The sequence below is a fragment of the Lissotriton helveticus genome, chromosome 8 (genome assembly GCF_964261635.1).
Source record: "Lissotriton helveticus chromosome 8, aLisHel1.1, whole genome shotgun sequence".
NCBI lineage: Eukaryota > Metazoa > Chordata > Amphibia > Caudata > Salamandridae > Lissotriton > Lissotriton helveticus.
The window spans coordinates 90,783,076-90,855,164 of record NC_136069.1 but is presented as its reverse complement, the minus strand read 5'-3'; positions in this window follow the sequence as shown (position 1 = coordinate 90,855,164).

The following is a 72,089-nucleotide window of genomic DNA, read 5'->3' as shown; positions in this document are numbered from 1 at the left end:
TCCAGGAGAGGATGTTAATCGATTCCTTTGTTTCACCCGCCCCGGTATCCGGTTCCACTAGGTCTACATCATCCCCTACGGCCTTTGGGAACTCAGCTATACTATCAATGGTGATTTCGCCGGTTCCTATTCCCTCGCACTCAGTGGTCCTTCCCACCTCTACTGTGGAAACTGTGCCTCTAGCGACCACCTGAGTTACTGGGTTGGGAGCTCCCCTGACTGTATCCAGTCCCTGGTTACCTTGCCCAGTCCATCCCTCAGCACACCCGAATTGTTCCCAGCCATCCCACCCTCCTGGGGGCTAGGTACCTTGCTAGTCCACGCACAGGCATCTGGGCGACTGAGGGCAATAGATAAGCCCTCCGCGTCCCCAGTGGAGGGTTGAAATGGACCGGGATCGGCTGTCAGTCAATCTGGTCCAGGACGCTGTATCTCTTACTTAGTACCAACAGATCACGCCTGAGGGTACTATTGTTGATATTAGTTCCCAACCAGGCAGCTTGAATATCCCGGATACTGGTACCCCAGGTCTCACGGATGACCCAAGGCGGTTGTCCGCTGGGCCTCATTGGAGTTGGGTAAAAGTAGGTCAGGGGGAATGATTGGATTTGTGTGCCTGGATATGATGGGGTCCAGTTAGCGATGTACTCCACCACCCTATGATCCCTGAAATTGACAACTACACAATCCCCCTAATGTACTTCTCCCGTATCCCTACCCATTCAACACGTCTCGCGAAAAGAATTTCACATGAGACGTGCTGTGGAAGAGGCCTATTGTGATTGAGTCAGTGTATGCATTTATTTTTAAGATCACCATAGTCCTCCCTTTTCCCCTGGACTAAAGAAGGCACCCCCGCAAGAACTATTACATACGGGGCAGAATCAGGGGGGAGATCCAAGCATTTCTCATTTGTAGCTGGTCGATCACAACTTGGGTTCCTATTTGATGGAACTTGGGGGTTTAGTGCCCCTCTCCCCCTCTCAGACTCAAAAGTTCTACTGCTGTTAGAATTAGTTACTCCAACCTCCCTAAGCTGGATCGACTGCCCCAATGCCAAGGTCGTTAATGGCGTAGGGCCATCTAAATTGCTTACTAGCAAGGCAGAAGGATTACAAGGGACGTTAGCACTCCTCAAGGGAAGTGTGCTAATAGTATTAGCATCTGTATTTTGAACTACCCCCGCTCCCCTGCTGCCGAAAGATGCAGTCGTTCCACACACAACAGTCTGTTCTCAATAACATTAAGTCTCTCGTGCAGGGGTCTGCAAGTCTCTAGAAAGATGTTTTCCATTTTGACCCAGAACTCATCTCCATATTCATTTGACGGTGTGGCATTATTAGTTGAAGGAGTCATGGGCAACTGTTCGAGCCACTGGTCCAGAGCTGGGCTTTCTGTTACCGTAGGCATTTGGCCCTCTCCACCCGTGTTGGGTTTCCGAATTTTGGCTTTTCTTTTATTTGGTGCAGGACCCCCTGGCTTCCTTTTGCCATCTACTACCACTGTTTCCGCATCCTTCCTAGATCTGGTTGCAGGCCTAGTTTGTTGGTTCCTGGAAGGCGAGCCCGCGGTAGATGGAACCACAGGCTGGACAATGGGGGAAACAACATCCAACCTGGTTGGAGAATCCGGGGGTCTTGCTTCTACTTGGACCACGTGTAGACCCTCAGTACCTGCCCTCCTTGCAGATATACCTTGGGAGTCTTGCCGGTGTGGCATTGATACCTGTGCCAAGCGACCAAGTGATGATCATTTGTCGAAGTTAGAGTCCAGTGATAGCCTTTTTTCCGTGATGTCGATTTGATGGGTCAACATGGATGACGCCCTGATTAAAAATTGATCCAGTGTCCCCATAAATGACCCCGCTGGACTCAGCTTCTTCCCCTTTCCCGCTTTTGTGGTCGCCATTACTAAAGTTCACAGCAATGACTTGTAGCGGGAAATAATATACATTTTGCAATATTGGCTCCCGTCTACAGCCAAGATCACAGTGATTTATGACTGGCCTGATCCGATGTTGTAGACTGCTGATGAAAGAGGGAGGCCCCCGTCCCGTCCACGCTCGGCCTTGAACGGGCTCAAACGGGCCCGCCCTTGGACCGGGCTTCAACCTGCACGCATCCGCGTAGCGGAGGCGAGTACTTCCTTAAGTAGTCCTGGTACAGGTCTAAGGGGTGGGCGTTCACTTGGCGGCCCCCACAGCTCTCTGGGCAATGTAGTCCTCTGGTCCTCCCGTCACAACAGGAATGCTAGCGCAGCGGGAGACGCAAGAAGTTTAAATAGTCCCAGTACAGGTACAGGTGTGAGGGGTGGGCAATCACTTGGCGGCCCGCGGCTGTCTGGGCAATGTAGTCCTCTGGTCCTCCGGTCACAACAGGAATGCTAGCGCAGCGTCACCCACGAAGCGGGAGATGCAAGAAGTTTAAATATTCCCGTACAGGTACAGGTGTGAGGGGCGGGTTATCACTTGGTGGCCCACACGGCTCTCTGGGCCATGTAGTCCTCTGGTCCTCTGGTCACAACAGGGATGCTAGCGCAGCGTCTCCCACGAAAGCGGGAGCCGCAAGAAGTTTAAATAGTCCCAATACAGGTACAGGTGTGAGGGGCGGGCGATCACTTGGCGCCCCCGCGGCTCTCTGGGCAATGTAGTATTCTGGTCCTCCGGTCACAACAGGAATGCTAGCGCAGCGTCTCCCGCGAAGCGGGAGACACAAGAAGTTTAAATAGGCCCGGTACAGGTACAGGTGTGAGGGGCGGGCGATCACTTAGCGGCCCCCGCAGCTCTCTGGACAATATAGTCCTCTGGTCCTCCGGTCACAACAGGAATGCTAGTCTTTCAGAAGCCCATAACGAGGTCGCCATAGTTAGAGTGTTAGCCCAGCCCAATTTCCGTTGAGCTATGTGCCAGATTTGTACTGAGTGTTTGGTGGGCCAAGTAAGTGGATATCTGCCAGGCCTAGAGTACAGCGCCTCCTCATAGTTCCCCCCGGGTAGGCGCCACGGTCCATTCCGGATGTATGACATTACAACGCATGCTTTTACATCGCAAGCTTTTACAACACGTTTTTTACAACGCATACCATTACGACTCATAGTGCTTTGGGGCGCTGGATAGTGAATAGTTTAATTTACTATTCCAACTCCAATCCCCGTGGATAGTAAGGAAGGTGTTGGAAAGTACATTAAACCTATTCCCTATCCTAGAGCGCCCCCCAGCGCAATGCGTTGTAATGGTTTACGTTGTAAAAGTTGCGTCGTAAAGGCACTGCGTGGTAAAAGTTGCGTTGTAAAGGATGTTTCCCTTCCATTCCATACCCGGGATCATTACCATCGCAGTACGTGCCTTGATTAATGGCCGCAAGGTGGGCAGCCCAATAGTATTTGCAAATATCTGGGAGCGCTATGCCTCCATCAAACCAGCCTAACGTCAACTTCCGGAGGGAGATGCGAGGCGCCCCGATCCACAGTAGCTCTCTGAGCGTGGATTTGAGAGATGCAAAATACGACTGCGGTACCAGGTCAGGGGTAGTTCTGCAGGGTGTATAAAAATCTCGGCAGTTCCATCATTTTAAAGAGTAATGCCCTGCCCAACAGTGACAACGGGAGCTTCTGCCAGGAGGCCGAGTCCCTCTTGAACCGGTGCATAGGTGGCAGGAGATTTTTCTCATACCGGGTTGCCGCGTCCTTGGAGACAAAAATCCCCAGGTATCTGAACCCGTTGGAAGCGATCTCGGTAGGGCAATTAATGGGGACTGTCGGAGGGTCACCCTGGAGGACATACATCACGGACTTACCTCAGTTTATACTGTATCCAAAATTCTTCCCGAAGCTATTAAAAATATCCATGGCTACAATAAGTGACTTGCGAGGGTGCGTGAGGTATAGGAGGATGTCGTCCGCATAGAGCGATATCCTGTCCTCCCAACCGTCTGCCCATCGGAGCCCCTTTATAGAAAGGTCCTGTCTGATCCAAGCAGCTAGTGGCTCCAAAGACAGGGCAAAAAGCAGGGGCGAGAGGGGGCATCCTTGTCGCGTTCCTCTTTTCAGACAAAAGACCTCGGAAACTTTATTATTGACAGTGACCTGGGCCAGGTGCTCATAATAGAGGAGACGCACCCATCCTATGAATTCGGGACCAAAGCCCATTTTCCGAAGGAACGCCATCATATATGGCCCTTCCAGAGTATCAAACGCCATGGCGGCACCTAGTGATACCACCACTGCATCCTCCCGAATGGTGTGGCAGCGCCCCAACACACCGTGTACTCGACAGAGATTGAGTGCAGTATTGCGATGTGACATAAAGCCTGACTGGTCCGGATGCACCAGCGTCTGGAGGACTGGCTTGAGCCGATTGGCGAGAACCTTAGCCAGGATCTTAGGTTCTGCGTTTAACATAGAGATAGGCCTATAGGAGGCACATGAGTCCCTGGGCTTGCCATCCTTCGGGATTGCCACAATGGTGGCTATACGTTGGTCTCTTGGCAACACTCCTCGTTCCTTACTTTCCTCAAACATCCGTTTAAGATATGGGCTGAGGTTGTAAAGTTCAATGGGAAGCCCGTTGGGTCCCATGGCTTTCCCCGAACGAAGGTCGCAGATAGCTCGACCCAGCTCCTCCAATGATAGCGGAGCCTGCAAGGTTTCCCGTTCGTCCTCTGTAAGAGGTCCGACCCTCTGCTATAAACCTTACGGTAGTTTCACTCAAATTCCTTTATGACCTCATGGAGTTCGGATTTGCCCTCGGTTTTGACTTTGAGCTTAGCAGGAAAGAACATCATGTACTTGACTCCTCGCTCCCTCAATGCTGCTTTGACACCTATGAAAGAGCGTTGCCCCCTTTGCACCTGGAGCGTGAAGTCCGGGAAGAACCGGATTGTGGCATTTTCAGAGAGCAAGTCTCCCGCCTGCCTGGCCGTTTGTAAGATGGCGTCCCTGTCCCTGTAGTTTAGGATTTTAGCAATTATTGTCCTGGGCGGAGCCCCCGGTTTGGGCTTCGGGATAGGCGCACGGTGGGCCCGTTCGACAGTGAAGATCTTCATCAGCCTTTTGGGTTTAAGGTGATTTAGAATCAAGTCTTCTAGGAAGAGTTCAATGCTGGGCCCCGCTAGCTCCTCTGGAACACCCACCACGCAAATGTTGCTTCTGCGGGCCCTACCTTCCTGGTCATCACGGCGCACAGCCATCTGTCGGTGCTGGTGCACCAGTTAGTTAATCCGCTATTCCAGGGCTTTTGTGGACGTTTGGAGCACTTTGATGTCGGCTTCGTTAGCTTTGGCTTTTTCTGACGTTTCCTGAGGTCCGTGCGTAGGAGGTTGACCTCAAAAGAGACTCTATCGATCTTAGTCTCTAGAGTCGCGCCCAGCATTTGTATGATGGCCATGATGGACGCCAGTGACGGTTCTGTGTGTCCGGTTGCGTCCCCCGTTGCACCTCCTACCGGCGGTATCCCTCTCTGCACCGTATACTTATCAAGTTAATTGGACTGCGTGGCGGCAGTCTGTTTGGGCCTCATAGTTGCTGCGCAGTGTACCCCTCTGGCAGTGTCGGACCTGCAGAGGCTGCTCCTGTGTGCCAGTGCCCTGCCTGGATCAGACACCCGCACTCCGTTCCTGCAAGAATGCCACCCGGCCAGTCTATTATGCCCTGTCTCACCAAGCAGGCCCCGGCGGAAAATTGGAGTCCTAATACAGCCTCTGCCTCCTACTGGGTTAGGCTCCCCGCCTCCACCAGCCGCCACTTCCAAACAGGGGAGCAGGAGGTCTCGCTACAGCCCGCTTGTGGCCTCCTCAATGTTGCTTCCATGCCTGTCCACAGTTGGTCTTGGAGGTGCACTCTCCCTAATGGCTACACAGTCTCTCAGGGGTTCAGCGTGTGGCTCCCGATGCTGTCCGACACTGTCCGCTCCCCTCCACGCTGCGGCCCTCATTGGTGTCTCTTGGGAGCACTCATGTTGGGAGGAGCCCCCCTCGTAAGAGAGCTCGACATCTCCCGCTGTGCTCCACCCGCCTGAGATGGCCGCTACTGAGTTCCCAGTCCACCGCCGGCCAAACCCCCAACTAGACTTGCTGCAGATCACGCGCCCCACAGGGCCTCCAGGTGGTCCACAAAGCTCGCTGTAGGAAACGGTGTGGGTCAATAGCCCCTCCGGACTATGGCCTCACATCCGAGGCCTCGCAATCAAGGCGCCAGCCCAGCTCTTAGTAGGCCCCAAAGCCGGGGCCTCCAGTCGCACCCAGGCCGTCCAGCCGCGCGGCCACGCCTCCCTCCCGCGGCCGGGCCCAGGTCTCAGTCGCGTAGCGCTGCTCCGGGAGCAGGTATCAGGACCGGAGTGCGAGCTAGCGGCTCCGCTTCCTCTCACCCACCCATTGATGCAGGCGAAGTGCAGCCAAAACAGATTTCGCCAGATGTTATCAGGGCGAGGGGTTTAGGCTCCGAGGAGCTCCCGAGCTGAGCGGTCATCTTAGTTGGTGCCTGGCCACGCCCCCAAATGGGTGTAATTTCTGATATTTATGTTTCCCTCGTATTCATTTCTTGATTTTGCTCGCGGCGGTAAAGTGTCACTCATAATTACACTAAAATTATATAAATGTCACACATAGCAATCTGAAACCTTGGCAGCTATGCCTGGCACATAGAGAAGTGGCCAGAGCAGAGTGCCTTAGAGGCCAGTGCAAAGCAAGTGCCTTGAGGCCTGTGTGAAGCAAGGCTAGGCACTTGTTAAAATTGGCAGGCTGCTGGTCTGATGCTGCTAGTACCGGCCCCTAAAGAAAGCTAAGCAGGGTCGGGCCTGGTTAGTACTTGGATGGTAGACCACCTGGGAATACAAGATGCTGTAGAAATTTAGCCACTCGCTGACACCAGGGGGTGTTCGCCGGTCCAACAATCACACAGAACCTTCCTCTCTAATGACACTTCTTTTTTGGGGGGGGGGGGGATTTATTCTACTCTTTAATTTTTTAACACAACACAACACGCAGGGCCCATAACTTTCTATTTGGAAAGTGAAAATTCTGCTGCACTTTACACTGGGTCCAAAAAGAAGCAAACCTTTGCCCTATGACAGGACAGGGGACCCCGGCCCCACCCTTCCCAGCAGGGAGTTTTCTTCTGCCGGCAGCCTCGAGATGCTGCAAGCAGCTGCTGGGCTGCTCCTGGGGCAGCCCTAGTTCCTGGTCCCCCTCTTTTGGCCTTCCCTAGCAGCCCGGGAGCAGTGGGAGGGGTGAGACAGAGAGGCAGGCAGCGAGTGCCCTAAAGCACAACCGAGAGGGGAGAGGGGAGCGCACGCACACACATACACACTCACTTGCACCCATGCATTCACATGCAGACACTCGCACACCCACCCCCTGTCACGAGACTTGCTCACAAATACACATACACTCATACGTACAAACACGCGGGAGCCCTGCAGGGCTCAGGGAGCTGCCAGGAGGGTTGGGACTGCTACATTGGTCAGCCCATGAGGGGAGGCAGCAGTCCCTCACTCGTCACAGAGCAGGATGGGGACAGAGTCAGTGACAGACACTCGGCCGTTGGCACTTCGGGGCTTAAAAACGAAGCGCCCAGCTACGAGGCTATCCCTGACGCTCTCCCTCGTCACAAGGGGAGGTCCTCCAGGACACTTGCTGAGCTGGGGAGGTCAGGCCCACTGGAGCTGTGACATCCAGAGCCCAGGAAGCTTCAGCTTAGGCAGCCGGGAGCCTGTGCATTTAGCACATGTCCAGCTCCTGGCTTCATGGCCTGAACATAAAGAGTGTTTGTCTAGCTGACCTTTCTTCAGCCTGACATACAATCATTTTGTCCAAAAGGGGTGGGGCGTGGCCTCACTGCCCTTAAGGAGGGGAAGCTGCTGAAGTCAGGCCGCTTGCAAGGAGGACCCTTCACCCTGGCAGCACTCGGTCCCTCCTCGGAGTCTCTCTTCTCTATGCACACTGGGGCGGGCCCTGGACAGTGACGTCATTTGACTATCAGGGCTCTGTCCCTGATAAAAAAGAAAAAGAAACTTGCAGCCAGAGCTGCACAGAAAATAATGTGCCACCCCAATGTTTCTGCGGGTGAGCCAGAGTTGAAGAGCGGTAGCCTGGCAGCCGCTGCCACATAGAGCGGTGGCCTGATAGAGTGCTTGGAGGCCAGTGCAAAGCAAGGCTAGTAAGCACTTGCTTTGCTTGCTATTCAGCTGGCACCTAAAGGGAGGCCGGAGCCTGTTTGAAATTAGAAAAGAAGCAAGCGCAAGGCTGCTGGAAGAGAGGGATGTGCTGGGCTATCTGTAGCAAGCTTGCAAAGGGAGGGCAATTGTTGGAGGGAAGTGTGCAAGTACTGTGCAGCGCAGCACGTTCCAGAGTGGAGGGGTTTGTCAGCACAAGAGGCCTGAACTGGCAGCCTCCCATGCCTACGGCCATACCACCCTGAATGCGCCCGATCTCGTCCAATCTCGGGCCTGGTTACTACTTGGATGGAAGACGGCCTGGGAATACCAAGTGCTGTAGGCATTTTGCCACTCGCTGACACCAGGCTCGGCTCTGGTCCAAAGTCAGTATCGACTTTCGCAGCTTACCGATGGCTGCAGCACCCTGGTGCTAATGGACTCCTACTCCAAATTACCAATCGTGGAGGTATTTGCCTCCACAGCATTCACACACGTACAAAAGGTTCTTGACAGGACTTTCGCATTCATGTGCCGCCCCGAAGAAATCAGGTCCAACAATGGACCCCCCTTCCAGTGGCGAGAATTTTAGGAATACTAGGAGGGGAAAGCCATTCGACACTGAAAAATCACCACACAGTGGCTGCAAGCATATGGCCAGGTGGAGCGGTTCATGAGGGCGCTCAACCGGGCTCTAAGCATCGCGGTGGAACAGGTGGAAGACGTGGGAAAAGCCCTACATCAATTCCTGGATGCCTATAGGCCAGAGGTCTTCAAACTTTTTTTGTCTGAGCCCCCCGGCTACATTTTTTTAGATGTCGGGCCCCCCCACCTCCCGACAGAAATATCTGGAATCTGGTACACTATATAATCGACTGCCACCCGCATCTCACAGGCCATATCTGGCAAATAATGTTAAACACAGTAAGAGTGTTTAGTAAACTGCAGGTTTGTGAGTGGGTGTGGTTAAATGACAGAGGCTTATTACACAGTTTAAATCAAAATTTTCCAAGATGAAATGTGCGCAAATATCTTTTACTATGAAGCTTTGTTTTACACATAGAATACATGATTTGACATAGATTGATAATTAACACCACTAACATTAATGTGATGGGTGTGCCTGTTTTTCTCCACAGAGACGTTCAATCTGTGGATGGATTTTTTCTACTGCCATCCTCAGGTTGTGCTCCACATCTAGTATTGACCGGTACTTAGGGGCATATTATCAAGACAGGCGATAAAACTGTCGCTGCTTTAGCGGCAGAAAACTGCTACTAAAACAGCGATATTGGGCTTGATAATATGCTCTATGGAATTCCAATTGAAGCCCATGTTAGATGTCCTTCAAATTTACAAAATACTGCAACTACATCAAAGAACCCAAGCTTGTTACATCCACCTGTTACTACTTGGCAGCCCCAACCCCACCAGTGACCTTTTGACACCGTTCAGCCTCAACTCGGGCGTGCCAGTTTTCACTTCTCTCAAGCTTGGCGAATCCTGTACTTTTTCGCTGTCTGCTATCTCTACAGCCTGCTTGGAGTGTTTTCCTTCATTACGTACTTACATGTTTTCAGCTTTAACCTATACATGCCAGATTCTACTTTACTTCAACTGGTATCCTTCAGTCATTTACAGAAACCTGGCATCTTTCATGGCTGTGATTGTGTTATGAACCAGCATTTTGTGAGCAGCAGCGTTTAATTTAACTGGACTGCCACCTTTTATTCATTTCAAAATTCAACGTCGGATACCCATACTGGCATCTTGAGGTGTGCAAGATTTTATCGCACTCAGGCTTGGTGAGTTTGCCATTTTCGTTTTTCTTCCTTTCCTGCGTTGCATTTATGTGAGGCTTTCATACTACGACAGAGCACCTTAAGTGCTGAGCGGGTGTGCAGCCTGCGATGATGCCCCGTCCTGGCAGTCCAGACTGGTGATGATTTATGTGAGGCCTGCTGGACCGCAGTGTGGGCCTGAGCCAGCAGGCAGTGCTGTCCTAGCGGCACTGCCTCGCGGGTCACAGAGTTAGTAGCACCTAAAGGGCTGTGCGGGTGTGCAGCCTGCAATGATGCCGTGTGCACTGATATGATCACTACCATAGCGAAATCAAGACCCAGAATCAAGTGTGTGACCTGGTGGCCTGCGGAGTGGGGCTGCAGTATGTGTAGGGTCCCATTTTCACGGGCATAGGGCTTAGAGCTTGCACTGGCAGGTGGTGAGTCCTCTTAGAAACAATCCGGTCACAGAAGGTGAGCAGTGAGGCCTGGGTGCGCGGGGGCTGGCAGTCACCGCTGGGCGGCGGGAGGGGTTGGGTTGCAGCAGCCTGTGTGCGCAGGGGAGTGTAAGCAATGATGGCGTGTGCAATTATATGGACTCTGCCATTCATAAATCTGGACTCTGTTTCAGACAAGGGATCTGGTGGACCGCAGTGTATACCGGAACGTGGTTGGAGACACACCGATGGAAGCAGGTGAGCAATGAGGCCCGGGTCCGCAGTGTCGGCACTCTCTCTCCCTTTCTTCTTTTCAGTGTCTCTCTCCCTCTCTTTCTCTCTCTCTCACTCTCTTCCCCTCTTTCTCTCTCTCTCCCTCTTTCTCTCTTCCTCTCTCTCTTTCTCTCTCTCCCTCTCTTTCCCTCTTTCTCTCGCTCTCTCAATCTATCTCTTTCTCTCTCTCTCTCTGTCTCTCTCTCTATCGCTCTCTTTCGCTCACTCTCTCTGTTCTTTGATGAGCGCAGGACACACATTCTTATCTAGAATTTTGTCTTGCAGGCTGTGACCTACAAATTGTCCTGAGAAGACCCACCATGACTCTTTATGCTTTATAATAGTTGTTTTTAGTTTTTTTGAATGAAATGTTTTGTCTCGTGATTCAAATATGAATGAGGGATTCTCCTTTTTCTGAACACACATGCATGCTGATTGTTGTAATTGTGCGACGTCAGGCGAATTGTTTCGTGCATGAATTTGTGGAGTTGATGTAACATATCTTTGTCCATGGGGCGAGTGGGTGTGCCCGTGGGTGGCGGGGGGTCCATGGGGGTGGTGGCGGTGGGTGTTGTGGCCCTCTTGGGGCTCCAGGCTACATGTTCAGTATCTCCATGGCATCTGTTGTTCTTCAGGTATAGCTTTGGGCTGGGCTCCCTTTTCTGGTGCAGGTTGTCGTGCGACTTTACACCGGGTCAGAGCAGGTGTTAAATCCCTGCTTCTAACGCGCCTTTTCACCTGTTATGGGATCTTATCACCGAACTGGCTGGTCGTTGGGAATGTTGTGGAGTGGTGTAGCCACGGCTTTTTGCACGGTGACGGGAACGCCTACACTGCATCTCAAGAGCGCTAGTTGCCTGGGTCATCTGTGGCAATGTTTTTTGAGGGTGCTATCTCAGGTAAACTGGTGATTTCAGCTGTTAGCACCAGCTTGTGAATGGGGCGATAAAATTATCGCCACTTTGGCTGCGAAAACAGTGCAGATAACTCGGTAATAAATCCTTGAGAATACGCCCCAAAGAATCAAACATTTTCCCAAGGTAAATTTTATTTTCTGCTGCCCAGTGTTGTTTCTTATCCTCCTCTTTTTACTCACAAAAGGTGGGAGGGCAACGCCCATTTTGACCATTAATGCAGCCTGCCTGCTTGCCTGGCACACTGTGCATGGATGGGGGGAGGGGATCTTAGCAGCTGGCTCCCTGGGCTGGAGGTTCGGCCTCCCCTAGAGTGGGCGGGGCTCCAGAGGAGACGTCACAGCTGTCTAATGAGGCAAAGTTCGAGGATAGCCTGGGAGCAGGAATGACAATGTAAAACCGAGCGCGGCCCTCTGTCGGCAGTCAGTAGAATTGCAGGCTTTACTCTGAAGGAAATCTCCAATGAGGCCATGGTATAGGAGAGATGGTTAATCCGGCATACCCATAATGCATCTGCGTAAGCATAGAACTGTCACCATAGCGAAAGACCATTATCAATAATTATTGGACATTGATTCTAAAACTCTTTTGTAACATAAGAGCTGGTTCTTTTGGTTATACTGAAGGACTGTAGGGTGATACCACCATAATTGTATGATGTTAATAAATATATAGTACCCGTGAAATAAGGTATGTTCAGTACACTATTTATTCTTTCTTAATAGTTTGGAATCAGTTACACTTCGTGTGGTGCTGATGACAGATTAAAAGTCTAATTTTTTGAAAGATCTCTATGTCATTGAGATCTGATTTAAGAGTGCCAAATAAGTTATGTACCCACGTTTGAGAGTTATGAATGATTAAAAATTGCATACTCCAACAAACGTAAAATTTTCAAATGTGTTTTCCTGAACACTGCTCCTGTCAGGCGCCACTAAATGTGCTTTCATCGCCCAAGGTCGCTAACGTGAAGATGTAATCTCTCTGAGAGCATCTGTTGGCCGTCAATGGCATTGCAGTCTTTCGGCTCCTTCGATCTCGAGTATGGACTTTAAAAACAAGCACTGGTAAATCCAGCGTAAACATAATGCAGTGCAAGCACCAAACCGCCAGTAGAGAAAAATTGTAAAAAAAAAAAAAAATGGATACTTGTATGGCGCACTACTCACCCGTAAGGCGCTTGTACGAATACCGCTGTGGAACCCATCCTGGCTTTCCCTGTGAGGCGTCCACTCCTGGGCACCCCCAAGGAGGAGGCCAGGCATCCTTAGCGTTGTGGGGGCCATTGTGGAGATTAAGCAAGCTATTGCCCAGAGTTGCAGAGTGGGACTCCATATTTGGAATAGGCACCGAGGCGAGAATTATCAGGTCCGTGGAATTTTTTAGCCCAAGACCCGCCGAGGCGGGGAATTGAACCCTGGTCCCGGGCTAGACCTCTGCATCAGGGTCTGATGCTCTAATCATTGAGCCACACTTCTCCACTTGTAAGGAACACACCATTAATTATTGGGCAATAATTTTATGTTTATCCTGTAAATTATGTGGGGCAGATTTACAGCAAAGTAATGCAGCACGGTGCAGCAAGTCATTTTGCTGCGCCGTGCTGCGTTAGTTTGGAAAGCACAGAGATGCAACATATTTACAAGAATATCTCGCATCTCTGTGCTTTCCCCTGCACTGGCGCTCAAACTGCAGCCATGCGCCAGCGCAGGCACCCTTGCACCATGGTGTGTTGCGTGGGTACACCCACAGCAGCACCCATGGAACGCCCCTTCCAAGGGGCCATATTTACAAGGAGAGGAAAAGTCATGCAGGGTGGCTTGTCCTCTCCTTGTAATTATGGAGAAGCCCCCTGGTCCTCCGCAGGGGGCTTGTAACTTTGCCCCTATCTATTTAATAACCACGGGGCATATTAGCAACACCTCGTTCCGTTTTAGCAGCAGGAAACTTATAGAATTCCAATAAAAGCCCAGGTTAGATGTCCTGCACATCTAACCTGGGCTTCTATTGGAATTCTATAACGCATATTAGCAAGCCCATTATCGCCGTTTTAGCAGCAGTTTCCTGCCACTAAAACTGCGATAAATTTAACGAGGTTCTTGCTAATATGCCCCTATATTTAGTGTGAAATATCAAAATATTACACGTTGTCCACTTGCTAGTCTAATGCTGACTACACACAGACAAAACAAGTGTGGTGTAATTAGTCCATGGTTTGATGTGAAACTGAAGGATCTGGTAAACCTGGCAGAACAATCTGTTGCCATACCGTCAGTTTTGGTACTTCCTACTTGGATTAGAAGTCATCCATGGTTCTCTTTGGTTGCATTTTGTCCCACTTCATTGTTTTGTCACTTCGTTCTCCCATTTTGCATTTTCAAAATTTTCAACACCTTTTGCACATTTCTTTACTTTCATAACTTTGGATTTTTCGTTTCATTTCATGATAATTTTTTATTTTTGAAGCCTGGCCACTCATTTTAATTGGCTGGCGTCACCGTTTATGCTAAACGGTAGCCTGCCATTGGAAATGAGCTATATGCGTTGCCTCCCTTTCGCCTTTTGGTCCGGCCCATCCGGACTGGATCGCCTGCTTCACGGCTGTCGTGAAGCAATCTCTTATCTGATGCAGTCCAGATGGGCTTCCCAAAAAAAGACAGGGCGCCGCCTGATTATTTTTGCATCGCGCTTTCAATATAAAGTGAAAGCGCGATGCAAAAATAAACAGCGGGAATGTCGAGCGCTTGTTCTCTTAGTCACCCTAAATGTGACGGCCATGCTCAGACGTGTGTTCCGTTGGTCGGTGTCCGTGGAGACCTGGGCTGTTCTGATTAAAGCAGGTTAAGGCTGCGGATGTTCAACTCATTGAGGGGCTTATTTATTAGCCCTTGTGTCACTTTTGCGCCGCCGGTGCATCACTTTTTGGGATGCACCGGCAGCTTAAAAATGAGCCATGTTGCGTCATATTTACAAAGTGACGCATTTGTAAACCCCTGCATCATATTATACCTGTGCCAGGTACAATGTATGCAGGGTGGGCGTTCCGACGCAAAAGAGCCTCGTAGAAGTGATCAAACAATGCATGTGATCTATGAGATTCCACTGCGCCACTTCTAGGATGCAATGTGACTCAGTGCTATATACATAGTGCCCCCTGTATTGCTGGAGTTGCGTCATGCTTCCGACACAACCCCAGCAATGCATCATTTTGCGCCGACAGATGCGTCAGTACAACTGACATATCTGTCATTCTTTGCGACATGATGCGTCATACAGTAAATATGACGCATCCATCATGTCACGAGGAGGGCGCAATGAAAAGTGACGCATCGCTGTTTTCAAGAAGCGATGCGTCACTTTTCATAAATGAGCTCATGAGCATTTTTGCTACAGCTGGAATGGCCTGTCTCTAGGAGAATATTTTCTTACACGAATCTCTGCCATTTATTCTCCCATCAAAACCGTCCTCACCACCCCCTCACCCCCTAGACTTCTTCTAGCCAAGAACATGCTTCTAGTAGTCGGCCAAGCAGCATTGAGAAACTCAACTTTTATTTCAATCCTGTTGCATAAATGCACAAAATGTAGAGGGGCAGATTATCAAGGGAAACATTGCCACTTTTTTGGCACGTAGCGCCGAAAAAGCGGTGATTTGTTCATCACCCTATTCACAAGGACACACTAACAAGCGTTAGCGCTTGTTTCCTTGCAACTTTGCATGTCAGAAATCAATATTGCTAATGACATGCAAAGTAGGCGTTCCTGAGCACAACAACATGGGAATCCTCGCTAACACGGCTTTGCGATATTTACAAGCCATGCAGCAGACCTGCGAATCGATAAAAACAACTGCGCTAACCGCGGTTATCGCAGGAATGTAAAACCTGCTTTTAAATACTGATAATGGGAGGAGGATTGCCAGGTTAAGTCCACACTCCCCTATCAGCAAGCTTCTCCTTAGCGCTGTGAAATCCTTACTGGATTTCCCACGCTAGTCCTGATAATCGGCCTCTATCGCTGGAATTACATCGCCTGTTAGCAAAATGAGTCGCTAACACGGCGATGTAATCCGGTGATAAAGTGAATCGTGCTAAGCGCTATTTGCCATAATTATCGCATCTCCTTGATAATATGCCCCAGAGAGTTCTAAAAGAAAGCTGCACATCAGATCAGAGTATGGAGAGACACTGAGACAGGGAGTAGAAAAGTCTCTTATTTTGTATTTTCACAAGCATCTCACCACCGCGCCTAAAGGCCCCAGCGCATTTCCTTTAGCTGCAGGCAGCTGCGGTCCCAGAGCTAAAGGGGTCACTCTCCAGGGCGCAGCTCATATGGAAAACGATCAGTTTTGTTCAGGATAAAAGGTGCGCATCTTTTAGTCGCCAGATGGATACACCTGCACGTGGTAAAATCCAGTCCACTCATGCATACGCCCATGTACCCATGAATAAACTGAGTAAACAAGACTTGTGTACTTTGTTGGATTATGGGAAAACATGACCGCAATGTATTATTCAGCATGCAAGATCCCAGAAGCCCCTCATAAACCAAGATGAGGGGCCATAAAGCAATTAGCGTGCCATAAATCATGGAGGCGCTATAAATCATTGTGACGGGGACAAGTGACAGGCCATAAATCACACATTGTGGCTAGCTGATAAACCAGGGTTGTCCCATCACAACCCAGGCCTGTCCCCAGCCTGTCGTCCTTTCTGGCACCTTTCACTGTTCAGCCAATCACACATGCAGCGTTGGGGGTCATTGGGTTTCTCTTTGTTTTGGGGGGGGCAAATTTATATAGCGTGAACTCGACCCGAAGGTATTAAAGCGCTTTCCACGTGCACCGGTTAGGTTACACGAGGACACATTCAGGCACCGGGAGATGAAGTAATTTGCCTAGAATCACAGGATGTGGACACAATCCCGAGGCTTGAACCGTGGTTTCCAGGACCAAAGTCGGCAGTCTAGCCGGCGGACCACATCCTCTCCCCTATCATGGGGTTAACTCTGCTTGAGAGGGGGCAGCCTCCTTCTGCTGCACAGGCACGTCTGTGTGTTGTGTGCCCTGCCATCCATCTGGCGGGTCTGCACGCTGAGCACCCATGCTCCGCGTACTCCCCCTGTCGGTCCCACTCACCCTGCCAAGGCACCCCCAGGCGAGCTGCTTCTTGGGTATGTGCCTTACCAGGTGACCCCCTAACCTACTAATTTCCCCCCCTAAACTGGTCAAACCGGTCCTTACGGCTGCTATGGCGCAGGGGGGTAACACAGGCCCCCACAGCCCGTGCTCCTGGGGCCCTCTCACTCAGTCTCAGCGGAGCCATCAAGCAAGCCTCAAGTCTGTCCGCGCATGCGCAACATTTAATTCATGATTGAAGTTCAACCATGAATTAAATGGTGAGCACGGCAGCGTCCTCCCCATAAATTAAAAGGTGCGCACCGCGCATGCCACGGCCAGCCGCACGGCCTCTTCATTATTTAAGTGGTGCCGTTTTGGTACCTCGGCCTCTAATTGGTTGGTAATGGTGGTGCGCACGCGCACGCCCGGGCCCTGGCCAGGTGTGGCCCCAAGGGACTTTCACTTCTTGCAGTGCGCGAGATGATGAATTCAACTGTGGAAGACTAAAAGTGGAAATGAAACAAAAGCGGACCTGGGGGGCCCCTGGAATTGCTGCCGCTTCACAGGTAAGACTGTGGCTGATGTGTCGCTTTCGACACCTGCAGCTGGCTGCAATTTCCGTGTCCTGCTACTGTTATGTACAACCGTTGCTGCTGTGCTTGCTGTTCGTCTTTCCATCCTCTGTGATGTCTATGTTGTTTTTTTCCCTGTCGATCTAACTTAATTTGAGCTGCTACTGCCCTTCACCCCTTACCACTGATTTGTCCTAATTCGAGGGGCGGAGTCATGGTGCAACTATGGACATTTTCATGGTTATCTATTGTCACTGTTTAGCATGCAGGCCCTGGAAATGAAAATAGATATATTCTCCTGGAACCCATTGATTACAAGGGGGTGGGGGAGTGAGGGGCAAAAGGCGTCCAAATCTGGGGGCGGGGGAATGGGGTGGTCATATTTTGCAGTATTGGATAAAATAGCCCCGTGGGTCATGGTTGTGTTGCAAAGATACTGAATGCCGCCTGATTTGAATACTGAGCTGCTGGGGTCACTGGGATGTAAAATGCAGGTCTGCTTTAGAATGGATGGGTGATGGAAATGGAAGAGAGTGATTTCAGATAGGCCGATCAGTCATGTTGTGGCAGGGCACTGTTTCATGTCTCACCCCTCCCTGAGATGCAAGCTTGACACAGTTTTTAGTCACTATCCAACAGCACCTCGCACAGCCGGAGGCCATCTCTCTGAGAGCCATCACTGCATGAACGAGGCTAGGGATGCAGAGATGCAGACACTGCTCAAAAGAATCACTCTCCGCAGAGCGAGAAGAGGGAAAATGTGCACCTTCAAAAAGTTGCAAAAGTTTTACTCGGGGTTTAAGTGGGATGAAAAAACTGGGGGAGGGGGTCTCTCAAAGAGTCATGGCCACTGTAATTAAGGGCGTGGCTTAATAACACAAAAGCTAAAAATCTGTGCTTAGCATAGCGTGCCGCCCGACTTGTATTTTGCTGTTTCTGTCATTGCATCGAGATAAATGATACAACAAGTAACATCATACCTACAACAAGTCAGGACTGTTGGCTGTGTCAATGGTTGTTAGTGCATAAGATAAATAAGCAGCAACTATGGCTTGTATATAATATTGAAAAAGCTTCCACTTACAGCCCTGGTGACACCAGGGCAATGCTGCTGCTCCTGAGTTTCAAAAAGAGAAGGGAAATCCAGAGAGAAAATGACTCTCTTTAAAGGATTTACCTTCTCCATCAAAGCTCACCTGGTATGACGTCATGCAGTAACTTCTCCACTAGTGAGCAGTGTGAGCACGCACACATCGATGTGCCCGCTGTCACTGCAGTCCGGAAAAAAGGACCGCCTGTCCCTGGGCACAAAAAGACCGTTTGGGGCCCCCTTTAAAAAACTGCTGGTGCTCAGCACCGGTGAGACCCGGCCCACTTAAAGCCCTGGGGCCTTATTTATGAAGGCCTTGCGCCGCCGGTGCGCCACTTTTAAAATGGGAAAAAGTGACGCACCGGCGGCGCAAGGCCTTCATAAATAAGGCCCCTGGTTTTACTCATATCACCAACAGCGACTGATTTTCCGGTTGTAATTTCGACCATTTACCGTAAATCTACAGCAGTAGGTCTTGTCCCTGCCATGAAAAGGCTGCTGCTGATGCCACAGTCTGACTGAATGGGCCAGGAGTAATGCAATTACTATTCTAGGCCTATACTAATTATGCTATTATCTGTAAACCACATAAAGAGCTATATTTTTCTTATGGCAAGGTCTGTGCTATATAGGTGAACTCAGTAGTAGAAGTCTAAACAGTTGCCAACATGGTATCAGAATCCACATGTTATAGGTTTTTGGGCAAACCATAACTCATCCTCCCACCACTCACTACTCTTGACTGCACAAAGGACATCACCAATAACATCTCGAGTTGCATTATGAAGGGCATCACTGAACAGATGAATGGCTCTCGCTCATAACAATACACATGTTCAACAATTTTTTCAAGGCACAGTTTGAGAGTTTTTGTCCACCAAAACCTCTTACATGACGGGAGTTTGTAAAAGTGCAAGTTCACGCGGAGGCCTCTTGGTGCTGAATAACAGATGTTTATTGTTACCCAACTCAGGGGCATATTATCAAGAAACAGCGTTAACATTATCGCCACTTTAAAGCTAAAGCTAAAGCAGCGATAATGGGCTTGATCATACCCCCTTGTGAATTTCCATGGAAGCCCACGTTCTGGTGTGAACATGGGCTTCTATGGGAATTCTCTACGACGTATTATCAAGCCCATTATCGCCGCTTTAGCAGCAGTTTTCTGCCGCTAAAGCGGCGATAATGTTAACGCTGTTGCTTGATAATATGCCCCTCAGTGGTACTCATTTTATCAACCTCAGATGGATGAAGGGCTGAGTGGACCTGCCAGTATTTGAACCTGGGACCATGAGGTCGAACACAGGTCCCTGCAGTGGACGCATTAGTCCACTGAGACACCAAATGCTCCTGCCGATAGAGACTGTATAGCTGGCTGACACACAATATGGTTTCTGACCCATTGTTTTTAACTTTGGCCCCACACCCATCAGTCCAACTGCACCATTTACTTAGACAACAGACTTTAAAGACTCTAAACAGCACGTAGTCACAACCCTAAGCCACACTTGGGGGCCCATTAGGATGATGGGCGGACTTAGTCCGCCCGCCATCCCATCGTGGAAAGGGACCGCCAGCCATAAGGGCGGGGGTCCTGTGGGGGAAATTAGGATGCGCATGTGGCGGGTGCATCCTGTATTTTTAACATTGCTGCGTCGCCGTCGCAATGGTAAAAATACATATTGTGCATTTGAAAGCATAACGTGACAGGCAACGCGCGGTGCCTGCCACGTTGTTCTTTGAAATGCAGGGGCGTACCATAGGGACCACCCATGTGCACCCCCCACCCCCCGGAGTCCCTGGGGGCCTGCAACGGGCCCCCGCAGGTAGACTCTGCATGCCTTTCCGTGGCAGCATTGCTGCCACGGAAAGGCATTGAAAAATGCCCATTGTAATATGGCTGGCGGTGTCTGATAGACACCTCCACCATATAGAACAGAGTTTTCTGGATCCCATAGATAATATACTTAATGTGTGGATTTTTGTGACACATTGGTTGCACCTGGTGTACCACTAACTGGTACAGCGCTCTCAGGGCTTATTACTTGAAATATACAGGATGCATTTATCTCTCCAATCCATATACATAGTGGGTTGCGGGGTGATAATCAGAATTATCAGATAATTTGGATTGGAATCAGGGAGGGTATCATGGTGGGGCCCGGCCTGCAATAAAAGTAAAACAAACATAGGAGCATATTCTCAAGGGCAATATCGTCGCTTTTGCAGCACTTTTTGCCGAAAAAGCAGCTATATTTTTATTGCCCTATTAGCAAGCCTGCGCTAACATGCATTAGCGCAAGCTTACAGGCACTTTTTCCATTGCCTTGCATGTCAGTGATATTTATCGCTAATGACATGCAAGGTAGGCGTTCCTTACTTAAATTCCATTAAAATAGTTGCAAACTCAACAACGCCCTATTATCAATGCGGGCCCTGATCCGCAAAGCAGTAATAAAACTCACGCTAACCGCGGTTATCGCAGAAATTTTACTCCGGTTGAAAACCTGACTTAACCATCTTTCCAATGGGAGGTGGATTGATGGGTTAAGTGTACACTTGCGTAGTAGCAAGCTTTTTCATATCGCTATATTTTTATCGCAGGATTTCCCCCGCTATCGTAGGTTATCCCCCTATTGCTGGATTTTACATCGTGTTGATAATACGGCGCTAACAGGGCGATGTAATCCAGCGATAATAAAAACCTTGCTAAACGAGGATTGCAATAATTATTGCATATTGTTGCTAATATGCCCCATAGTGTATCTTATGCTCTCGGCCTCAACTCCCTGTCTGTTCTTTGGCTTCTTAGTCTCCCTTGATCACCTTATCATTCGACTGCTACCAGAAGGCTCCAGTCTGTGCAGCTATTTGTCTCCGTGTGGGAGAGTGCAGTGTGTACTGCTGTGCCTGTGACACGCACACAGTCGAGAACGTTTCTCAGAAAAGAACCACTTTGCTATGGTAACTTTCAAAACTGAAATATTGCAGGGCAGTACATCCTGTCCCACGTCAAAAGTAAAATCATTTGGGTCTTAAGTACATTTCACACATTTAATAAGTGAAAGGAGGAGTACTCGTGACAACGACTTCGTCGATGCAGCCAGAGCAACGGAGCACGCGCAACATTTATTCAAAGACTAAAGAAGGACCACTTAGGGTAGAGGGGCACAATGTTTAAACTGGTGAGTCCGTCACAGTTAATGACGCTTCTCAAGAGCAGGGTGTACCGTGGGCTCGGCCAGGGTGTGGGGTGAAACGGCTGACACTAAATCCGCCCCTTATGGACAGGTGACATGGATGCCGTGGGGGGTCAGTGGTGATGGTGAAGCTTTTTGCTTCAGAACTGAGGGCCCCTCACACACAGCAGTATGTGGGGATCTGGCCATGTCTGCGCTGGCTGAAGAGCCAAGGAGAAGTGGGCAGACTCTGGGTGGGCTCCATTGCAACTAGTTGCTCAATTTGCACATTGTTTTTTTTCATGTTTTGAAGCATTGTCCTTTTCCCCAGGGCAGTTAGGTCGTTCCCACCCAGATGTATAACTAGGATGACAGGTACTGCCTTTACTGCGCATGCGCTGCTGCTGGCGCTCATGCATTTTTAACTCGCCCTGTTTTGGATTTGATTTCATCATTTTATTTACTTTTTCCCCTGCTTTTAAGCGGGATTAGGCTGGGTTTCACTTCCCTCCCTCCCTCTTACCGCATTTAAAGGAGCTTGCATCGCCGTTTTGGCGAGTCCGGGTCCCGGGGGTTGTCCTGCCTAGGAGCCATCTTGGTTTGGGCTCATCACCACATCGACGGGCGCCATCTTGGAGTGTCCTCGCGCTGGGCTTGGATTGCCTATTTAATGCTCTCCTCTCCCGCGCAGGTGGGTCGCCCTCGCTTAGCCGGAGTCATGCCAGAGTCCTGCCCGTCTGCGCCCGTCCGCGCTAAGGACGTGCGGGGCGCTGCGGTTAGCTGGGCTCTGGCAGGCTCCCTTGGTGTGTCATCATGCTAACTTATTCGAGAGAGAGCCTATACATTATCGTCAGAGGTGTTCTCTGCCGCCTGTCCACCCGCTTTGTGGCCCGTATCGGTGCCGCTGTTATGGCTGGGCGCTGGATCTACCGGGGACAATCCTTCGGAAGGCTTCAGTGCCGGCTCATCGGCTTAGGGGCTCTTTACCCTCTCTGCGGGTTTCCAACCTAAATGTTAGATCTGCTCTGAGCCACTACCAGAACATCTATGATTTAGTTGAGGATGGTGCCCCAGATGTCCTAGCCATCACGGAAACCTGGCTTCAGGACATGGATGTAGCTATTCCAAATCTGGTTTGTCCTCCTGGCTATTCTATGTTCACTTTGAACAGACCTTCCAGAGGTGGCGGTATAGCGCTTATAGTCAGGTCCTGCTTTCCATGCGTGTGGAGTGGCCTTAACATCGCCGGTTGCGAAAGCGCCTCTTTTAAAATCACTGTCAGCCCTGAATTTACATTCTCTGGGATGGTGGTGTACCGTCCGCCGGGTAGTGATGTGGTGTTTCGAAGTTCGTTTCCGGATGCCCTTGGCACACTGGTCACAGGGTGTGCCAATTATTCTATCTTGGGCGACCTGAACTTACATTTCGACACACCCTCCAACTTGGCGGTTCGCAGCATCGTCGCTGACTTAGAGGCCTTTCAGCTTGTTCAGCTGGTTTCGCAGCCTACCCACATAGGGGGTCATACGCTTGACCCCTTTTTTACCAACTTGCCGGAGACTAAAATTACATCTATCTCTCCGTTAGCATGGACCGACCATTTTCTGGTGACCATTCTGTGTCCCATTCCGACGGCCCCTTCCATCCCGTCAGTGAGATGTGTTCCAAGGAGATTGTGGAATAAACTTAGGCTAGAGGATTTTCACCACCTTCTAGTGGAAGATCCGTTGGGTCCACTGGAAGATGTGGAGGAGGGGTATGACCGCTTCTGCTCCTGGACTACCAGGGCTCTCGACACTCTGATTCCCATCATATCGAGTAAAATCAGTACTAGAGAGTCGAGCCCCTGGTACGACAGTGCCCTGCGTGCCTTGAAGGGAGCCTGTAGACGGGCAGAAAGAGCTTGGCGAAAGACATATGGAGCTGATTTAAAAGCTGCATATGCTGTATCTATCAAGATTTACCATCGGGCCATTTGTCGAGCTCGGGCAGCTTATTATGCTGCAGAATTTCGCTGTATCCCAAACCCGTCGAAGACCATCTTTAAGGCCGTGAAGGATCTGGTAGCGAAGCGAACTTCCTCGGTAGTGGTGAGCTCCACCTCCCACTGTGCATCCCTGGCTGCGTATTTTCTGGGGAAAGTCCAAACAATCTATCAGGCATTCCCTAACACAGGGATCGACTTGGGAAGTTCTAATGCGACGCCACACTCTACCACCCTGCTTTCCTTTCCCCCTCTTCCCTTAGATGGGTTTGACAAACTCGCTTTGCGAGTTAAATCTGGCTCTCCATCTGATCCAGTTAGACCTGCTCTGTTTAGAGAGCAGGCCTTTATGGGGCGCACTGTTGTGTGTTCCCTTGTCAACCTATCCTTGGAGGCAGGGGTGGTTCCAACTAAGTGGAAGCAGGCGGTGGTGTCTCCCATCCTCAAAAAGCCTTCCTTGGACCCATCTAAGCCCGAAAACTATCGTCCCATCTCGCTGCTGCCTTGGCCGGCGAAGATAACAGAGGCCCATGTCAACTTGGCCCTGTCTGAGTATCTCGCTCGAATCAATGTCCTCGATCCCATACAAAACGGCTTCCGTGCTGGGCACAGCACGGAGACCGCCCTTCTTGTGATGGTGGAACATCTCCGTGCGGTGTTGGATGCTGGACAGACGGCGGCGCTGATACTGTTAGATCTCAGCGCCGCCTTCGACACAGTCTCTCACAGCATCCTCCTGCATCGGCTCGAGGAGATAGGTGTCGGCGGACAGGCTCTGCAGTGGTTCCGCTCCTACCGTGGCAATCGTTCCTTCTGTGTTTCCATCTCTCCCTTCAAGTCCAACTTCCAACCACTGGCCATGGGGGTTCCGCAGGGATCCTCGCTGAGTCCCACGTTGTTTAATCTCTACGTGAGACCGCTAGCTGATGTCGCTAGGCAGTGGGGCCTAACCTTGGTCTCATATGCCGACGACACACAGCTGGCGGTTACTCTCAGCGGGGATGCGGAAGTAGATGCCCCCAGGTTTCAGGATGGATTGAAGGCGGTGGCTAGCTGGTTGACAGGGAACTGTCTCCAGCTTAATGCCACTAAAACAGAGGTTATGGTTGTCGGTAGGGGAGCGGAACTCTGGGGTGACCAATGGTGGCCATCTGAGTTGGGACCATCCCCGGCGCCGGTTTTGGAGCTGAAAAATCTGGGAGTTTGGATAGACTCGGGTCTGACTTTCGTAGGACATACTAAAAGAACAGCGGCTTGCTGCTTTGGTCTGTTGAGAGGCTTAAGACCTGTTCTTAAGTACTTTGATGCCCCAACTAGACAGTTAGTAATCCAGGCCACTGTCATCTCTCGCCTGGATTACGCGAGTTCTCTTCTCGCCGGGGCCAATCAGGCTGAGCTTACTCGATTACAACGGGTACAAAACGCCGCAGCCAGGGCGATTGTCGGCCTCCCTAAATTCTGTTCGGTGGCGAATGTTCTTCGCTCCCTACACTGGCTCCCAATAAGGAAGCGTATTCTTTTCAAGGTACTCTGCCTGGCTTTTAAGATCTTGAGAGGCATAGGCCCTGAAATCTTGTCTGGCTCTCTTTCCTTTTATGTCCCTACTCGCACTCTTCGCTCCCAGGGCCAGGCCCTGGTTGTAGTCCCCAGATACAGGCTTTGCCGCATGGGCGGCCGTTCCTTTTGTGTAAAGGCGGCATCAGCTTGGAACTCTCTCCCGGTGGAATGGCGCCTGTTAGAGGATCTTATGGCTTTTAGAAAAGCCTTGAAAACATTCCTGTTTTAGTCTCTTACCCCCAGCCTGTGTTATGTACTTAGAGTGGTCCTCCCTGGTTCTTTTTTTAGCTGTGTTATGTCTTTTATGCATTTCCTTTCAAATGCGCCAGGACGCTCCTTAGCTGGAGTAGCTGTGCGCACAATAAAAACCAATAACATAACATAACATAACATGTTGGGAGGATGGGTGCTTCCCCCCAGTCTCCGTTGCAGTTTGCCCAACAACCCATTCCAAAGCATGCCTGGGTGTCCCAGCCAAATTATCTCGGTGTTGGAAAAACCATGCCTCCACTTCCTGTATTTAGCCCACTGTGCCAGTCTCAAGACGCCAGAATAGCCAATCACCCAGACCTTTGTTCATGGCAAATAAAGAAATGTGATGTTGCAAAGCGTTTATTGACACCACAGCACATCAACATGAAAACAGTAAATTACATTCCAAAACACACTGCTGCCAGTCCCCGGCACTCCGTGACAGAAACAAAATTAACGTCCGTGGGCTCATGGCTGTATGTATCGTTTGAAACACTGGGATTCCCACCGCCCGACTTGTTTGATCCCTTCTGCTGGCAAGCCTTCCTTGAATGCTGTTGTTGCCGCCCCTATGCCGAAAGGGTGACTGCATAAACGCTTGCCCAGATCTACGTTGCTGGACAGCGGCAAGCATGCGTGCATAATGTGTTCCACCTGGAACTTTGTCAGGGGCATGCCATCTGTGTGCAAAAGCAGATACCCATCCACTACCGGGCGCAGGGCCAGATAGGCGGCGAGCAGGCCCACAGGGCCCACCTGCCATCGCCCAAACTGTGCGGTCAGAACACCTTCCCTTCCTCGGACTGGTCCGTCTTAGATCTTCTTAGAGTTATTTTAAGGGAAGCCCCAAAGAGCACGCATCCTGTATTTTCAAAGCCACCCCAGACCTGACGTGCTTAGATCTAGCCACTAGATTACTAATTCTGAGGTCCCAAAGAAAGCCAGGCTTAAGGTGGCTGCAAATAATGCTGCTGCAAACGCAGAGTGGGTAGCCTTGTGCACCCAGTCCAGCATCCCCTGTAAGGTCTCAAAGTCTATGGGGGACCTATTGTCCGGTGCCCTCGGTTCATTCCTGGCCCAACCTTTCAATGCTGCTCTGATCAAGAAGGATTTGGTGGGGTCGGACTGGCCCCTCAGTCTAGCATGGTGATTAATTGCCACAAGATGGCCTGAAATCCAAGAATTACTCTTCTCGTTGTCCTTGGCCCACACTATGAAAGACTGTACTCTGTTATCTAGAGATGGCCTGCCTTCCTCCCAGGATCCCACCACGGAACAGAATTTGGCAACGCAGGACCTGTATCTCTTACTGGTCCTGGGTGCTAGGGACAGCTTACCCTACCCCCTCAGTCTGTCTTCCACTTCAGCAGGAACCAGAGGTGTTGTGGAAAAAGGGTCATCTCGGGCCCGATTCACAGAACTAACTTAAGAGAAAATCCTAAACTTACTACTTTTGGTATTCACAGAAGTTAGGATTTTGTCTTAAGTTTGTCTTAAGTTTGTCTTAAGACAGACTTAAGACAGACTTAAGACAGAATCCTAACTTAAGTCTGTCTTAAGTCTGTCTTAAGACAAAATCCTAACTTCTGTGAATACCAAAAGTAGTAAGTTTAGGATTTTGTCTTAAGTTAGTTCTGTGAATCGGGCCCCTCCTCTCTTGCTCTCGGCCATGCCTTCTGGAACCGGTGCCACTGAAAACGAGAGAGAGCATCAGCCGCTGTGTTTTGTACACCCTAAATGTGTTGCGCTCTGCATTCAACATTATTGTACAGACACGCCCGCACCAACTCGCTCAGGAGGCACAAAACCAGAGGGCAACTCGCTGGCTTGGAGTTGATGGTCTGCACTACTGCCAGGTTGTCAGACCAAAAGAGGACCCTCTTAGCCACCAGTACTGCAGGCCACAGGTAAAAAGCTACCACAATTGGGAACAACTCTAACACTTTGATGTTGTGATCCTCTACTTATCTAGAGTTGGGCCATTTCTCAGCACACCACTCCCTATCCAGGATGGACCTGATACCTTCTCTTCCTGATGTGTCTGTAAATAGTGCTAGGTCAGGGCTGCCTGCCCAAGGAGCCCTCCAAATTACAGAGCCGGTAAAATTGTCCAGGAACTCCGCCCTCATGACCAGGTCCTGTCTCACTCCGTTACTTAGTTTCACCATGTGGTGCTTCTTTTTGACCTTGGCAGTGACCCTGGCTAGACTTCTGGCAAACACCCTACCCGCCTGGATGACCCTGGCCGCAAAGTTCAGCTTCCCAAGGAGACATTGGATGGGTTCCAAGATGGCTCTGTCCTGCCCCAACACTGACTGGATAAGTTGCTCTAGGTCCCGAACTTTATCTGAAGGCAGTCTGGACTCCCCTGCGATGGTATCAAGCTCGATCCCCAGAAAAGTTAAGACCTGCGCCGGGTCAACTGTTTTACCTGGCGTCAGGGCGACCCCCAGGTGGCTGGCCAACTTCTCGAAGTCTGCAAGGGCCTGATTACAGTCCTGCGTGCCATCACGCCCTATGAACAGGAAATCGTCTAGATAATGGGTCACCCCATAGGTATCCTGGAGAGCCGACTTCAGGAAGCAACTGAACGCCTCAAAATATGCACAGGACACCGCACAACCCATGGAACATCTCTGTCTCCTCCATTGGCGCCTGCGCCATCTTCTCATGCAAAACTGCGGTGCCTTTGGGACCTATACAGGCCCTATCCTGTATGTACCACTTTCACTTAATCACACTGGCTTCCTGTGCATGTCCAATCCTATGGGTTTTAGGGGAACTCATCACCCACGGCAGTATCGGGACCTCAGGTCTCAAAATCACATAATTTCCTAAGGTTAGTTGCTCCGTATCCATGAGAGCCCAGTACCATCCAAGCTTTTGTTTCTCAAAAGGAATATTGGGGCATATTAACAAGAAAGGAAAATAAAATTATCCCGCTTTAGCGTCAGGAAACTGCCGCTAAAGCGGCGATAATGGGCTTGCTATAATATGACCTAGAGAAATCCCATAGAAGCCCAGGTTCAGAACATGGGCTTCTATGGGAATTCTCCAGGGCATATTAGCTAGCCCATTATAGCCGCTTTAATGGCAGTTTCCTGCCGCTAAAGCGGCGAACATTTTATCTCCCTTTCTTGATAATATGGAACATAATGTTCTCCAGCGTCTGGCAATTACTTCGTCCAAAACCCTGAAGGTAGTTTTGTTCTTCCCTGCTTTTGCCACAAACTCCAATTAGCATATGGTCCCTTCACTGTTACATTCAAATCAACATCTCCATCCCTCACTGGCCACAAATCTAAAGCATGCTGAATAGCCTCTTTTGCTAATTCAAATGCCGTGTGCTGCTGCTCACCCCATTCAAACGCATTCTTCTTTCGTGTAACTCTGTTAAAAGGGCTAAAATCTGACTCAAATGGGGAATATGATGTCTCCAAAAACCGAATAAACCAATGAACCTCTGAGTAACTTTTCTATTTCCCGGTACCGCAAACTGTTTAATTGTCTGTCTCACTTGGGGCACCACTTCTCAATGTCCCTGATGCCATTGGATACCTAAAAATGTACACTCTGTGAGGGTCCTGGTAGTTTGTCAGGATTGATCTCCCATCCTTTGCTTTGAAAGTGCTCCACAATTCTGTCTAATCGAACCTGCACTTGTTCCTGCGTCTCTCCCTGTATCATCACATCATCAATGTAATGACAAATCTGTACTCCAGGAATAACTGACACTTCATCTAAATGCTCTGCCACCAGCCGGTGACAGATCGTGGGACTATGCAAGTACCCTTGAGGTAAATTTCTGAATGTCATTTGTCTACCGCCCCATGAAAAACTGAATTGCTCTTGACATTCGGGGGCTATTGGTATCGAAAAGAAAGCATTAGCAATATCAACAGTCGGATACCAAGTAGCAAGATGTTTTTATATTTTCTCAATCAAAGTAACTGTGTCTGGGACAGCAACAGTCAAAGGAGGTGTATGCTTATTCAGTTCACGATAATCAATTGTCATACGCCAAGAATTATCACTTTTGCACACGGGCCAACAAGGATTATTCCAAGCGGATGTAATCTTGGTTATCACACCTGCTTCTAACAAATCCTGAATAGTCGCACTCATTTTGTTGTGTCCACCTGGAATGCTATACTGTTTCACATGAATCACTTTAGTAGCCTGAGGCAATTTCACTGGGGGAATTTTCAAATGACCGACCCTCATAGCAGCAAATGAAATGTACTGCTTCGATCCAAACTGCTAATGTCCTTCAATTAAATGCAAAGTCGTTCCATTCAAAATATCAATTCCAATAACATATTCAAAGAGAGGCACAATCAATGCAGTATATTCTCTTTTTGGTATTCTCCCTATGTTCATGCGGACTTTAGTCTGCACTGCTGGGATCTCTTTGCCGCCTAAACCTGTAATAGTGAAATACTGTCCAGTACATTTTTTGGGATTTCCAGATATCAGACTGGCCTCCGCTCCGTTATCTACTAAAGCTCGGGCCCTCTGAATATTACGATGTCTCCAATAAATTTCAATATCAACATAAGGTCTGTTGTCTTTGTGAACCCACCTTTGCACCGGAACTTGACCTATTTCCTAGTCTGCCTTATATCTGTCTTTCGCCCAGGTCAAATCAGGATACATCGATTCGTATCTTTTTAGAATAAAATCCTTTTCATTTCTTCTCTCAACCAGCCCATCGCTTTCTAAGTCTCTCTCAATATTCCTGGTCGAGCGGGCAGCTTTCTCCTCCTCCTTTTCTGGTATCTCACCCTCACTGCCATCTGACAATTGTTGCGCTTTATCTTGCTTATGGACTTTACTGCTTCCTTCCTTTCTATCCAAACCTATTTTTCAATATATCTGCAACAAACTTGATGTAGTTATCCCATCTGTCTCATTTCTCTCCACTCCAACCTGCAATAGAGCCATGAATAGATCTCTCTTAGACAGCTTGTTATTGTCAGTACGTGTCTCAGACCTTGAAGGTCTCTCAGTTTTAATCCACTCACCAACTCTCCCAACTCACGAACAGCCTCAACCACTCCTGCTAAAGTATTACCAGTTTGATTTATCAACAAAGTCATCATCACTTGCTTGCATGCGGGAAAAGCGGTATGAATTATTCTATTCTGCACTGATGCGTTCAATACTCCATCCATCAGTTTGTGTGCATGGTCTAGAAAAATAAAAGTCTTCATCACTTCTTCGTTCAATCTCTGTATACAATCTCTCAAAGTATACCAAGGTTTCTCATTCATCTGCCAATCTGACTCTGTCGGATATTTGTGGCTACATCCAACTACAGCCAACTGAAACAAACTAACTTGATCACCACTAGTATAATTCCTAAACTGCTCCTGCACTGTAGAATCTGAACTAAGTGTACAGACCTTTACTGCATCTCCATGATCTAGCATCACACCAATACCGCCTAGATCAAACAATCGAACCATCCAAGTAAGTAGAGATTCCCCAAGTTTCTACCGAAACCGATCTGAAATATAATTATTCTCCTGCTGAATAAAATCTTCCATGCTATCCATTGAAACTCCCTGAATCTTTCGACGCATAATAGGTTGCGCTTGAACCACTTTACGCCCCACTGATTCATTCTGTTTCTCAATCTGAACGAAGTGATACCAAAGGGGATGATGGACGGAGTGTTTGAGTAAATCAAACACTTAGCCCCAGTCAACTGATCTGGGTTTAATCTATCATAGCAGTTCGGGCTGGACTGTTCCGATGAGGCACAGGGTCATACTGATTTCCATATGGCCATGTCTGAACTGGGGTGGTGGAGTGAGCTAAAGAATGATGACGGATTAAACCCAGATCATTTGACTGGGGGTGGGTGTTTGATTCGCTCAAACGCTCCGTCCATCATCCCCTTTGGTATCTCAATCTGAACAGGCTCCTCAACCTTATTCTCATCTCCGCTATAGTTGGAGAGCTCTGAAGAATCCCAGATATTTCCATCCCACGTTTCAGGATCCCAATCATTTCCAGCCTTGGAAATAGCTAAACGCACTTTCCTCGTGTTAACTCTTCCTCTCCTCCTCCTATGTTTATACTTAGCAATCAGTACTGCGGCTTTTTCGGTTACAGTCTGGTACGTTTCTAGCTTATCCATCAATAGTTTATTCTGACAAGTTAATATTGTAGAAGTATTCTTACTCTCCACACACAGTTTTTCTAATTTCTCACACTGCACCGTAACATATTTTTCATGCATAATTCTATAGGCAACGTAACACAGCACAGCCGGCTTGTTCACAAGTGGTGAACAAGTCGGCTGTGCCGGTGAAACGCGTCCTTTTCAGCTGTCCCAATAAAGTTTTTGGCCAGCACACAGCTTCGTGAATCCTTACTTGTTGGAGTGAGGGAAATTTGAGATCAAAAAGAGTTAGTAGGATCACCTCACCAATCAAGTGCACATCATCTTGTCTCACTTCGCTAAGGGGAGTCCGGTAATTAGCCAGGCCAAGACCTCGATCGAGACACAAAGTTCCCACCTGCCCGCAGCAGCAAGTCTGCTCTATGGTGAACTTCCGCCAGACCAGTAGAAACACCCTCTTTAATACTAATTCAAACATAACAAGGATAGGTAGTAGTGTTCCCGTAGGGAAACGTCCGCACAACTCTACAAGGAATAATATTATTCAATATGCAATTTGTACACACTTACAGTATGGTTCACAAAAGAGGAAGTTTGTAAGAAAGGGTGCTAAAGAAACTCTAAGCACCTACTACCACAAGGTGCTGTTGACACACACAAAAGTATGTGTCACAAAGCTACAGGGGGATGAGAATCTAATTACAGCACTCCCAATGATTAGTATTATAGCAGTCCGGGCATGACGTACATGAAGCCCTCGATATACCACACTCTAGTTATCATAGAGGATATTGTACGGTACAGAGAACAAAATTCTATTCCATGGGGGTTCCAAAAGGATAAATTAGAGTTCAAGTACAATCCAGTTTTTGATTTCTTCAGTCTTTTCTTTATTGATATTCAAATTTCTTAAAACATATTCTACCAGCACGTAAATCGCCAACACGTGTTTCGTCCTACACAAGGACTTCATCAAGGCATAAATGTGGTGAAGTGAGGCTTTGTTTGTTCATCAATATGAAAGACGCAAGCTGTAGTGTGTTTGAAGCAGAGTACCGTTCATTTAGAAAATAGAATAGATGCTTGCAGTGTAGTTATAGAAGTGAGTTCACATCTGTCAAACAATCGTAACACCAGTCAGGTGCAATAAGGCTGATGTATAGCTCACTAAGCACACAATAGTGACTCGTTAGTGCATATCCTGTGCCGTAGAAGTCTAAACGATAAGTCAGTAGCTCAGCCAAAAGTAAAAACGTTCCGGTTTTCGCAACCTTGATAAGTTGCTTCGCAGTAACTGGAAATACAGTATTTCCACACAAGTCCGTCCACGTCGCAAGGTTGCGAAAACCGGAACGTTTTTACTTTTGGCTGAGCTACTGACTTATCGTTTAGACTTCTACGGCACAGGATACGCACTAACGAGTCACTATTGTGTGCTTATTGAGCTATACATCAGCCTTATTGCACCTGACTGGTGTTACGATTGTTTGACAGATGTGAACTCACTTCTATAACTACACTGCAAGCATCTATTCTATTTTCTAAATGAACTGTACTCTGCTTCAAACACACTACAGCTCGCGTCTTTCATATTGATGAACAAACAAAGCCTCACTTCACCACATTTATGCCTTGATGAAGTCCTTGTGTAGGACGAAACACGTGTTGGCGATTTACGTGCTGGGAGAATATGTTTTAAGAAATTTGAATATCAATAAAGAAAAGACTGAAGAAATCAAAAACTGGATTGTACTTGAACTCTAATTTATCCTTTTGGAACCCCCATGGAATAGAATTTTGTTCTCTGTACCGTACAATATCCTCTATGATAACTAGAGTGTGGTATATCGAGGGCTTCATGTACGTCATGCCAGGACTGCTATAATACTAATCATTGGGAGTGCTGTAATTAGATTCTCATCCCCCTGTAACTAATTCAAACATAGTGAAGCTTCTAGCAAGCCTCCCCCCTTATTCTCATGAGTGTTGTACCAGTCTGCACCAAGGTCACAGCATCGGATGATCAGGCCTTTGCTATGGCTCCGAGACGAACCTTGTACATTCCTCTGAAAAGAACCGTTTTTCTCTAGTCTGTAAAGTGTGAAAAACAGGAGAAGAAAAAGGCGACAGCCAAGAAAATCGAGTCGATCATGCAAACGCTGTTCTTTGCGTAAAGAAGCAGAATTAGTACGCAAGATAATATGAGATCATATTCAAGCCAATAGCAAGCACTGCCTTAAAGCAAGATAAAGTGGAAAAGCAAGAATAATATAAAAGTAAGTCAAAGTCGATAATAAATCCTACTGCCCTACTTCTTACTAGGCAGGCATGTGTAACACAGTTCTACATTATATAAAAATAGGCTAAATAAGCCTAAAATGGTGGTGGTCGATGGTCATCACAGGACACTTGACCACATGAGTGGCACATTCAGTACACATGGGTGTTGCTGTGGGTGTTCCCACTCAACGTAGAACACACTAGCCCTGGTATGTTACCGGGGATGGGAACTAGAGGCATAGGGCGCTAGGAGCTAGCCAGTCTCCAACACGAAATATTAAACACAAAAGACACACAATTGATAGACGGAATGCAGAACCAATCAAAACATTCACCCCCAGTAGAGAGATCTTGGTTAAATCCATCATTCTCTTGCTCATCATGACACTCCAGTTTAGACCTGGCCATATGCAAATCAGTCTTGACCCTGTGCCTCATGGGAACAGTCCTGCCGGAACTGGCAAGCCAGGTCCTCCCTGGACCGGAAACAAGCATCCTAGGACCGGTTTGGGGGTTTCACCCACCTTCAGCCAGGATAGCTTGAATCCAGCGGCACAGTGACACAGTGAGCCTGGGACCCACGTCTGAGCATACCTGGCGCATTTAGGGTGAGAAAGCAAAAGACACACAATTGATGGACGGAATGCGGAAGCAATCAAAACATTTAGTCCTAGTCAAGTGGGGCTGCTCCTAGTGAGGTGAGCTACAGGTGCTTAGATGTGCGTGATTGGTGGGGGCATCTTACAAAAAGTTTAGGACTGGCCTCACACACCACCTGGTGTCATGCTTCATCATTGGCCGTCCTCGCTCTCTCAAAACTCGGTTTGATAGAGGGTGAGCATACCCCAGGTGACAGGGACGCACAGTGATGGGATAATCATTTCTAAGTGTGGGCCGAAAATTTGTTCCGCACACAGAATTTGCGGATTTTCTGCAATTTCGCGATCCGCGAATCTCGCGAAATCACAGAAAAATCAGCAAATCCGCGAGCGGGACACATTTTCCATGAAGCACTTATAGGGTTACAGCAGCAGGTGCCCAAGTTGAAGCTAATTTCTTTTTAACCATTTACAAAAGGGTTACAAAGAAATTAGCTTCAACTTGGGCACCTGCTGTAACCCTGTAAGTGCTTCCTGAGCGGCGCCTCGTTGCCTACTTGCAACTATTCTCTGACCCTGCTCTGACCCTCGAAGCAGGGTCAGAGAATAGTTACAATTAGGCAACGAGACTCCTGTCACAAAAATTAAACCTCAGCAGGAAGCACTTACAGATATAAATAAAGCATTTGCCCGAGTTGAAGCTCAAATTCAGTAACGCATTATAATCAGCCCAAGAATCTAGTGAGCACGGTCGATGCTAGGCAGGTGTGCTTTCTCCCCAAATCTACCATCTACAAATAGCTGTAATCCGTGATGGATGTCTAGGCATCCACGAGTTTCTCAAGAGCATTCCCCCTGTACTTCCAGTGACCAGGATGCTGCCTTCTCCTCATCTGCTGCTCTGATCGGTCTCTGGTACTTTATAAACAAGAGGCATGTGAACTCGCACAGAAGCCCGGCCCCACACACACTAGGCTATGCAACCTCTTCCCGCCCTTTCCCCCACTGTGATGGACAGCTCACTCGAGGGACCTCGGCGCCTATGGGTGCGGTGGCAAAGTTACAGACACACGTGGTGACTGGACAACTCTTCTGGGTCTTTACGCAGCTGTAGTGTAGGAAAAGCACGATACATTTACCCAACGAGGTAGCACTTACTGCTTTCTCCTCATCTGCTGCTCTGATTGGTGTCTGACCCTTTATAAACAAGAGGCATGTGAACTCGCACAGAAGCCCGGCCCCACATACACTAGGCTATGCAACCTCTTCCCGCCCTTTCCCCCACTGTGATGGACAGCTCACTCGATGGACCTCGGTGCCTATGTAAAAGTAAATGTAAATGTCAAGGTATTTGTAGAGTGCACTGCCACCCAGCAGTTTCCTGGCGCTATTACTCATACCGCTGTGGAACCCTTCCTGGCTTTCCCTGTGAAGTGTCCACCCCTGGGCACCCCCAGGGTGAAGCCAGGCATCCTAGCGCTGTTGGGGCCGGTGTGGAGGTTAAGCAAGCTATTGCTCAGATTTGCTGCATGGGTCCCATGATTAGAATAGGCACCGAAGCGAGAATTGACAGGTCCGAGGAAATTGAGCCCAAGACCCGCCGAGGCGGGAATTGAACCCTGGTCCCGGGCCAGAACTCTGCATGAGGGTCTGCCGCTCTAACCATTGAGCCACACTCCTATGGGCGCGGTGGCAAAGTTGCAGACACACGTGGTGACTGGACAACTCTTCTGGGCCTTTACGCAGCTGTAGTGTAGGAAAAGCACGATACATTTACCCAACGAGGTAGCACTTACTACTTTCTCCTCATCTGCTGCTCTGATCGGTCTCTGACCCTTTATAAACAAGAGGCATGTGAACTCGCACAGAAGCGTGGCCCCACACACACTAGGCTATGCAACCTCTTCCCGCCCTTTCCCCCACTGTGATGGACAGCTCACTCGAGGGACCTCGGCGCCTGTGAGCGCGGTGGCAAAGTTACATCCACACGTGGTGACTGGACAACTCTTCTGGGCCTTTACGCAGCTGTAGTGTAGGAAAAGCACAATACATTTACCCAACGAGGTAGCACTTACTGATTAGCCAGTAGAAAATACTCCAGTTGAGTATAGTGCATTTGCAAAAAATCCGTGATTTCGCGGGGAAATTCGTGCGAATTCACGAACCGCGAATTCGCAAAATTCACCCATACTAAATCATTTCCCTAGTCACCGCCCACTTCTCTTAACACCATACAGTTGGCCAGTTTATTAAAATTAGTCTTTAAGACAACTGTTATGGTTTTTAGATCACTTTCACTACCCACGGGCCCCCACTCAGTTTAGAAGTGCAACCCTGTCGTCAGGTGTATGCCCGCCTTCTATCAAACCAAGGGGGTGATTTACAACTTCTGGCGCATCTCTGCAATTCAGCAGGGATGCACCAGAACAGATGCGTCATGCAATTCCCCCCTTGCGCCACCACAAATGCGTCGCATTTACAAAGTGGCACACCATGGTGCAAGGAGGGGCATATGCGTGACACATCTTGTGGCGTACGGGTGGCGCATTGTTGGAGTCCCATGGCAAGTGCGATGCAACTCCTGCAATGCACAGGGGCTGCCCATACTTAATGTGGTGCGTCACTCTTTACGCCTGCTTCAAGCTGGCGTAAGGATTTGACGCAGCAGCGTCGTATAACTAACTCAGTGAAATATTGTAGATTTCACTGTGTCAGTTTTACTGGGCTTTACTGCAAGGGGAACACCCACCCTGCGACAGAACCCCCACATGAAACCTGACGCAGGTATCATGTGGCGCAGGGCTTTACAATGTGACGCATCTGCCTGTATGTGTCACGTTGTAAATAAGTCGCAATGTGGCGCATGGTTTACGCCGCCGCTGTGTCACAAAAGTAAAGCAACGGCGGCGTAAAAGTGTTGCAAGGGGATTGTTAATCTGCCCCCGAGTTTTAAGCGGGTGAGGATGGCCTATGATGAAGCATGATACCAGGTGGTGTGTGAGGCCAGTTCTTCACTCTTTGTAAGATGCCCCCACCAATCACGCACCATATAGCACCTGTAGATCACCTCACTAGGAGCAGCCCCACTTGTGTTTAATAAATCTTCCCACGCAACATCTATGTATTCTGCTGCGTTTTCCAGATTTACAAAAATCTGTACACCTGGAAATGCGTCAGAATACTACGCCACCGACAAAGCGAGGCGCAATAAGGAGAAATTGTAACATTTTCACTTTTTTTCCTCTTTCTCGGGGTGCTGCATACTGCAGCACACAGGTAGAGGAAATCGCCTCTTTTAATTTTTTTTATTGTTTTTGTGGAGGAAGAGTTCTCCTTCCTGCCCAGGAGCAATCTCCCTGCGACACAGGCATGCTTGCACCATGGGGTAAGGGTAACTGTGTGGCCAACGGCAGCCAATTGTGCCCCAGCATAGGGGAATGGAGAGGGATGCGTCATATTGTTGCAAATGTGACGCAGTCCTGTGCTTTGAAATTGCTGCAGTGTGGCGCAGCCAAAGGGCTTGCGTTGCTGCGCTGCAGCACTTTCTTGTAAATAAGGCCCTTTATACTTAAAAGTTGCTCAAACTAACTCAAATTAGTGCAATGCCTATTAATTTTGAAGTAAAGTCCTTTCAACCAGCATTTGTAGACGAGTCAAAAATAAAACCATGTTGCAGCAGGTTTTAACTTGGAGAAATGTTTTCATTTCCCCAAAATTCTCAAATGTTTCATGTGCGCTGCACAGTACAGCACACATCTAATGTTGACAAGTTCGAAAGTATGTCATAGCATAGGCATGGCTCTAGGCGGCCTGTTTGACCACTAGCGAAGGAGAGCAGCAGCAGCCCCATTTCTTTGTAGACAGGGCTCTGCGCTGTTTCCCCATGGAATAAAGTTGCTGCACTTCATAAATCTGTCCATAACTGTCTGATGAAGACACCACACTGCTTTTCAGTACGCTGTCTTGATACATTGAATTTATATAGTCCTTACTACCTCTTATGAAGCTTTGAAAAATACAGAACACTGCAATTGCATTATATAGTGCTTACTGCCCCAGATGCGTTAATGTGCTTTACGGTGAGTAGCACGCTATCCAGAACCCAAAAAGGTTACGTGGGGAATTAGTATAGGGAAATATTAAATTTATTTGAGCGGTGGACATGCGAGTCTTATTTGGATTGAAAAAGGATAATTAAGGGATAGAAGAGGGAAGGGTTTGCCTTTTTATAGCGCTTGTTACCGCTGATGAGGCATCAGATCATCTTTCAGTGAGTAGCACTATACTCCGGACCCCAAAACAGCAACTATCTCGCTCCAAAACACATGCATACAGAATTTGATACTACAGGAGAGCATTCCCTATGTTAAGCAGCTTGGTATAGTATTGTCAGATTCGCTCCACAGGATCCGGATGATGATCATAAGGCCCACCTCCAAACGTCACAAACACTCCGAATTATCAACAGAGTATTTGAGCCATTAGGTGAGGGGTAAATGTAAAATAATAGACAGGGAAGGAAAGGAAGGGGTCAGCTGGGAAGGGATGTACCTGGAACGACAAAACATACAGGGATAAGAACACCATTCATCCAGCAATTCAATCACCAAATGTACTTCCCTAACAAGACAAAATACCTGTGAGTATATGGGTAGACTACTGAAATAGGTTTCTCAGATCCACCTCTTGGCAGTAATGCTTGTAGCCTATAGGAAATATAAACATTGTGAGACCATAATCATATATACAACTGAAGCAAGAGAACCTGGTATGATTCCCCCTATCCTACCATTGGTCTGTGGTTTATCTCTTTGTATAAGGGGTTCCTGAGGTGGTCTTCCACCAATGGAGTAGAAATGAACTGTGCTGAGAAAGTATATGAGCGAGTAAGAAGAACCACAGAACACGGTAATGCGTGGGATGCAAGAACCACAGCACTCCGCTCTGTTACATCCACCGCACTCAAGGAAGTCAGCAAATAACACACAGATACTGTAAATTGAAGGTATACCAAGGAAAGAACAGAATGTTGTTGAATAGAACAATTCCATAAAAGCACAACATCCCAAGAATCAATAGTTCGCTCATACAGCAGCGTGTAGCTGCGACCCCCACCGCGCTACTCATGCAAAGTCTATAAGTTCACACACAACCTAAATAGGTCGCTTGTTAAGGTACACGGAGCACCGACCGCCACCGCGCACCACCTACTCAAATGTAGTTGAGGATGAGTAAGTTAAATGTTATCACACACAAAAGTACACGAAGAAACGGCAGCGAGTGGTGCTCCCTACCACTTCACTCCGCTCTCCGACTTGCCTTCACGACAAAGAACTCAAAAAGGATGTATCTTCCGATACCAATAAGAAACGGCAGCGTGTGGCGATTTACCACTGCGCTCCGCTCTATCGAATACCAACTTAGGGAAAGGCGCTGCAGTTCCTTCACTGCACGCACCTCGAATACGGCAACGCGTGGCAACAACCACAGCGCTCCGATCAAAGTCGATCTAAGAAGGGCGGAGAACCGCTCCTACCGTTTCGCCGGTGAATCAGCACGACAGCGCCCAGACGTCCTCCACAGCAGAGCGGGGAAGAGCTGCTTCGTCTCCGCTCAAAGTCCAAACCCAGAATAACACGCAACAGGAAGCGTGTCTCACAGTCACATATAGCCTCAGCCGAGGCTTCTGGGGATTGTAGTTTTTCCTGTCCTACATCCAACTTCCATAATGTAAGGCCCTCCTAGCAATGCAATGCAGGCGCTTAGACGGATCCTGACAAGTATTGCTTCATTATTTTGACATTTTTTACACACAGTAACACTGAGGAATGATTTCACTTCATCAGTACCGGTATATAACCAAAATACAGCAATAAACAACAGAAAGATGTCTAGTCAGCCTTTGTGAAGGGCCTTCACTCTGGAGTAATACATGTTGTCACATTAAAAGCTCACCTGGCCCTAGCCAGGAGCAGCAAGCGTCCTTTAAAATCCTGGCGGTCTTGTGCAGAGCTAAGCAATTTACCCACACCTCTTTCCTCCCACCACCTCCCTTCCATCCCTCTTTCCTCTCCCAACCCCAAATCCCTCTCTCACTTTGCAGGCCATTTTCTTCCACCCCTGTTTACAACTTCTGAACTCTCCCTACTCAACCTCTCACTTCACGTTTAATCACCTCTTGCTATTCTGTCTTTTCACTGCCCTCATCTCCAACAGTTTCTTGCATTTATCTCATGGCCTCTCTGGCCCCTAAGCACTTCTCATTCACCTAAAGTCTCTCCCTTCAAATTTCTGTCTATTTGTATCTTACACCGCTCCAGTCCCCCCATTTTTCTTTCAAATGTTCCCTTTGTTCTTTCACACCAGGAAGCAGTGTTTACATTGCATGCGGTACAAGGCATGCCATTACAACGTGGATGTTACAACGACAGTCATTTCTACAACTTGCTGTAGGGGGGCGCTCTAAACTAAGGAATAGTATAATTTACTATTCCAACAACTTCCTTACTGTTGCGCAGGCTGGAGTTGGAATAGTAAATTATACTATTCCTAAGTCCAGCCCGCCCCAAAGTAAGTCATAGAAATGACATGCAATGTAATGGTATGAGTTGTAACAACGCTGTCTTTGTAACGACCACGTTGTAATCGCATGCAATGTACCATCGCATATTTTTCACACCTTCTTGAAACAATGTCCCTCTTCCCTGTTACCTCAGCACCCATCCCAGTACTCCCTCTCTTCCCTTATTGCAGCTGTCCCCCACCCATGTTGCATCAAATTCTCTTTTTATGTCACAGATCATTTCTCAGCCATCTACTCTCACAGTTTCACAGTAACCCTCCTCTGTGCCCTCACCTTTCGCTCACACTCACTTCTACTCTTGCGTTTCTGCACATCCTTCGGCACTTCACATTTCTACTCTTACCTGACCTCTTAAATAGAATTGTTTTGCTCCCTTGCTGTCCTCTATCATCCCGTCTCCTCTCGGCCTCTCATTTCTCCACACCGAGGATACGGGTTGGGTTATAGTATAAACCAACCTGTATGCTCCTCTCGGCCTGTGCCAATCTTCTTATTGTTCCCTAATTCAGAGGAAGTAACGCACCAAACCCGACGCTCCCACCGCGAGGACGTGTTATTATTAACTCTATGCGTCTTTGTCCTCTCTCCAAAAAGCGATCACTTGGCCACACCCGTTGGATGTTTTTACTGGCCTCTTCATGCACCTAGCTGGCGTAATACCTCCCACTCCGCAAGGCTTGATTCCTGCCTGCAGGTCCCCAAGCACTCGTACCAGTTGCGGACCCTGATTCTTCTGCTCACACACTTATTGTCCTGATGATGATCTCTAACAAATGAGATCAAAACGCCATGAACTCCCTTCTGCAACCAAAACTCCCTCATTGTACTGGATTTATTGGAGTTTTGATGTCTTGTTGCCAATGTGATGTATTTTTAAATGTCACCAACCTTTCACTGCACGCTCCTTCGCTATTCTGTGTGAGCACCTGAACTACACCCTATAATCAAGTGATTCTCCATTAATGCTGTTATTAAATGGGAGATCATTTCAACCTGGTGTCCCTACATTAATTGCGCAGTAATTCCCTTTTGGGCATTCCTTAAATTGTTCATTCCTTCTTTGATCAATAACTACCTTAGTAATGTTAGCCTAGGCTACCCGAGGACCTTGTGGCCTCTCTCAGTACCATTGTTTTTTATTATAATATAGACTGCCACTGGTCATAATACTGGGGCCCCCTTGTTCTTTCTAAATACTAATTCAGGAAAGCACAAATTGTCGGTCTTGCTGTTTGGGTGCAGGCTGCATAGTTTTGGAACTTGCCCGCTCCTTTGCTTCGCTCCACCAACAATCTATTATCCTTTAGGGAACTATAAAAACCTGGCTCCACGCCCTGCAGGTTACCCCATTTGGCTGGTTCTTCTTCCTCTTCTGTGTGTTTCTCATTTGCCATTTTAAGCAGCAGATGGTTATTAGCACTAGGACACCTTTTGGTAACAGTAGCACACTACAAAAGAAATAATAATAGGCAGAAGTGTGACCGGGAATGTGCGACCACCTTTCTATCACTCCACGACCCCGTTGAGGAGGTCGCGTTCCACAGTTTGAAGACCCCTGATGTAGAGCCATTACGAAGGTGGTCTCCCTTCCATTATTTGAAAAACAATGGTGACATTTCTCTTAAAATAGGAGTTGTGTAAGTGCCCCACATCCCGTGGCTCAGACTGCAGCAATTTTGCGCACACAATATATAATCCCGATTTGTGACTCGAGTGTTGGGTACTGGGCACACAATTTTCTTACTGACATATATAACTTTTAGAAGACTGTGCTGAAAATGCACTGTGTTGTCCTATTTTTTTCTACACTTGGTGAGATAGCCGTTTTTGCTCTTAAATAACCTTGAGAATGTCAGGCTTCCTCACTATGTTCGCTTGTAGCAATTTGTAGCTAGCATCGAAACCACCTGGGCTGTTTTGGGTTCCCTGTCCATCACTGAGTACATTAGAACATACTAATGTACTAAATTACATTTAATAAAGGTAATCGTTTTTAAACATGAACATTCATGAAGGCCACTCACTGCCTGTTGCCTCGGACTTCTGCTGGACTTTTGGCCTGATTTCTATGGTCCTTGACTTGGAGACTTGGGGCCTCGCTTTCACCTATGCTATTTTCACGTATTTGACCCCTGTATTGATGCAGAAAGGAAGACACCACCTGCATTTGGTAGTGGGGCACTTTCGAGCATGAAAAAAACTGCACTTCAGCAGAAAGGAAACAATATCTGTTGATCAGAAAAAAATTGGAAAACTGCAGAATTAAGCACACCCTGCAAGTTTGTGTGCAATCTACATGTCTCCAGCATTACCTAATTCCCAATTTCATGAAACTTCATTGCCAATTTAATGAAACGTCCCATTTGGGTTACGGAAATGTTATTTAGGAACCAGCTGACAATTCATTCAGCACTGTCACTTTTAGCAACAGTTGGCTGAAAATGTAGAGGGGGCTCTCCGCCACTCCCACGAACACCAACAACAACACAAACAATGACAAAAATTCCACTGCACAAAAAACCCCTCTTAATGGTGTGAGGGTCAAAAATATAAAAATCGTAAAACTTTTGTTTCCGGCCATTCCTCACATGTCCTATGAAAAGACACCTCTCTCAACTATCGAAAAGCTTAAAAATAAAAAAGAAAAGCAGCTTAATTCAAAGCGCAGAGTACAATAGTATACAGCTTCACGGAATACGACCACAGCATTCTTGAGCCACTGGACTTTTTATTTTCGGCAAAATCCTTCAGTGTGACTGGGAATGTGTGACCCCCTTTCTATCACTCCATGACCCCCCTGGGGGGTCGCGCCCCACAGTTTGAAGACTCCTGATCTAGGAAGATGCTTCACGTTGTAAAGCCCTGCTCAAAATTATACCTGCGTCAGGTATAATGTATGCAGGGTGGGCATGCGGACGCAAGGAAGCCTCGTAACAGTGACGCAGTGAAATCTACAAGAATTTACTGCGCCCTTCTATGACGCCACTGCGTCAAAATCATACGCCTGCTTGAAGCAGGCGTAAGGAGTCACGCAGCACAATAGGAATAGGCATTCCTGAGCATTGCAGGAGTTGCGTACTGCTTGCGACACAACTCCAGCAATGCGTCACCTTTACGCCAAAATATGCGTGACTCATCTGTCAATCCTTGCGCCATGGTGCGCCGCATTGTAAATGCAACAAATCCATGGTGGCGCAAGGGTTTTTTTGAGTGACGCAAGTAAACTGATGCATCGTGCTAAAACACAGAGATGTGTTAGGCTCGTATTATCAAGCAGGGCGTTAAAAATTATCGCCGTTTTAGCAGCAGTTGCGGCGATAATGGGCTTGATAATATGGCCTTGTGGATTCCAACAGAAACCCATTTTCTGGTGTGAACATGGGCTTCTATTGGAATTCTCCAGGGCATATTATCAAACTCATTATCGCTGCTTTAGCTGCAGTTTTATGCCGCTTAAACGGCGATAATTGTAATGCCCTGCTTGATAATATGCCCCTAAGTTTCTTGTAAATCTGCCCCTCCGTTCTTAAATTGGGAACAGAAACAATTCGAAGGAAAATGACAGCAGAAGGGAAGGGGCTGTAAGCAGGGGCAAAACTGTTGGACAGAGGCGTGAAAACTACAGTAAATAAATTATCATGAAATGAAACGGAAAAGGCAAAGTTATGGAAGTAAAGAAATGTGCAAAAGGTGCTGAAAATTGAAAAAATGCAAAATGGGAAATCGAAGTGACAAATCAATGAAGTGGAACAAAATGCAACCAGAGATTAAATTAAAAAAAAAATTAAACAGGACCATGGATGCCTTCTAATCTAAGCAGGAAACTGACAATAAGCCAACAAATTGTTCTGCCAGTTTTACATCAAACCGTGGACTAATTACACCACACTTGTTTAGTCTGCGTGTAGGCAGCTTTAGACTAGCAAGTGGACAACATGTAATATTTCGATATTTCACACTAAGGGGCAGATTTATGATGACTGGCGCACCTTGGGGCAAAAACGGCACAGATGCGTGACGCATCTGTGCCGTAAAGGTGGCGCATTGCTGGAGTTGCGACGCAAGCGCGACGCAGCTCCAGCAAGGCTCGGGGGTGCCCCATCTTCACAATGCTGCGTCAAGACCTACGCCTGCTTCAAGCAGGCGCAGGGTTTTGACGCAGCATTGTCCTGAAAGTGACTGAGTGAAATCTCATAGATTTCACTCAGCCACTTTTAGGAGGCGTTCCTGCGCAGGAACGCCCCCCCTGCGCAGGAACGCCTCCTAATGGCGCAGGGCTTTACAACGTGACGCATCTCCTAGATGCGTCACGTTGTAAATAGGGCGCATTGTTTGCGCCGCCGTTGCGTCAAATAAAGTGACGCACCGGCGGCGCAAGGCCTTCATAAATCTGCCCCTAAATATGGTCATTACATAGATATAATTTACTGGATAAACATAAAATGAATGACCAATAATTAATGACGTGTTTCTTACTCTGCTGGCGGTTCGATGCTTATATGTTACGCTTTTCTAGGACGGGAACTATATATATATATATATATATATATATATATATATATTCACTGAAAAAACCATAGGTTATAGACCATATATAGTTAGGAATTAGCATTTACAAAACCTTGAAAATTCACTGAAAAAACCATAGGTTATAGACCATATATAGTTAGGAATTAGCATTTAAAAAACCTTATTTTACTCACACAAAACCATTGAAATTCCATATATAGTTAGTTGCACTAACTATATATTGCGCACCCGCAATCCACTGCTGATGATGTCACATATTACATCATTCATGACATGGTCAGTGACATCACTGATGACATCACTGATGACATCTCAAATGACATCACTGATGACATCACTGATGACAACATCCAGTGACTGTATGTTTCTGTAAAGTTAAAATATGTCTTACATATTGAAGAATGAGTGGATGTATAAGTGTCTGGATGAAGGATTTAGTAGGTGCGTGACTGACTGTATGAGTGAGTGATTAAATGTGTCTCACTGAATGCATGGGTTAGTGACTAAACTGTTTTAATTTGTGCATCATTATGTCTGTTGTTCTGTAAACTGCTGCATGTGTTGATCATTAGCTATACGAGAGGCTATATGTGTTATTAATTGGTTGCCCAAGTATTTCTATGGGAGATTGAGTTTGTGTGGGGGTGGCTGGAAGGTGTGTGACTCTATGCATAGATGTGTGAACAGTTTATTCACTAGGTGTATGAGTTCAAGAGTGCATGTGGAAACAGCTACATGGGCAGTTGACTGTGTGCATGAGTGTATTGATGAGTGAATGGATATCTCAATGCTACATGTCATAGTAAGTACATATGTAAAACACAGTACATGTGAGAGTTGGCATATATAAATAACTGTGCATGAGAGCCACCGAATGAGTGAGTGGTTGTATCGATCATTGTGAACTTGTATCAGGGATTGTATAAGAGAGTAAATATGTGTTAGTATATGTTTCAATAAGTAAGGTGTGTTTAACTGTATAGTTGAAGAAATGGAGATGAGATTGTTTCTTTGCATGACTGACTGGGTGTGTGAGTAACTCCATGGATGAGTGGCAGTGTGTGAGTGTCTGTATACACTGAGTGTATCTAAGGTTATATTAGAGTCTGAAGAGGTTTATCGTATTAGCACAAGAATGATGTCAAATGAGATGTCATCAGTGATGTCATTTGAGATGTCATCAGTGATGTCATCAGTGATGTCACTGACCATGTCATGAATGATGTAATATGTGACATGATCAGCAGTGGATTGCAGGTGCGCGATATATAGTTAGTGCAACTAACTATATATGGAATTTCAATGGTTTTGTGTGAGTAAAATAAGGTTTTTTAAATGCTAATTCCTAACTATATATGGTCTATAACCTATGGTTTTTTCAGTGAATTTTCAAGGTTTTGTAAATGCTAATTCCTAACTATATATGGTCTATAACCTATGGTTTTTTCAGTGAATTTCAATGGTTTTTTAATAGCAAATATCATAAGCTGTCGAATGTCAAGTACGTGGTAAGTGAAAACATTTTCGTGTTTATGCACACTGATCTGCTTTGAATGGTGCCCCCCCCCCCTCATTTCTATTAGGAGTACTCTTTCTTTGCAGATAGTGAAAGGTAGTTAACGCAGGTCTTTGCCCCCATTGTAATCCGTCGTGCCTGCTTCTCTCTCCATTTGATTGATTGTTATCCAAGTATTTACTGTTTTAGAATTAGTTCTCTTTGGTTCATTCTCTATTTACAAACAAACACAGAGTCGCAATACTCTGTTTAGTCTTTGCAGATAACGAAAAATCGTGTAAAAAAAAAGAAAAGGAATCGAGCAAAATCAGTAGGCCACTAATGGGATCTCTTTTTGACCTCGCTAAAATAGAAACATTAGGAACAACCCCTCATGACAAATACAAAACTAGTGAGATGAACTGAACTCCACACAATGATGGCTGCAAAACAGCTCGGCTCCGCCACCCACCCCGCCCAAAATAACGATAAAGAACGGCTGCCATGATTGGTTGCGGAATGACCACGACGGAGCTACGAAATGGTGCTGCTCTCATGCTAACCCCAGCTTCAGTCTGAAACATCCAGAAACACTGTAGACTACCAATTCGATCAGTTCCGGTAGCGCCCCAATGTAACCCGGTAGAGAAGAACTAGCTCTCCCCTCTTTGACTGATGGTTCTTGTTGCCTGTCCCTTCTGTTGTCATTTAACAGAACTATTTAGCCTGCTGAAAGGGGTTGTGTTCCGACCGCTGGTTGGTGGAGACATTTTGACTATATTCTGTACCTGCGTTGTCGCGTAATGCGTCATATGACGCGCCGCGTTAGCGCATCCGGAAGTCATCCGGGGCGCGCAGCGCGTAACGTAAGCATAACAAGTCATGTGACTTGTTAATAAAACTTTTCATTGGTTCATTTTACTTTTCTTATTGTAATGATGAAAGGCTTGGTCATATGACCTAAAAATTACGCTTTTCATTACTTCCGAACATTATTTTTTCTTAAATATATGTTATAATGTTCCAGGCTAATGTACTTTCCCGGAAATTTTACAACTGTCCTGCAAGTAAAATATATTCTTTTTTCGAGAAAAAGAGCGTTTCTTCGTCCCATGACGGAGCCGTTGAGCAAAAGAGGGTCGACCTGCTGTCTTAGTCGCCGATACGCCTGAATATGAGATTCTTATCGATCACTTTATGTTGCAGGAATAGAAAACACAACAGCCCTTGACCATTTATCTTTACTGCGTTCCTTCGTATTATACCTTTTACCCTTCATGTAATTGGTCTGCTTTATTTCACTTGCCTTTTAATGATTCTAAAACAGTCACTATTATTAAAAACTTTACCAATGTATATACTACTACCATGTTTTCTTTTAAAAACCTTTATTGTGAAAATTTCATTATACAAATACGAGCCTATAACCACGTGGGCCTGCCACAGAGCAAACTGTAATCGTATATGATGAATAGACATTTACACTGTAGAGGAACGTAACGGGCGGGCCATTAGGTTGCAAGAACTAAGGTGTCTAACAGTTACGGAATCGGTGGACGTACATTTTATAATTAAAATACGACAGGGCCAGTTACAATAAAATTATCTAGATATACATTTGCGGGCAAGTACCATGGGTGACGTTAATTCGAACTTTCAACAGTCCAGTAATCAATAACACATCAGAACTTAATATCAATAGGGATGTCGAAATATTCAATCAATTCTCGTCCCCGCCCGCCATGTGCTTCAAAACTGCATACGTATCTCGTGATTTCAAGGTTCTGCAACCAGTACACAACAAGGAGTTACGAGTCCCATTTATTCCGGCGCCATTTTGGGCGAGGACGGGCAGGTCCAGGATATAGTCAAAATGTCTCTACCAACCATCGACTATGATGATGTTCATATGCTGTATTTATTAGAGTAACACTCATCTGTCCACATGAAATTAATTTGCCACAATCTAAACATGTCATTTTAATCTTTCCAAAGTTCTTCTAAATATTTGGGACCGTTTCCCTTGCCTCTGAAGCTCTCAGTGCCACTTCTTTGATGAATGTACTAGCAGGTCAGGGGTTCTCCTCCAAATCTCTCTTTTATGCAGCACTATAATTAATTGGTGCCACCTCTCCATATGACGATGCATGGTATAGTTACCACAACTATATTTTTTTTCGGTTCCTCTGGAGAGTTCATCGTGGCAGATGAAGCGTGTAACGTACCGGGCATTTACCTTTTTTTGCATGTACAGGAAAGGAAAAAAAAATCGAGCGTCCGAGTTCTAAGGTGTCCCAGGGCCATTTTGGTGGACCAGGCCCAAATCCAAAGAACAGCCATCTCACAGGCTAATGGGGCGACCCACGCCGAGTTTCAGCATTGTAGGATGACCACACAAGTACAGCAACTTGCTAGACATCACCTCGGTGCCATCCGGATCTCGGCGCCCCACTGCAGATGAAGTGCCTCTCAACTATGAAACCACCACGGTGACATCCGGATCTTGGCGCGTTGTGCTGCCTTCGGCCTATTCGCACATCGGTCCGCTACTGACGCCATCTCACAGGCTAATGGGGCGACCCACGCCGAGTTTCAGCATTGTAGGATGACCACACCAGTACAGCAACTTGCTAGACATCACCTCGGTGCCATCCGGATCTCGGCGCCCCACTGCAGATGAAGTGCCTCTCAACTATGAAACCACCACGGTGACATCCGGTTCTTGGCGCGTTGTGCTGCCTTCGGCCTATTCGCACATCGGTCCGCTACTGACGCCATCTCACAGGCTAATGGGGCGACCCACGCCGAGTTTCAGCATTGTAGGATGACCACACCAACTTGCTAGACATCACCTCAGTGCCATCCGAATCTTGGCATCTCAACGCCTAGTGGTATCTTCCATACAAAAAATATTGTTACGCTGCCTTTGGCCCCATTCGCACATCAGTCCGCAACTTAGACATCACCTCGGTGCCATCCGGATCTTGGCATCTCAGCGCCTTGTGGTGTCAGTCAGAAAATATTGTTGCGCTGCCTTTGGCCCCATTCGCACATCGGTCCGCTACTGACGCCATCTCACAGGCCAACGGGGCGCCCCACGCCGACTTTCAACATTGTAGGATGGCCACAGAAGTGCGACAACTTACTAGACACCACCTCGGTGCCATCCGGATCTTGGCGCGTTGTGCTGCCTTCGGCCTATTCGCACATCGGTCCGCTACTGACGCAAACTCACAGGCCAACGGGGCGCCCCACGCCGACTTTCAGCATTGTAGGATGGCCACACCAGTGCTGCAACTTGCTGGACACCACCTCGGTGCCATCCGGATCTTGGCGCGTTGTATTGCCTTCGGCCTATTCGCACATCGGTCCGCTACTGACGCCGCCTCACGTGCCAACGTATTTTCTCCGCATTTTATACCCTATGCCGCATAACAGGTCATGTGACTTGTTTATAAAACTTTTCATTGGTTCATTTTACTTTTGGTTTCCGAATGATGGAAGGCTTGATCATATGACCTAAAAACAACACTTTTCATTGGATGAAAACTTTTTTTTTCCCCCAAACGATGAAAGCCCCACCTTGTTTCTGGATGTTTCAGACTAAACTGGCGTCAGCATGAGAGCACCACCATCTCGTAGCTCAGTCGTGGTCATTCCGCGAGCAATCATGGCAGCCGCTCCCCACCAGAAGCCTGCAGGAGTCGGGGCCCCCAAAACTTTTGATGAATTCTCAAGGCGGAGGGGACGCTTTCGAGAATGGGGTCCAAGACCTAGCAGACAAGCGTCCGATTTCCAAGGTGTCCCAGGGCCATTTCAGTGGACCACGCCCAAAAAGGAAAGAGCCTGCCGCCATTTTGAGAGTCCTGTGGCAGCCGCCTATCGCTGCACCGCAAGATTTTGACACAGTGGACCAAAAGCGGACGGAATGGCAACTGAAACGGTAAAGGGGCGCCCCACTAAAACAGATGAGACTCCACCTGGAGAGGCCCGTTCACGCCGCCTCCCCCGGGGCGCTCCACGCCGTTATTCGGAGCAGCATTGTAGGATACCAAAACCAGTGCGGCAACTTACTGGACATCACCTTGGTGCCATCGTTCTGCTGCCTTGGAACTATTCGCACAACAGTTTGCTACTGATGACCCACCCCCCGCGACGCCCCACGCCGTTATTTGCTGGGTGGCAACTTACTAGACATCACTTTCGTGTCATCTAGATTTCGGCGCGTTCTGCTGCCTTGGAACTATTCGCACAACAGTTTGCTACTGATGACCCACCCCCCGCGACGCCCCACGCCGGAAATCTGGACGTTGTGCTGCGTTGGGACTATTCGCACAGCCGACCGCTACTTCGTTGTTTTTCCCTAAAAATGTTTATATGTTATTACTATTTTTGTTTTCTTGTATATATTTATAAATTATTAAAGTTTTATAATCTTACTACTTTGTCGGAGTGCTATATATTTTTAATGTGACACATAATTGTAAAAACTTTGATGTACAAAGAGTCATCCCTGGAATCTTCCGCTTCACGCTCGGTCCCCTCCCCAATCACAATACAGGATGGTTTTCAGATAATAGCAACGCTTCTGCTGTGACGGATCTCATCGAGTGTGGGCCTTGATCTACTATAACTCCTTTGAAGAGGGGTGATTCTTTACAGCTGTGGCCATAAACTACATCTGCAGGGCTAGCTGATAGCCTAGGACCGGCCTGGACAATCGGACACAGAGGAAAAGGAGTGTCAGAGGGTGCGGTAGTGAATAGGGCGAAAGGGAGGTGTCGGGCGGGCACAGGGTGTGATTCTCAGGGAAGAGCAGCGCAGATGGGGGGAGGTTTATTACCCATGCATAAGACAGAGAGCGGGGGTGACCACTGCCTGGGTGAGATGCTTGCGAGGGTGGGGAGCCATGCTAAGGATCGACAGCGTGCACAGAGTGGGTCTGGTCAAGGCATCTAAAATGGCTGCCGTGCACGACAAAAGTGTGGCATTTGAAAAAAGACAAGATGGCGCACACAATGTTTTTCAACAATTCCTGATTTCCTTCGAATCGAACGTTAACAGACGTTGGGGCATATTACCAAAGTTAAGCGATATTTATCCCTAACGATGCATTGCAAAGATTTTTTTACCGTCAGAAATTATCGCAGATAAACCTTGCTATTATCAAGGTTTATCGCAAATACGATAAAAAACGAGCGCAATGCATTAATATCGCTGAAAACTCCGCGATATTCATGCATTACCGAGCTAATGCTCTTAGCCATGTTATCCACCTCCCATTGGATAACATGGCTAAGAACTGCTCAGGGCAGCTGTTACTTTTTGGAGATATTCGCGCTTATCTCGAATATTTCCAAAAGTTGATAATAGGAGATAGCGATGTTAGCGACTGTTTCCAGTCGCTAACATCTTGGCATGCCCACTTTGCATGTCATTAGTGATAAATATCACTCACATGCAAAGTGGGACCCAAGATGGTCGCTATCTCCTACTAGCCGTCGCTAACTGGTGTTAGCAACAGCTAGGTAATACAGATATAATTTTATCTCCGCGAAGCGGAGCGCTGTTACAGATATATATCTTGTTTTTGAACGTTAATTTCTCAAAATGCACTGAAGCACATATATTGAGACATAGCAAAGGCACATCGGGCTACCAGTCCCTAATATTTTACCAAGTTTCGTGCAAATCCATTCAGCCGTTCGATTATTATTATTATTATTTTTTTTTGCCCCGCGGGGCCCTTTTAAAACCTCCACATCAAACCTAGGGGGTCAGCGAGGATCTACTATGCCCCCTTATGGTCATTTGCCCCTTCGCTTTGGCCTCCTCTTGTCTCTCGATCCTACCGAGAGACAAGATGGCGGCCGCTACGTACTGTTTGGAATGTTTACAGACACCGGAGAGCCAATCAGCTTCGCTTCGCAAAGCTCCGTAACGCGAAAAGTACGCGAAGCGGTGCGCTGTTACAGATATATATCTTTTTTTGAACGTTAATTTCTCAAAATCCACTGAAGCACATATATTGAGACCTAGCAAAGGCACATCGGGCTACCAGTCCCTACAATTTTGCCAAGTTTCGTGCAAATCAATTCAGCCGTTCGATTATTATTATTATTATTTTTTTTTGCCCCGCGGGGCCCTTTTAAAACCTCCACATCAAACCTAGGGGGTCAGCGAGGATCTACTATGCCCCCTTATAGTTATTTCCCCCTTTGTTTTGACCTCCTCTTGTCTCTCGATCCTACCGAGAGACAAGATGGCGGCCGCTACGGACTGTTTGGAATGTTGACAGACGCCGGAGAACCAATCAGCTTCGCTTCACAAAGCTCCGTTGCGCGAAAAGTCCGCGAACCAGAGCGCTGCCCGGTCCGCTGTTACAGATATATATCTTTTTTTAAACGTTAATTTCTCAAAATCCACTGGAGCACATATATTGAGACCTACAAAAGGCACATCGGGCTACCAGTCCCTACAATTTTGCCAAGTTTCGTGCAAATCCATTCAGCCGTTCGGGCTAAAAGTGAGGCCAACCGCCCTATGGAAAACTCAATGTTAAAAACACGTTTTGGGACCCCCCTTTTTTCTCGGCCCCCACTGGACGAACCCCCCCCAAATTTTCAAGGGCTGCTCAGAAACAAAATGTGCCATTTTCCTGAAAATTTCAGCCAATTCCGTCCACAAACGCCAAAGTTATTAGACATTGAATTTTCAAAAAACCCATAGAGAAAAAATCCTAACTATATATACCTACTGGCGACCGCCAGTAGGTAATATATATATATATATACATATATATAGAGAGTTGCAAGAACAAAGCACTACAGAGACCAACAGGCAGTGCGCCTGCCACGCCCAAGGAGGCGGGCCTTCAGTAAAGACACCAGGTGCTTTTAAAAGTTGGGCGTTTGCAGTTTGAGACTCAGCCTGTGAAAAAGTGCTCAGAGGGAGCACGAAACGCGTCGGCCTTTCATTATCATGGTGAGGAGCCTTGACAACCTTGCTGTAGCCTGTGCTATTAAATGCGAAGTTTTTACCTACCTGTGTGAGGATTCCTTGAGGGGACAACTCTCGTTGAATTTGATATATATCTTGTGGAGGGGTGATGAGCAGCAGGCTAATTTGTTTGTAAAAGATATCAATTCGAACTCCTCAAATCTATATTTCACATCCCATATGAGCAAAACTAAAATTGAGTTTTTGGATGTAGAAATATATATTGATAATCAAACCATCAAAACGACTCTACACAGAAAGTCCACCCCTGGCAATGCTGCGCTACATGCGTCTAGTATGCACCCGAGACATCTTATATCAAGCATTCCTTACGGTGAAATTTTAAGATTAAAAAGAATCTGTAATACATCTAATGACTTTGACCGATGTGTAGAAGAAATGATCATACGTTTTAAGGCACGAGGTTATACTGATTCTATCCTGCAACAAGCAATTCAAAAAGCCAAACAAAGACCAAGGGAAAGTTTATTCAAAAACAATCCTGTAATTAATGTAAATACTCAATCTAACAACACGACCCCAGTAGCAACACCACAATTAGATAATACCACCACATGTCCATGACTTATCACTACTTTCAGTAGAGAGGATAGAAAAAAAAGGGCCATAATTAACAAAAATTGGCCAATCGTGTTGACAGATTCAGTTCTTAGTGGTAAACTTCCCAATACCCCGAACATCACTTTTAGACGAGCTAGGAATATGAGGTCTACCTTGGATAAGGCAGCACCGGAAACAAAACAAAAAATATCCTGGCTATAAACTAATCGGAGTTTCAGGAAATGCACGACTTGCCGTGCATGCAAGTTTGGGATTAACAAGGCTGCTTATTCCTCTTCATTTCGTGCAGATGAAATACCAATCCGTGGCAATTTTGATTGCAAAACAGAATTTGCGGTATATGTTCTCACGTGCACCTTTGGCTTAAATTATGTAGGAAGTACAAAGCTACAGGTGCATGTGAGAATATTGCAACACCTAAGGGCAATACTCCATAATGATCAAGCCTACCCAGTAGCCCACCACTTCAAAGACGTTCATAATCAGGATTTAAATTGTCTAAAATATTATGTGGTGGGTTCAATTCCAAAAATGAAAAGAGGAGGCAATAGGGAGCGCTTGCTAAGACAACTCGAAACCAGGATGATTTTAGAGTTGGACAGTAAGTGGCCCAATGGATTGAATAATATTGAGGAATTGCATAGCTTTTTATAATTATATTTGCCATTTTTTAATTCTGTGTTGCACTTCGGTCCTGTTTACAATATTTATGAATTGGTCTATAACTTTGGAAAATTTTGATACATTTGAATTTTTTTTGATATATTAGAAGTTTTTAATATATTTGAAGTTTTTGATACCTTGTGATATCTCTGATACTTTTGATACTCTTTGACACCTTTTGATAAATTTGATATATATGTACATAGATGTTTTTATATACTCCGGTGTATATTTATATCTTGATATTCACTTGTGTGTACATATACCATTGATTTGTAAATATATGTTCGTATTGACATGTGTAAGGTAAAAAAGACGAATTTTTATGGAATTTAAAAAATATGTTCTCTTTTTTTTCATTATTTATCATATATATTTTTTGCTTTTTAGCCCTTTTGGTTAATTTCCCTATTTATTTCTCAAAAAATTAAAAAAAAAATTTGTATTGATAGATAGACTTCAGTAGACAATGTATAGGGCCTCATTTATGAAAAGTGACGCATCGCTGCGTGAAAACAGCGATGCGTCACTTTTCACTGCGCTCTCCCTGCGATATGATTGATGCGTCATATTTATAATATGACGCATCATGTCGCAAGGAGTTACAGATACGTCTGTATTTCTGACGTATCTGTAGGCGCAAAAGTGACGCATTGCTGGAGTGTGTCACAAAAGTGACGCAACTCCAGCAATGCTTCCTTTTACTTGGGGAAAGTCCCATGTGAAAGGGCTTGCGTCAGTCTTACGCCTGCTGTGAGGCAGGCGCAAGATTTTGACGCACCAGCATCCTAAAAGTGACGCAGTGAAATCTCATAGATTTCACTGCGTCACTATTACGAGGCTTTTTGCGGGTGAACGCCCCCTCTGCATACATTATACCTGACGCAGGTATAATGTAGCGCAGGGGTTTACAAAGTGACGCATCTGCTTAGATGCGTCACTTTGTAAATAGTGCGCATTAGGAGGCAGGTTTTACGCCGCCGATGCGTCACAAAAAGTGACGCATCGGAAGCGCAAAACTCACACACATAAATGAGGCCCCATAGGATTTTAACATATGTTGCAGGGCTCTGCAATAAATTAATGTTATATATATTGATGCATTTCTTATATATCAATCAGATATCTTGCACTTTAAGCCTTCTTTGCACTTTAAAACTTGCACTACTTCTCCGCACTTTTACAAATCTTCTGCTTTACACTATTTATATTTAAATTTTATCATGGTCATGTGACGTGTTATCTTTTGAGTGTAGGACTTAATTGTTTACTTCCAAATATTAGCATAGTCGCGAATAGTGTGTGTGAATTTTCCATTCTTATCACAGTGTGATATGTCATCAGTGATGTCATCAGTGATGTCACTGACCATGTCATGAATGATGTAATATGTGACATCATCAGCAGTGGATTGCGGGTGCGCGATATATAGTTAGTGCAACTAACTATATATGGAATTTCAATGGTTTTGTGTGAGTAAAATAAGGTTTTAAAAATGCTAATTCCTAACTATATATGTTGTATAACCTATGGTTTTTTCAGTGAATTTTCAAGGTTTTGTAAATGCTAATTCCTAACTATATATGGTTTATAACCTATGGTTTTTTCAGTGAATTTCAATGGTTTTTTAATAGCAAATATCTATAGCTGTAAAATGTATTCTTATTTAAATCCAAAAATATATTTTATATGTTTATTAATAATTTTTTTTAAATATTTTTTTTGTTTCGCTCCCGGTCCGCGGACCGGGAAGCTTCCCGTTAGCTCAATTTGATGCCGCGACCCGGTCCGCGAACCGGTAAAAAATCAACATAGTGACGGTATCGCGTTGCCGCGTAATGCGTCTTATGACGTACTGCGTTAGCGCACCCGGAAGTGCCCCGGGGCGCGGACCGAGGCGCGAAACGCAGCTCCCCGGAAGCGATCCGCGGCGCGTCGCGAAAACGCGACGTATCGCGTTGCCGCGTAATGCGTCTTGTGACGTACCGCGTTAGCGCACCCGGAAGTGTCCCGGGGCGCGGACCGGGGCGCGAAGCTTAGCGACCCGGAAGCTAACCGGGGCGCGTTCCGCAGCGCGTAACATGAGCGTGAGAGGTCATGTGACTTGTTAATAAAACTTTTCATTGGTTCATTTCACTTTTGGTTTCATAATGATGTAAGGCTAGGTCAGGTGACCTAAAAATAACACTTTTCATTGGTTGAGAAGTATTGTTTTTCCCAAATGATGAAAACCCCTCCTTCTTTCCTCACTCTGACTTTCATCATTGTGAGAGGAAGACCTATTTTGCTTGTTGGAAAATGGCTTCATTGGTAGCTTCAGCTGGTGGACCCCCACCACCACCTCCACCTCCTCATGGGAAGAGAGGACCACCTCCCCAGGTCATTACCAACACTGAGGAGGAAGATGAAGAAATGGATGAGGAGGGAGAAGAACCACAGTTCTTAGAAGAGGTGCCCCGGGTTTCCAGAAAGAAAGCCAGTTTCATCTGGCAGTTTTATTCGATCCCTCGTGGCCAAAAAAAAGTCAATGCGAGGTATGTCACCTGCCGCATATGCAAAGAACAATTGTCCAGAGGGACGGACAAAAAATATAGCTATGGAAATCACACAATGCACAGGCACATGACAAGGAAGCATCCACTAAATTACAGCCGGGCGGAAATAAGGGATATGCAGGACAATCCAAGACCAACTCCTGTGGCCAGACCAACAATACCGATTTCTCTAACACCAGAAGAGGCACGGGAAACTGTGCCAAATATTCAAGAAAATTTTGGGCACATGATTCACTTATGTATGCACTGTCGTGCATTATTAGCTTGTGGCAACATGAGCATCAATGCACTCAACCTGGCGTATGAACACCATGATTGCCCTAACCGCCCCCAGTAATTTTTTTTTGCTCCTGTTGAGCCCTTTTCAACGCCTGTTTTTTGTTGTTTCCCCCCCCCAAAAAAAACCAAAAAAATATAAAATCGTTCAAAAAATACAAAAAAAAAAAAATGTTCAAAAAATACAAAAAAATATAAAACAACAAAAATATTTAAAAAAAAGTTCTTTTCAGAACTACCTTCCCTTTCAAAAACAATTGCTAGAATGTTTAGCACTCTGGCAAGCTCTATTTCTTTTGGTTCGCTCCCGGGTTAGCTTCCCGGTACGCGGACCGGGAGCTAACCAAAAAAAATTTTTAAAAAAAAAAGTGTAAGTATAAGGAAAGTAAACAGAGAGTGATGTTAAAAGAAAGACAGCTATAGGGAGTAAAGAAGAGATACTGTTTAATAGATCTATTTACCGAAGAAAAGACAGAAGAGGGTATAATTGTGAAAAACAAAATAGATAACGAAGTGAAAGAAAAAAAAAGAGAGTATAACATTAACAAAGAAGAGTTTCTTGGAGAATGTGAGTGAATGTTCAAAATAAGATTAAAACATGAGGAATAACAGAGAGAAAAAATAGAAAACAGAAAACAAAAAATAACAGAAAAAGATTAATTGAAACAGCAAAAAAATGTAAGTAACATAGAGCCATATCATCAACATAGGCAATAAAAGTTTTGCAGCTTTTATTGGCAGAAATGTGTCGCTAAAGCTGCTTTTGTGGCAGCAAACTGCCGCTAAAACCACTTTTGCACCAGTTTTCTGCCAATAAAAAGAGCAATAATTTTATTGGCTGTGTTCATAATATTCCCCTTAGTGTGCTTCAACTACACAGAGAAAGCATTATGAACAAGTAGTGATAGAGTGATCAGTCAAAGACACTAAGAGTAATAGAGACGGAGTGAGTGAACAAGAGTGAGGAACTATGAGAAGAGAGGGACTGAGAAAAAGAGTGGAAGGAGTTGAGTAAGTAGGTAATAGAGAAAGGAATGAGGGAAGTAGCAAAGGCAGGAAACTGAGGGTTAAAGAAATGAAGCAGTGGAACTAATAGTAGTTAAATGTGATAGAAATGTAACGAAAAGAGTACAAAATATTTACCTTATAATTGTCGTTAAATTACTCACTTTTTGTTTTTATACTTTCAATCTGTGAAAGAGAGAACAAACATTTGAAAAATATTAAAACATGTATTTAAAAATTAGAAAAGACAAGGGAAAAGATTGAAGGACAAACAGTTTTTCAACAACTTTGACACTTACAGAAGCTTCTGCTTCTCCAGGCCCCCTACACAGTCCTAAAGATATACATTTTAAACTAACAGTATCTTGATGCAGATGAAGTGAGGCCTATCTTAAAACATGGTGCATCTTTTGCATTGCTGTTGTTTCAGAAAAGTGTCGCAAGACACTAAAATTTAAAATAATTGCTTCAGGATGCCAATAAGATGTCTACTATCCAGAGGTTTGTTTGAGGTGAGGCCTACTCAGGGTTGCAGATGAGATTTACACTTGTTGAAGAGTACAGAGGAGATAATACATGTGAAGGTCTACCAATGAAGTGAGTCATGTCCACTGCACTCTTCAACAAAGTCCAAACCTCCTATGTTTCCCTGGACAGACCTAAACTTGATCTGCACAATGTGATTCGTAATGATAGGAAACACAGGTGATGTAATTGAAATACGTGCAATTTATTTTGCTCATTTCACAATCACATCACTTGTGTTTCCTTTGCTTAGGTATCTCATTGTGCATATGAAAGAATACGCAGAAGTGCAGCACTGCATGCAACAACTTTGACACTTACAGAAGCCTCACCTTCTCCATGCCTCCTACACAGTTCTACATATACATCATAAATGCAAACAGTACAGAATTAATTATACATGTTAAATGGTTTATTTTTGCTGTTCTCAGAATGTATCAAAATTCACTAAAAACAGTGACTTGAAGGTATTCATCATATAACAGCGGGGGAAAAAAAACACAATCAAAATGATTGTGTTTAAAAAACCCATACAACATAAGAAATCAAAATTCAGAACTCCTTAAAGTTAACTTACTTTCCATGACGTCCAAGGATGTCCTATGAACAGCTTACACTCTTTTGTGCTGTTATTACTTTCAGCCCGCCACTTTCTGAAAGAAAATCTCCATCGTTTTTAAAAACACGTTACATGCAATAAATGACTTCTTGCTCTCTACCACAAGTTTCCACAAGGCCAAATCTGGTCAGAGCCATTTATAACTCTTGGATTTCTTGTAAGCCAATCCCGTCATTTGGCATTTCCGCAACTTTCAGAATTAAAATGTTGAAGATCATTTTCACAATCCTGGAATAGTAATATCTTCCCCTTCTTGCTCAGTCATGTTCTACATTTCCTATGACACTGATACTGCTTACTATGAAGCAGACTTACACTACCTCTATGACTACTACAATTATTTAATTCTCTACATCACTTTTAATCACAAAGCAATGTAAAACAGTAGACAGCATTGCAGACTTACATTCCCTCTACTCCATGTTTTGATTGGCTGCTTCAATTAGCTTATAAAAAGAAACCGTTTTTCTGAACTCATTCAAAGTGCACGTATTTCTCCATGACGTCCAGTCCTATGGTTAGAAGTTATGTCTCTGAACTACACTTATCCTCAAGGCCAAATTGTGTAGGAGCCATTAGAACTTCTTGAAATTCCACAGAGCACATCCCGAGATTATTTCCCTAAAATTTGGGTTTTAAAAACACCAGGTATAGTTTTTAAGGTCATACGGCAATTTTTTTGTGAAAATTAAAACAGAATCATTGCAGAATGACCAGCCATTTCTAGACTTTAAATAAGCTGTGTAATGTCCTGATGTTATTGAAGGGCCGTCATGATATATAATTGCTGCAGTTACAAAAGTCCTTCCTGATATTGACAACTGCGAAGCTACAAAATTTTTAATTAAAGTTGTCAATTTTGTTCCATCAGGCCTACATCGTTGGAACATTAAAATGACATACTGGCCATATGTTCGTATAAATAATGTGGACATCATTTCAGATTTACATTGGCTACACTCCATGTTGTGATCAGCTGCTTTTACTAGCTTATTAAAGGAGACTGATTTACTGTCTGGCAAAGTTAAATATATAAATCTTTCTGAGTCTACACTAGTAGTACTTGATACCATACAGTTCTCGCAGTCATGCTGCCATTGATAAGAAAGCCCAAACAGCTGATCTACATCTACACCTTCAGCATGTAATACATCAAGCATATACATTAAAAACTCCTGACAATCTTGCTGAATATTTTGAGAGAATTGTGTTTGGCCTGAACATCTGTCTAACAGATTTCGAATTTCAGACACACTTTCTATGTTTCTTCTATCAGTGCTACATTTCTCTAACACAGAATTTAACAAACTGCAAAATCTTTGATCAGAATTGACCACAATCTCTTCTTTTACATTTTCTAGAGAAAACAAAACATTAACCACTACATTAGCATAGCAGTTGACACCAGAACTGTTTTCAAATTGAAAACCAACAACATCTTCAACAGAATCCTTTTTGTTTCTGCTTGTAATTTTAGGTTCATCGACTTTTCGTCTTTTTGCTACAACCTCCCCAGTATTGGTCACATTTCTTCGTTTCCGGCCTACCACACGTTTCTCAAACAAAGGATACTGAGGCAAATGTGGCGCATACTCTCTTCTTAACCTATTGTATTCCTTAACACAATCTAGATCAGCACAAATGTTTGTGACATCACACTCAATCAAGTACAATCCCGATAAAGTTCTAACTCGTGACAATGCCACATATGCCATACCCTCCTTGAACACAGAACTGCCAATATTCACCAATGCACTGTCTACACTTAAACCTTGCGATTTATGGATTGTCACCGCATATGCCAAGCAAACAGGAAACTGCTTACGGCGAACATATAAGTCTTTTACAAGCAAAAATCTAGCAGAGCAACGACCAATTAGCTGTACTTCCTCAATGCCATCAAATTTAATTTTTAAAAATTCAATTCCATCTCTATTTCTGTATTTTACAAAATCAACAACATTACCCATTGATCCATTTACCAGACCTCTTTCAACATGTAAATTCCTTCTTAAAATTATACGGCAGTTCAAGCACACATTCAGAGTCTTTTCAAAACCTGCAGTTTTAGATATACTCTTCTCTAATGAATCCAATTTTGTTTTCAGATTCTCAGACAAAATAATTGTTGATCCCATATGCTCTACTCTGTCAATAGCTTCCAGTTTCACAATCTCTTGCTTTTCTAAATGCAACATTTTGTTGTTGAATTTGGCACATTCTGCAAGAGTTGGCATCAAACATATTCCAGATTTCTTATCAGTAATTTTCTGAAAAATATTCTCAGGCACAACATCTTGTTCTGGATATAAATTTGACAGTAATCGTGCATGTAAAGCTTCTTTCCCATGCTCGGTCACTTTTCCAATTCTAACATCTTGTAGAATAGTCTTGTAAACTTCATCCTTCGCCTGACGCATATTTTCATGCAGTTCAGCATAATTGAAGTTTAACCATATATTGACGTTGCCAATGCTGCCTAGGCACTTCCTGGTATCTTCATGCGTGAGCATTTTGAACACAGGTTGCCCTTTCACTGGTGTCAGCTGCAGAAGATCTCCGAAAACAATGATGTGTTTGCCACCAAATAACACATCATACTCTGTTTTGAGAACTTCTTGCATTCTCAAATGCACAAAGGCAAGCATGACATTGGAAACCATGCTTACTTCGTCAATGATAAGAAGTTTCATTTTCCTCAAGATTCTTGAAACTTCAAAACAAGCATCTCCAGATAGCTTGTGATATTGTAATTTGTTGTCATGCTCCACTGGCAGCATCAGTAAACGATGTAAAGTAATCCCTTTAATGTTATGTGCTGCCAGTCCAGTTGGAGCGGTGACAACACAAGACAGCGATGACTCTGTCCTTTCCTGCAAATAGCATGAAATTGCTTTAATGAGGAAACTTTTTCCAGTTCCCGCTTCTCCACTCACGTACAGTCGGACAGGCTTCAACGACGTACATGAGCACTCTTTCTTGTCATGACTTAATCCATGATCAATTTGCATGGTAACTTCGTCATATATTTTCCTCTGCTCAACGTTGAGTTGTCTTTCCAACTCTTCTAAGTTAACCGCATCCTCCTGAGCATGTGCCATGGCTCTTTCCACTTCATTCATGGCAGTGGCAGCTTCATTTTCGATAACAGGTCCTCCTAGTGGATCCTGACTCAATGAAGCAGAACTCTGACTGTCCTGAGAACTGTCTCTGGCAATCTCGGCTGCAATCGTTGCTTCCTGCTCAATTTCCGCATTCAACATTTCTACATATTTGGGAAAAGCAGGACATTCTATGGTCTCCTTGGCGGCATTGAAAGAGTCTTCGTAACAGAGGAAATCTCCAAGCAGTTCCTCTTCTGCACGCCAAGGCTTGAAAAGTTGCAAAAGTGCTAAATAGAAAAACTCATTTTTTTCAGGAGATTCGCCACTCAATTTTCGATGGTTTACCAAGTGGCATTTTCTTTGCTTGACCAGACATCCCTCACTTCCTATTACAGCATACACTCCTTTCTCAGTATCTTCTTTGATGTTCCTCTTGAATATGTAATTTTGAAGAACCTCATACAGACAAACATTGTCGAGGTGACTGCTTCTATTTAGATAATATGTATCCAACATGTTGGTCTTCAAAATGTCGGTACTGTTTGGCTCCTTTTCCGCCAAATACTCAATTTCCCGCACAGGTTTCAGAACTCGATTACGCGTTGCAGCAAGACCAAGACTCGCCCAAACGATACTCCTGGACTTGGCATAGAGACTTGCTGAAGACAACCGGTCAGAGCATTCGTAAGCTCCAATTTCTCGATGCGACAACATCTTCAGACTGAAACTGTACAACTTCTTGCTGAGGCTCTTTTAATGGGAAATGTCCTCCCACATATCCTTCAATTCTGTCTTCTCTTTTTTGGTGATGTAAGACGTCACATACCGGGCCACAGCCATACAGTTATCAGCCACAAACTGTATATCCATGTTAGCATTCCACATGGACAAAATCACCGGGTTGTAGTCGTTGATGTACTTGGACTCTTCGTTCCTCTTCAAATTGTATGTGTTTTTAGGTGATTTCTTCATGACATTATGTCGCAGCGAAGACATCAAACTGTTTACTCTTCCTTTAGAAATCACCGGTCGTGGAAAACCGAAACGACATTTGGTGTAGAACTTGTCCTTGTTTCGGAATTTACGACGGCAGTACTTTCCACATCGATGGCTTTGGAAACGCAGAACTTTTTCTCTTAGGCTTTTCTTCTCCTTTGCGTTTGGAACAGCACACGTAGAATACTGTTGGATGAAACTCATCACTGAGTCTTCTGGATCCGTTCCAAATTTAGGTGCATCCTTGATCCACAGCAACATATGTATATGAGGAGCACCTCTTGCTTGGTACTCCTTTCTCCAGAAGAAATCCAACACCTCTCCAAGAGGTGGATTCTTCTTATTCATGATGAAAGACATCATAGCTTCAAATCTATGATTGAAGTACCTACATACATTGACTGGATCCAAAGAGCACAGTTCTCCGGGTGTCTTGAATTCGATGTTATCTACGTTAGCATTTGCCTCTCGTAGAAATTCAAGTAAGTCTTCCCAGCCATACTCGGCACAGCTCAGAGTGAGGAACCATGTGGGAGTACCTAAGTTCCTCAGCATACATTTTAAATCACCATGACGACGGTACCAGTACTCATTAGTACCACGCTGACACGCCATGAGATTAATCAGGTGAGAATCCAAAATACTGTCTTGGACATTGACTTTATCCATAAAGTCACTTGCCGAGATGTTTTGCATGTGTATACCACTTTTCAAGATGTGGTTCACTGCATATGACAGTCCAGACAGATCGCTTTCAAACAGGAGATGAAACAAATAGGGAATGCATTGTCGAAACCTAGCATCTCCTGCATACAATCGCAAAGTCCGGTATTCAGAAGCAGGAATTTGATGAGGTCGCTCATCATATCTTCCTCCCTGACCTGTTGGAAAAAGCTGTGGGAAACACCGAGCTTCCAAACTTTCCTCCCAAACACTAATGGGACTCCCTTTGGCTTGTTTCATTTGAAACAACTCAATAGCATTCCCCATGACTTCCTTGGAATGCAAAGGATGAACACTATAATGTTCATATATTTCTTCACTAGTAGAGGGTTCTACTTTCTCAATTTGACCAGCACACAAATCGCTATCCTCTTCCTCACTTACTTCCTCTTCTGCAACATATACATTCTTATAGTATTTATTATTTTTTTTCAAATACAATGTTGCCTTTTTAACTTTCCTAACATCTACTAAATCTTGCCATATTTTCTTATTCTTTGTCGGAACCCCATTAACTAAGATAACCAGAGGTTCCTCTTCCACTTTTTCTACTCCAATTGTGTTAATGTTTTTCTTCAAATCTAGAGGCAAATAAACAACTCTTCCCTTTAATCCTCTCTGTAAATCTGATGGAGGTAATTTCCCTGTCTTTGGCTCCATTCTTACAATAGCCTGAAAGGGATGGATACTTTGAATCAAAATAGATTCATAAGTATTTAAATCCTTCAATTCAGAAGGAATCTCAACCAATTCCAGATTATTATGAACTGCTCTAGCAGGCATCTGGTTTTGATTTAATTTGCAACAACAATAAGTACACACACGTTGATCAAATCCCAAATCAAAACAATTTTCTACCATCAAGTATGTTGCAAAATCCTTCCATTCACTATTATTTTCCCTTTCACTTTTTGCATATAAATCCACTAACTTAGTCTGATTCTTATAATAAGTGCGTCGACAACACACACAAGTGAAATTAGGCCTCTCACTTGATTTCACCTGAAACGTCGCAATTTCCCTCTGGAAATTATCTGTACTGGAAACCTGTACACTATCTTCCACATTACCCTCTTCTTCTGGGTCAATTTCAACATTCTCCTCTTTACTTCCAAAGTAACAAAACTCAATTTCTTCACATATGTTCTTCACATCTATTTCAGAACCATGCAAAAGAGCAGCGCATAATTGTTTAAGCATAATTGCTGGACTCTTAGCATAATACAACATTCTAACTAATTTCCTCACTTTATTATGATGCACTGCTAGCATCCTGAAATGATGAAAAACACTCTGGCATACTCTCCTGGAAAGACAAGCCAGTGAATGACCATGCAAACCTGTCACTTCTCTCACTCTGCAAGGATCTAATTCTTGCAACAACTTCATTTTCTGCTTCAAACTTTTCTTATTAAATGACCGTACAAAATCACAAAGCAAATTGATGGAATCCTGTCGCACACTGCAAATACTACTACACTTCCAGGTGTACACAGGACCCTTAGCACGTCTTCCTAAAACCTCATTACCTAACACCTCTTCTGCCTCTGTTGTCACAAGTTTTTCTTTTTCAACTGGACAACCATCTTTCACTTCATAAGCACGACCACTGGTGTCAACTGCATGCACCAAATCATTATCCTGGAAATAACTCTCCTCATTAAAAAATGCCTCACAGCTTGAACTATGCATCCATTCTCCAGAAAAAACTTCACAAAAATTACTACGATTAACTATTCTCTTCCATCTACTATTTCTTTTGAAATCATAAATTGCCTTGTTTAGCTTCCTAATTCTATTGATTATCAAAATAAATAACTTACGTTTAATTTCAAATGCCTGATCAATAACTTTCTCAACTTTTTTTTTTCTCTTATAAAAAACCAGTTTCTGTTGACCTTTCTTAATATTTTTTAACAAATTGCCAATTATCCTGTTGCGGAACATTCGTTTACGAATGTCCCTAAACTGTTGTTTCCTTCTACTATCATGCACAGAGTTATCTCTTGCTCTAGCAGTAACATTTTTGATTGGCCTTTCCTTTCCATTTGATTTGCTTATCTTTTTATGGACTGAAACATTTTCTGTAGTAATATTTTTTTTACTACACATATTTCTTATGAAATATTTTGTGCTCTTACCCGGTGCTTTCTTCGTGACTTGACAAATCTTTTTGTTAGAGGACTGCTGCTTATTTTGTTTCACCTGCTGTCTTTGACGTTTTGCAGCCTTTCTCTGTCTTTCTATTGTTGGCATGGTGAAATCTTGAAATGATCTGCAGTTGAATCTGTGGTAAAATATAATAAAAAATGTTATTAACCACTATTACCAAACAGTAAATTAATAACAATGATCAAAAACTTAACACACTACTTGACATTTTAAATAGAAGATTTTTTAGTCCTTGGCAAATTTACAATACAGAAATAGCAGAAAAGAAATGACATTTATATTTATGTTACCTGTGCTATTTTATATGTGAATCTGATCTAATTTTATGAGCATATTTTAATATTTTATTGAAGACACTACACATAACCTGTTTTTGAAGGTGTGTTTAATTTTAAACGAAACGGTTTACATTTTTACTTTTTATTTATTATAAATTTTTAAAATAAATGTTTATAGTTCCATAGGCTCAAGCACGTCAGCTTCCCATCCTATGTCATATAATTCGGACAAATCTGCATCCTCATCACGTTCTTCTTCATCCTCAGGATTTAAATAATCCAAGGGATCAACATCCACTGATGTTTCAATTACGAGTTCAATGATGAGGTCGTGATCAACTGATTGCAGATTGTCACTCATGTTGATGTTGTCTTTATCTTTAAAGAAAGATAACAACAATGAGATGTTGCAGAGTAAGAGACAAATCTCAGAGATTATAATAGTAAAATTGTTTAACAAGAGTAATATTTTGCAGCTATTATTTAGCCATGTCCAGCAATGCTGATCAGGTGAAGACTATGTCTAATTTTTCAGTGAACAGGACTCATCTCTTCTTAACCTTGGATAAGCCTAACCGACTCTGTGTGTCCTGCACATACTTAAATGTAAAGGGGCAGATTTATGTTAAATGGCACATCCCCAGGCATGCAACCAGTTAACGTGCACCGCTGCTCTGCCACCCATGGTGTGCCGTATTTACAATCAGATAGGAGAAAACTGCGTCAAAACCCTGCGCCTGCTTTAAGCAGGCATAGGTCTTGACGCAACATTGTGGAGATGGGGCACCCCTGAGCCTAGCTTGAGCTGCATCGCACTTGCGATACAACTCCAGCAATCACTACCTTTACATCACAGATACATCACGCATCTGTGCCATTTTTGCCCCATGATGCCCCGCATTGTAAATGCAGCACACCATGGGTGGCGGAACAGCGGCACAGGATGACTGACACATCCCTGGTGATGCACCAGTCATCATAAATCTATCCCTAATCTTCTTATCTTGTTACAGATGAACCGCCATATGTACCATCAAACTATTTTGCATTTCCTAAATAGCGAATTTTAAGGAATAAATAGCAATTCTTTACCATTCCTAATTTGCAATGAGCAAATTGCTAATTGCAAGTTACCCATTCATTTCCATGGGCTAGGAGCCTCATAGGAATGAAGGTTTAATTTGCAATTAGCAATTTGCTCATCACAAATTAGGAATTTTTCCAAGGGTGCAGGGGTGTCTCAAGAACACCCTGCTGCACCCCCTGAAAAAGAAATTTGGGGGCATATGGCGCACATACATGCCCTAAGGGCATGTATGGGCGTCATATGGCACCTTTTGTTTTTTGGAAAAAAAGCTTTTTGAAAAGAATTCACAAATTACCACCAACTAGAAGTTGGTGGTAGTTTCCAAATCCTTAATGTCATTTTTTTACATATTTTTTGTTTGATACATTGCATTTAAGTAATCGCAAAATTTGCAAATCCTTCAGTGCAATCGCAAAATAAGGAATAGCAAATTTTGCTATTCCTTATTTTGCATCAAACTTGTTTGATATATACCATTTGTCTAATTAGCATTCGCAAAGGCCGAAATTCGCAGAATTTTGATCTTTGTGAATGCTAATTAGCTTGATACATATGGCCCCAAGTGAGGCCTGTCTTGCAACATGGTGCATCTTTTGCATCACTGCTGCATCGGTTTCATGTGGTAACTTTTTTTTACACCATGACATATCTGCCTAAAAGCATCAATTTGTAATTTTGTCGCCTCATAGCAAATCTTTTGCACCGCCGCTGCATCATAAAAGTGACGCACAGTGGCGCAAAAGAGGCATACACCTATCATAAATCTGTCCCTAGCATTTTAAATGATTAATTCATGATGACGATAAGGTGTGGCCTATCCAGAGGTTTGTTTAAGGTGAGGCCTACTCAGGATTGCAGATTAAAGTTACGCTTGATGAAGAATACAGAAGAGATAATACATGTAAAGGCCTACCAATGAAGTAAGTGATTTGCACTTTATTTCGCCAGTCATCATAAATGTATCCCTAAGCTTCTTATCTTGTTACAGATGAACCACCATATGTACCATCAAACTATTTTGCATTTCCTAAATAGCGAATTTTAAGGAATAAATAGCAATTCTTTACCATTCCTAATTTGCAATGAGCAATTTGCTAATTGCAAATTAGTTTAAGTGGGCACTCGCACAGCGTAGGTAAACTTGAGTTGATACGGTTGTAATGAATTGTAGCGTGCACTCGGATGAACACTGTCTGTACCAAACAGTGAAGGCACAAGAGCTAAGAAGTCTGAAGGTTCCCCTACTCGGAGGGGAACAAACCGATGCACAGCATGTAGACCTTGGTCTTATTCACTATACGTTTTTGATGAAAAACAATCTGATTGTTGGATTATCAAGTGTTTTATTCTTCACATGGTATGTTAGTATTCATCTGTGTATTATACATCAAAAGCAATTTGCTGGGTAATCCATAATTCAATCATTATAATCCATTATAATCCAAAACACAAATTCCCGATGCATTTCGGGCAGACGCCCTTTCTCAAGGGAAATGCTCTACAAAAAAGAAACAAATTGAACCAAAATTAATAATATGCAGGCGGTTCAATATTCGACCGAATGGCAGCGTGTTGAAGCCAGATTTAAGGTGACTAGACAGCAAGTGACGAAGGTTCAAAATGAAATGTGACTCAAAAATACACCGGAGAAGCCAAGTGAAGTCTGGTAACCCGAGAGGTGCATACGAAAGAGAAACGGAAATGATAGCAAAAGGTTACGTAAGCGTTGCTAGACCCTGTAGCGGGTGAAAACAAACATCAATCTGCTTGGTAGCGCTCAAGTGAACTTACTTGAAATTGTTAGTAAAGTGCCTCGCGGCATAACAGCGGTGTGATGATACCAATGCAAGAGGTTCAAACGCGTATTTAAATAGTGTGTAAAACATAAAGGTAGGACCCAAGATGTGCAATTAGTGAACAGTGAAGAAGGACATTGAACAGAGAAAATCAGTCGCCATCTTAGAACGGGTGTAAAAACAAAAAATAAGTGCCAAAAAGTACATTATATAAACCATGTGGATAGACATAAAGTTCTTAATGAATCATAAGTAACACAAAAATTCAATTCGGTCGTTCAGCCCATTCGGTACCATCGTGGAAAGGAAACGGATCCAAAAGTTCTCGCGTTTTAGTAAAGTGTTCTTGTTGTTGTGAGTGACTGGTACTTGTTCCAAGATCAAAAATTTCAGTTGTGCAACTGTATGTCTGGATTCAGCAAAGTGAGAAGCAACTGTGGATTTCAGATTGTTAGTACGTATATTGCTTTTATGTTCTAAAATCCTTGTGCGGATTTTACGTTCTGTATGACCCACATAGCATTTCCCGCATGGACACTTCAATAGGTATATGACATTATTTGAATTGCAAGTGGCGTTTACTTTCAATTTGATTTGATGTCCTTTCATGGGGTGACAGATAACATTACCAGAGATGCAATTGTTACAATTCGAGCAGTTGTAGCAAGGTCTCAGTCCTTTGTAGATCCTGGGTGTGTTATCAAGCTTAGGTTTGGATATGATTTCCTTCAAATTTCTACCTCTTGTGAATGCAAAGATGGGTGGTTGGTTAAACAAACCCTTAAAATCAGGTTCAAGGGTGAGAATAGACCAGTGTTTACGAATGATGGCTTGAAAACGGTTGGATGTTTTTGAATATTTAGATACAACCACGATGCGTTCTGATTGTTCTTTGTGCTTGGGTTGCAACAAGGCAAGCCTACTTTTCTTGTCAGTTCTTGCCATGGCAAGATCCAGTATGGGTGTGGGATATCCTCGTGCTCTGAGTCTATCCAATGTATGTTTCATCTGTGTTTTGCATTCATTCTCATCAGAAACTATTCGTTTGATCCGTAACAGTTGTGCGTAAGGTAGATTATTTTTGAGACCAGAACGGTGAAAACTGCTGTAGTGGAGGGTTGAGTTTCTGTCTGTAGGCTTACGGTATACCGTGGTGAACCAGTTGCCTTGACTCCTGTGAATTTCCACGTCTAGATAATGTATGAGACTTTCACTGTGTTCCCATGTAAATTGGATTCTTTGATTGAACTCATTCCATGTTTCCAAAAAAGCATTCAAAGTGTCTGTATTGCCCTCCCATAGGAGAAAAATGTCATCAATGAAGCGTAGGTAGAGACGTCCATGTTTTTGCCAACTGCTCTGAGTCATGATGTAAGATTCCTCGAATTGCTTCATATAAATGTTAGCATAGCAGGGAGCTGCCGAATTTCCCATAGCAGTGCCATTGAGTTGGAGCATCCACTTGTCTTTGATAGAAAAATAACTGTGATACAGTGTATAGATGGTCAGTTGCATTAGGAATAGTTTGAGATCTGCATCAAGATCGGACGAGGCTAAAACCTGTTCCACAGCTTCAATGCCTCCATCATGTGGAATGGAGGTATACAGTGAACATACGTCCACCGTACACATGATGAGTCGAGTATTCTTGTGCTGATTCATGATGGATTCAATCTTGAGTAAGAAGTCAGTTGTATCTTTGACATGTGATTTGGTGGCTAAGACAAATGGTTGCAAATATTTGTCCAAGAATTTGCCGGTGTTTTCATGCAAACTTCCTCTTGTCGA